This window comes from Chiloscyllium punctatum, chromosome 45, assembly GCF_047496795.1.
Source record: "Chiloscyllium punctatum isolate Juve2018m chromosome 45, sChiPun1.3, whole genome shotgun sequence".
In the NCBI taxonomy this organism is placed as follows: Eukaryota; Metazoa; Chordata; class Chondrichthyes; order Orectolobiformes; family Hemiscylliidae; genus Chiloscyllium; species Chiloscyllium punctatum.
In genome coordinates, this window is record NC_092783.1 from 38,313,240 (window position 1) to 38,385,328 (window position 72,089).

Here is a 72,089-nt window from a genome sequence, read left to right on the forward strand (position 1 = left end):
ATCAGTGCATACAAACTTGATACAATAGCTTCACATGGCGAGATCTCAAGATCAGGAAGCAGATAATCAAAACTTCCTAAAGCAAAATAGTTTAGCTCAATCTCAGACTGAGGACTTCACATTTCATATGATTTTATCCATTGTTACATTTATTTGATCAATAGCCACAGATTTGTATAACTTTAAAGATGACTCATTTCTGAAATTAAACATCAATGCATTGCAAGTAGATTAGTGCCCTCCAGCATTGACAATATTAGTTAATAAGGTGTCAGTGGAAAGGGATTTCATGATTTCACTGGCCTGACAGACTCATTCCTGCACCACTCTTTGCAGATCTCATGTGCCTGGCGTTCCACATAGGGGAGAAACTGGTGCAAGTTGCTGTCAGGAAAGTGCTAATTCTTTCTCTCACCTTGTTGACAGGATTTATTTGTTCCTTTGACTCTAGCTGTAAATCACAGATGATGATCAAAAACACATAGCATTGGGTTTTGTGGTAGTGGTGATTGTGGAACATTAGGTGATGCTGTCATTAATCCTAAACTGACAGCAGTTGATGGGACCCAATATCAAGGATGCATGTGAGGTAGACGGGCTCCAGAAATGGGAGACAAATTCTGAAAGGCCAACTCCACATCACATTCCTGCTTTCAGGAGGAAAGGTGATAATGGAATGGTTACTTTGGTGCCAGGACACATAGCCAATGAACAAATTTGAAGGCTTATTGAAGGGCAATCTTAGAGTCATAGAGGTGTACAGCACAGAAACAGACCCTTCAGTCCAACTCATCCATGCTGACCAGATATCCCAACCTAATCTAGTCCCATTTGCCAGCACTTAGCCCATATCCCTCTAAACATTTCTTATTCATATGCCCATCCAGATACCTTTTAAGTGCTGCAATTGTACCAGCCTCCACCACTTCCTCTGGCAGCTTATTCCATACACGTACCAGCTTCTGCATGAAAATGTTGCCCTTTTGGTCTCTTTTATATCTTTTCCCTCTCAGAGTAAACTTATGCCGTCTTGTTCTGGACTCCCCACCCCAGGGAAGAGACTTTGGCTATTTATCCTATCCATGCCCCTCATGATTTTATAAACCTCTATAAGGTCATCGCTCAGCCTCCGACGCTCCACGGAAAACAGCTCTAGCTTATTCAACTTCTCCCTTTAACTCAAATCCTCCAACCCTGGCAACATCCTTGTAAATCTTTTTGAACCCTTTCAAGTTTCACAATATCCTTCCGATTGGAAGGAGACCAGAATTGCACGCAATATTACAGAAGAGGTCTAACCAATGTCCTGTACAGCCACAACATGACCTCCCAACTCCTATATTCAATGCTCTGACCAATAAAGGAAAGCATACCAAACACCTTCTTCACTATCCTATCTACCTGCGACTCCACTTTCAAGGAACTATGAACCTTCACTCCGAGGTCTCTTTGTTCAGCAACATTCCCTAGGACCTTACCATTAAGTGTATACGTCCTGCTCTGATCTACTTTTCCAAAATGCAGCACCTTGTATTTATCAAAATTAAACTCCATCTGCCACTCCTCAGCTAATTAGCCCATTTTATCAAGATCCCATTGTACTCTGTGATAACCTTCTGCTCTGTCTACGACACCTCTAATTTTGGTGTCATCTGCAAACATACTAACTATACCTCCTATGTTCACATCCAAACCATTTATATTATTTATCATTTTTATATTACACTATAACTTGCGTGTTTTGCACTTCTTATGCACTTTATGCCGTTTACAATTGTGTAGTTTGTGCTGTCCATATAGAGCCTTCGGTACTGGAGGAACACTGTTTTGTTTTTACTGTATCAGCTGTATTTGGTAGAAATGACAAATAAAAGCTATTTTAATCTACTTTATTCTAAATGATGAAAAGTAGTGGATGCGGTACCAATCCTTGTGGCACTCCACTGGTCACAGGCCTCCAGTCTGAAAAGCAACCCTCCACCATCACCCTCTGTCTTCTACCTTCGAGCCAATTCTGTACACCAAATGGCTACTTCTCCCTGCATTCCATGAGATTGAACCTTGATAACCAGTCTCCCATGGGGGACCTTGTCAAATGCCTTACTGAAGTCCATATAGATCACGTCCACTGCTCTACCCTCATCAATCTTCTTTGTTACTTATTCAAACATTTTACTCTGTGGATTTGAATGTGCTGGAGGGGGTCTAAAAATGTCAAAATAAAAGCTTCAAATTCATGACAAAGCTCCCACATAGGCATCAAATCAATGTTTTCCATGCATTAAAATTAAGTTCTCTGAGTCATCAGGAAGAAATTCTCAAATGTATTAAATCGACATCAAATGTAATTCACATTTTATGCATTAAAAAACACAACTTTCCAAATATTGACTGGGACCACTATAGTAAACCAGTTGATGTGGTGTATATGGATTTCAGCAAGGCGTTCGATAAGGTTCCCCATAGTAGGCTATTGTACAAAATGCGGAGGAACGGGATTGTGGGAGATATAGCAGTTTGGATCAGTAATTGACTTGCTGAAAGAGGACAGAGGGTGGTGGTTGATGGGAAATGTTCATCCTGGAGTCCAATTACCAGTGGTGAACCGCAAGGGTCGGTGTTGGGTCCACTGCTATTCATCATTTTTATAAACGACCTGGATGAGGGCGTAGAAGGATGGGTTAGTAAATTTGCAGACGACACTAAGGTGGTGGAGTTGTGGATAGTAATAAAGGATGTTGTAGGTTACAGAGAGACATAGATAAGCTGCAGAGCTGGGCTGAGAGGTGGCAAATCGAGTTTAATGCAGACAAGTGTGAGGTGATTCACTTTCGTCGGAGTAACCAGAATGTAAAGTACTGGGCTAATGGTAAGATTCTTGGTAGTGTAGATGAGCAGAGAGATCTTGTTGTCCAGGTACACAGATCCTTGAAAGTTGCCACCCAGGTTGACAGGGTTGTTAAGAAGGCATACAGTGTTTTAGCTTTTATTAATAGAGGGATCGAGTTCCGGAACCATGAGGTTATGCTACAGCTGGACAAAACTCTAGTGCACATGGAGTATTGTGTACAGTTCTGGTCACCACATTATAAGAAGAATGCGGAAGCTTTGGAAAGGGTGCAGAGGAGATCTACTAGGAAGTTGCCTGGTATGGAGAGAAGGTCTAATGAGGGAAGGCTGAGGGACTTGAGGCTGTTTTCGTTAGAGAGAAGAAGGTTGAGAGGTGACTTAATAGAGACATATAAGATAATCACAGGGTTAGATAGAGTGGGCAGGGAGAGCCGTTTTCCAAGTATGGTGACAGTGAGCACGAGGGGGCATTGCTTTGAATTGAGAGGTGATAGATATAGGACAGATGTCAGAGGTAGTTTCTTTACTCAGAGAGTAGTAAGGGTATGGAATGCTTTGCCTGCATTGGTAGTAGATCTGCCAACTTTAAGTACATTTAAGTCATCATTGGACAAGCATATGGACGTATATGGAATATTGTAGGTTAGATGGGCTTCAGATAAGTATGACAGGTCGGCACAACATCAAGGGCTGAAAGGCCTGTACTGCGCTGTAATATTCTATGTTCTATGGTCTATGCACAAAGGAGGAAGTGCTGGATGTCTTGTAACACATAAAAGTGGATAAAACCCCAGGACCTGATCAGGTGTACCAAAGAACTCTGTGGGAAGCTAGGGAAATGATTGCTGGGCCTCTTGCTGAGATATTTGTATCATCAATCGTCACAGGTGAGGTGCTAAAAGACTGGAGGTTGGTTAACGTGGTGCCACTGTTTAAGAAGGGCGGTAAGGACAAACCAGAGAACTATAGACCGGTGAGCCTGACATCGATGGTGGGCAAGTTGTTGGAGGGAATCCTGAGGGACAGGATGTACATGTATTTGGAAAGGCAAGGACTGATTAGGGATAGTCAACATGGCTTTGTGCGTGGGAAATCATGTCTCACAAACTTGATTGAGTTTTTTGAAGAAGTAATAAAGAAGATTGATGAGGGCAGAGCAGTAGTTGTGATCTATATGGACTTCAGTAAGGCGTTCGACAAGGTTCCCCATGGGAGACTGATTAGCAAGGTTAGATCTCATGGAATACAGGGAGAACTAGCCATTTGGATACAGAACTGGCTCAAAGGTAGAAGACAGAGGGTGGTGGTGGAGGGTTGTTTTTCAGACAGGAGACCTGTGACCAGTGGAGTGCCACAAGGATCGGTGCTGGTTTCACTACTCTTCATCATTTATATAAATGATCTGGATGCGAGCATAAGAGATCTGGTTAGTAAGTTTGCAGATGACACCAAAATTAGAGGTGTAGTGGACAGCGAAGTAGATTCCCTCAGATTACAACAGGATCTTGATCAGATGGGCCAATGGGCAGAGAAGTGGCAAATAGAGTTTAATTCAGATAAATGCGAGGTCCGGCATTTTGGGAAAGCAAATCTTAGCAGGACTTATACACTTAAAGGTAAGGTCCTAGGGGGTGTTGCAGAACAAAGAGGCCAGGAGTGCAGGTTCGCAGCTCATTGAAAGTGGAGTTGCAGGTAGATAGGATAGTGAAGAAGGCATTTTGTATGCTTTCCTTTATCATTCAGAGTATTGAGTACAGGGGTTGGGAGGTCATGTTGCAGCTGTATAGGACATTGGTTAGACTTCTGTTGGGATATTATGTGCAATTCTGGTCTCCTTCCTATTGGAAAGATGTTGTGAAACTTGAAAGAGTTCAGAAAAGATTTACAAGGATGAGTCAGGGTTGGAGAATTTGAGTTATAGGGAGAGGCTGAACAGGCTGGTATGTTTTCCGTGGAGCATCGGAGGCTGAGGGGGCGACCTTAGAGAGGGTACAAAATTATGAGGGGCATGGATAGGATAAATAGACATAGTATTTTCCCTGGGGTAGGGAAGTCCAGAACTAGAGGGCATAGGTAGAGGAGAAAGAAATAAAAGAGACCTAAGGGGCAACATTTTCATGCAGAGTATGGAATGAGCTGCCAGAGGAAGTGGTGGAGGCTGGTACAATTGTTACAGTTAAAAGACATTTGGATGGGGATATGAATAGGAAAGGTTTAGAAGGATGTGGGCCAAGTGCTGGCAGGTGGGATGAGATTAGGTTGGGATATCTGGTCAGCAGGGACGCGTTGGACCGAAAGGTCTGTTTCTGTGCTGAACATCTCTATGACTCTATGACTCTGTGACAAGAAAATTAATGACATGTAAAATCTGAATTTATTCATTCATTCATTTGGTGCAAAAAAATTTCCATGGTGCTTGCCATGAAACCTATAAAACCATAAATACTGTAAGAACAATAACTATCAAACTGATGAGAACCATTAAAATATGAGAATCATAAAGCTGATGATAACCATAAAACAATAACTACCATGAAAACAATGAAAACCATAAATTTGATGAGAACCACAATAAAATTGAACCTAGATCCTCATCAGTTCTTAATTAATAGCTTGTCCCTCATTGCTTGACCCTAACCATATTGGATTGCATAAAGCCATCTTATGTTTGCTCAGATAGCTGCTGCATATTGAGCTCTGACTCAATCATTATTGGCATTCTATCATTTTTGTAATATTATCTTATGAACCCTGCAAAAACACCATATATACATATGTGTATGTGTGTGTGTGTGTGTGTGTGTGGGGGGGGGGGGGGGGGGGGGGGGGGGTTGGAGGGGGGTGTGTGGTGGTGGTGGAGAGGAGGGAGGGTGACGAGAGAGATAGTGGAAAGCCTCTTTTAAAAAAATAACAGCTCTTTTGGGACACTGAAAGCAACATTGGCCAATGAAATGGCATGCTGGAGAAGCAGACAACTGAACAGTGTGCTGGGAAAAAGATCAGACCAGCCAGGCAGATACGCAAACCAGTTATCTTAATTCATTACACTGAATAGGTGTTAATGAGACAGTGGAACTGAAACATCAAGCCAGGAGGTGTGATCTACTTGCTTACTGCAGCCTGATAGCACAGTGGGTAGCACTGCTAGCTTCGCAGTGCCAAGGACCCAGGTTCTATTCCAGTCATTGTTAATTGTCTGTGTGGTTTTCCATTGTGTGCTCTGGTTTCCTCCTACAATCCAAAGTTGTGCAGGTTAGGTGGATTGGCCGTACTAAATTCTCATTAGTGTCCCGGGATCAACAGGTTAGGTGGATTAGCCATGGTAAATGCAGGGCTACAGGGAAAGGGAGGAATGGGTCTGGGTGGGATGCTCTTCAGAGAGTCAGTGTAGATTCAACAGGCCAAATGGTTTCTTCTACACTGTAGGCATTGTATCATTCTATCGCCTACTCACCTTGATTCCTCCTAGTCTTCCAATTCCTTGTCTGCCTACCTGTCCACTGCATCAACCTCCTACAGTTCTTCTGCATTGAGCTCCTCATCCTCTGCTGCCTCTGTCAACACTTCCTCCACTACTGTTATTGCCACCTCCTCTGCTGCCTTTTCTTATTACATGATCCCCTGATTTATCCCTGCTTCAGTCATTGACTCGTCCATGCTCGGATGAGTATCTCAGGGACCTGGTTCAAAGTAAGGAATGATATAGAGTCATAGAGTCATTGAGATGTACAGCATGGAAACAGACCCTTCGGTCCAACTCGTCCATGCCGACCAGATATCCCAACCCAATCTAGTCCCACTTGCCAGCACCCGGCCCATATCCCTCTAAACCCTTCCTATTCATATACCCATCCAAATGCCTCTTAAATGTTGCAATTATACCAGCCTCCACCGCATCCTCTGGCAGCTCATTCTAACACGTACCACCCTCTGCGTGAAAAAGTTGCCCCTTAGGTCTCTTTTATATCTTTTCCCTCTCACCCTAAACCTATGCCCTCTAGTTCTGGACTCCCCAACCCCAGGGAAAAGACTTTGCCTATTTACCCTATCCATGCCCCTCATAATTTTGTAAACCTCTATAAGGTCACCCCTCAGCCTCCGACGCTCCAGGGAAAACAACCCCAGCCTGTTAAACGTCTCCCTGTAGCTCAGATCCTCCAACCCTGGCAAAATCCTTGTAAATCTTTTCTGAACCCTTGCAAGTTTCACAACATCTTTCCGATAGGAAGGAGACCAGAATTGCACGCAATATTCCAATAGTGGCCTAACCAATGTCCTGTACAGCCGCAACATGACCTCCCAACTCCTGTACTCAATACTCCGACCAATAAGTGAAAGCATACCAAACGCCCTCTTCACTATATTATCAAACTGCAACTCCACTTTCAAGGACCTATGAACCTGCACTCCAAAGTCTCTTTGTTCAGCAACACTCCCTAGGATCTTAACATTAAGTATATAAGTCCTGCTAAGATTTGCTTTCCCAAAATGCAGGACCCCACATTTATCTGAATTAAACTCCATCTGCCACTTCTCAGCCATTGGCCCATCTGGTCAAGATCCTGTTGTAATCTGAGGTAACCTTCTTCACTGTCCACTACACCTCCAATTTTGGTGTCATCTGCAAACTTACTAACTGTACCTCTTTTGCTCGCATCCAAATCATTTATGTAAATGACAAAAAGTAGAGGGCCCAGCACTGATCCTTGTGGCACTCCACTGCTCACACGTCTCCAGTCTGTAAAAGAACCCTCCACCACCACCCTCTGTCTTCTACCTTTGAGCCAGTTCTGTATCCAAATGGCTAGTTCTCCCTGTATTTCCTGAGATCTAACCTTGCTAATCAGTCTCCCATGGGGAACCGTGTCAAACGTCTTACTGAAGTCCATACAGATCACATCTAGTGCTCTGCCCTCATCAATTTTCTTTGTTACTTCATCAAAAAACTCAATCAAGTTTGTGAGACATGATTTCCCACGCACAAAGCCACGTTGACTATCCCGAATCAGTCCTTGCCTTTCCAAATATATATATATCCTGTTCCTCAGGATTCCCTCCAACAACTTGCCCATGATCGATGTCAGGCTCACTGGTCTATAGTTCCCTGGCTTGTCCTTACCACCTTTCTTAAACAGTGGCACCACGTTTGCCAACCTCCGGTCTTCCGGCACCTCACCTGTGACTATCAATGATGCAAACATCTCAGCAAGAAGCCCAGCAATCACTTCTCTAGCTTCCCACAGAGTTCTCAGGTACACCTGATCAAGTCCTGGAGATTTATTCACCTTTAACCATTTCAAGACATTCAGCACTTCCTCCTCTGTAATCTGGGCATTTTGCAAGATGTCACCATCTATTTCCCTACCGTCTATATATTCCATATCCTTTTCCACAGTAAATACTGATGCAAAATATTCATTTAGTATCTCCCCCATTTTCTGTGGCTCCACACAAAGGCTGCCTTGCTGATCTTTGAGGGGCCCTATTCTCTCCCTAATTACCCTTTTGTCCTTAATATATTTGTAAAACCCCTTTGAATTCTCCTTAATTCTATTTGCCAAAGCTATCTCATGTCTCCGTTTTGCCCTCCTGATTTCCCTCTTTAGTATACTCCTACTGCCTTTATACTCTTCTAAGGATTCACTCGATCTGTCCTGTATCTTGATATATGCTTCCTTCTTTTTCTTAACCAAACCCTCAATTTCTTTAGTCATCCAGCATTCCCTATAGTTACCAGCCTTCCCTTTCACCCTGACAGGAATATACGTTCTCTGGATTCCTATTATCTCATTTCTGAAGACGTCCTATTTTCCAGCCATCCCTTTACCTGCAAACATCTGCCTCCAATCAACTTTTGAAAGTTCTTGCCTAATACCGTCAAAATTGGCCTGTCTCCAATTTAGAATTTCAACTTTTAGATCTGGCCTATCCTTTTCCATCACTATTTTAAAACGAATAGAATTATGGTCGCTGGCCCCAAAGTGTTCCCCCACTGACACCTCAGTCACCTGCCCTGCCTTATTTCCCAAGAGTAGGTCAAGTTTTGCACCTTCTCTAGTAGGTACATCCACATACTGAATCAGAAAATTGTCTTCTACACACTTAAGAAATTCCTCTCCATCTCAACCTTTAACACTATGGCAGTCCCAGTCGATGTTTGGAAAGTTAAAATCCCCTATCATAACTACCCTATTATTCTTACATATAGCTGAGATCTCCTTACAAGTTTGTTTCTCAATTTCCCTCTGACTATTGGGGGTCTATAATACAATCCCAATAAGGTGATCATCCCTTTCCTATTTCTCAGTTCCACCCAACTAGCCTCCCTGGATGTATTTCCAGGACTATCCTCCCTCAGCACAGCTGTAATGCTATCCCTTATCAAAAATGCCACTCCCCCTCCTCTTTTGGCTCCCTTTTTATCCTTCCTGTAGCATTTGTATCCTGGAACATTCAGCTACCAGTCCTGCCCATCCCTGAGCCATGTCTCTGTAATTGCTATGATATCCCAGTCCCATGTTCCTAACCTTGCCCTGATTTCATCTGCCTTCCCTGTTAGGCCCCTTGCATTGAAATAAATGCCGTTTAATTTATTAGGCCTACCTTGTCCCTGCCTGCCCTGACTGTTTGACTCACTTCTGTTCTCAGCTGTACCCATCTCAGATCGATCTCTTTCCTCACTATCTCCTTGGATCCCACCCCCTCACCTTACTAGTTTAAATCCTCCCAAGCAGTTTGAGCAAATTTCCCTGCTGTATATTAGTCCCCTTCCAATTTAGGTGCAATCTGTTCTTCTTGTACAGGTCACTTTTACCCCAGAAGAGATTCCAATGATCCAAAAATGTGAATCCTTCTCCCATACACCAGCTCCTCAGCCATGCATTCATCTGCTCTATCCTCCTATTCCTGCCCTCACTAGCTCATAGCACTGGGAGTAATCCAGATATTAGTACCCTTGAGGACCTCCTTTTTAAAATTTTATCTAACTCTCTGTAATCTCCCTTCAGAGTCTCAACCTTTTCCCTTCCAATGTCGTTTGTTCCAATGTGGACAATGACCTCCTGCTGGCCCCTCTCCCCCGTGAGAACATTCTGCATCCTCTCTGAGACATCCTTGATCCTGGCACCAGGGAAACAACACACCATTCTGCTTTTTCTCTGCTGGCAACAGAAACGTCTTTCTTTACCTCGGACTACAGAATCCCCTAACACAATTGATCTCTTGGAAGCTGATGTACCCCTCGTTGCATTCGAGCCAGTCTCAATACCAGAAACTTGGCTGTTTGTGCTAGGTTCCCCTGAGAATCCATCACCCCCTACATTTTCCAAAACAGTATACCTCTTTGAAATGGGTATATCCACAAAAGACTCCTGCTCTAGCTGCCTACCTCTCTTACCCTTCCTGGAGTTAACCCATCTATGTTACTGTATCTTCCTATAACTGCCATCCATCACATACTGTAGCTGTTGCAAATTCCTCATCGCTTCTATTTGTCTCTCCAACTGATCCACTTGATCTGATAACATTTGCATCCAACAGCATTTATGGCAGATATAATCCGCAGTAACCCTTAAACTCTCTTTAAACTCCCACATCTGACAAGAAGTACATATCATTGCAAAGGCCATTTTTGCTCCTTCACAATCTACAGATCTAGAAAATAACACTGTCTTATTCCTATACATACACTGCCCCAGGTTAAATTAATAACTATGGCTTCTATTTTAAGTTTAATCAAGAGACTTATCTCCAAAAACATATAATCAAGAAAGAATCCACTGTACCCACTACTGCAGCCTTTCTATTGGACAGACTTAAAACAACAATTAACTTATCTGATTGTCAGATTACTTGGGAGTAAGGAGTGGGGGTGTTGGAGGGAAGGTGGGGGGCGTGGGGGAAAGAGAGAAAGAGAGAGTGTGTTTTATGCCACTCCTCCATTCATTCACTCCTCTTAATTCCCATGAAAATAATCTGCAATATACTAGCCAAGAATTTCCATCTCCAACATTATCAACCCCAATTCTTTTTGCAATTCAATTTGCAGTGGGTGATTTTTTTTTTCTTCTGTGATTTATATAAAGAATACAAGAGTCTGAAAGAGTTAACACTCAGCAGCGCTTTAAGCACTACCCCTTGTTAATACCAGATGGTTGTGGGTAGACTGCTTATCATCTCACCTCATATTAATGTAGCCAGTAAGTAGTTGATAACATGCTATAAATTACTTCATGTTCAGTACAAAGAGCTCTTCCAATTAGGGCAGCAAGTGGCTTTCCTTCACCATATGGAGGCCCTGTAGATCTCTACCCTTAAAGAGGCAGATGGTAGCAAATCTTAGTCCACGGTAATATGCAGATTGGGTTTAGCTGCATCTACACCATCGTTCTCTGCAGCTCCAGAGGGAAAACCACCTTCTTCAGTTTAAACTTCACACTCTCTGCTGGAGCCTTTGATATCACTTCTGGTTGTAGCCCTGGCTCCAGAACTCACCGTGTAGTCAAAACTGGAGCAGCTTCCGGAATAAGACGTCAGGGGCAGAAGCAAAGCAGAAATGGGAGACCATCAGGGACAGGCTCAGAGGAATGGGGAAACATCAGGGAGAATCTCAGAGAAATGGCGGCTATCAGGGAGAACCTCAGCGAAATGGTAAACTGTCAGGGATAGGTTCAGAGAAATTGGGGACCATCAGGGAGAATCTCAGGGAAATGGGGGATGATCAGGATGAATCTCAGGGCACAATAGGAGGGAGAAATGGGACAGAATCAGGGGACAATTGGAAGGATAAACCAGGGAAAATTCAGCAAGAACTGGGGGAAAAGACCAAAGCGATTTAGTCAAGGGAGACTTAACAGGGGAGAAATTGGGGGGAGAGTTTGAAAGTAGATAGAGAGGTTGGAAGAGAGACAGAGGTTCTGGGAAGAGAGAAAAATTAGAGGAAACAATCCTGGAGTAGAGTCATCAAGGAGAATTTGGGTGAGGTGGAAGATCATAAAGTACTCTAATCAGGAGAGCTCAATCACGGGAGAGAGAACATTTCAAAGAATTGCCACGTCTGTAAGTCAACATTACTAGTTATAATTCCATAATTCTTTTAAGAGGTTAAATCTCTCCTGGTGAGAATTAGGCTAAGTGGATAAAATTACTTTTCAGGAGAAGAATTAATGATAATAGATCCATTAACAATTTATGTTTCATTAGATATATGTACAGTTGGCAACCCATATAGAAACCAGAAAATTCAAAAGTAAGTGCCATATGTTCACACTCTGTGCACTGCTTGTTAAACAGTCAGCACTGTACATACACATCAGTTGGACTAAGAAGAGTTGTTGATGATAATTGATGAGTGAAACTTAGTCAAATTTTGCCAAGATTGTTGAGTTTCTTATGTATTTATTTTTGGTCAGCTTTGGACACTGGGTGAAATTAAATGATTCTAACCTTAAATGTTTAAGTGCTATCATATTCCACTTGATGTGAATTGCTGATAGTGATGACAGTTGGTAACCACTTGAACGTCAAATTATACCTACGTCATCATTCTTGAGTACAATTGCTATTAAATGATCACTGAGTGTTTGCAATTCAAATACAGATATGATCAAATGAGATCAAGTGATACTGAAACGATTGTTTTTGAGTGAGCTCTTGAAAGTAAATTAAATCCAAGTATATCGTTGTGGATTGCCTCTGAGCCAAATGATGTGGGTTTGAGTCTCACCACTGATTGCCAAAGAAGGTGCCTTACCAGTTAAGTATCGTCCTACAAATCCTTCCAAAATTAGCCATGAGGGAGTAGGAGCAGAAGAGATTCATGGCTTGTCATCAGATGGGAAGAATACCGGGACTTCGAACATCACTATCCATATCTAATGCACATGCAAAAAGTGCATGTTGCTACAGCAACTCAAATTCCCTAAGTGAACTGTACACATCATCACAATAAAGATGAATTATTTTTATTAAATTGTGATGCTTAAATGAACACCTCAGTAAACAAATTTTATTTCAACTTTACACACAAGAAATATATAGTTCATTATATATAAGCCACAAAACTAGTAACCCATTAATATATGGATAGCTCTAACCAGTGAATTAATGTTTTAAATGTTTAATTGCTTATTATTTTAAATATCTGCAACATTGTTGCTACTCTCCACTGTCACATTTTAGTTTCAGCAGTCTGTCTCTTCATGATTCTTTGCATTTCTTAATCAATTTTGGTTTTAAGCATTTCAATTTATTGTACTTACTACAATCTATGTTGTATCATAAATTTAATTTACAAATTGAGTGTGACAACAATGAATGGACTTTGCTATAAAAAGGAAATTCAGTAACATTATGCACTCAAATTAAGTTCTAGTTGACTACAGGCTATCGTACAATTTCAGACTTGCCTCTTTTGTAATTGATGTGCAACAAGATATCCTGAAATATAAATTAAGACTAATTAGGAGAAGGTAGAATTCTCTCCAGAGTCATCTTTATTTTCTCTCAGGTGATTTTTCACAGTGAAGTGAAAAATTACTGACTGCCATACATATGTTCAGCAAGTTGTTTCTGAATTTGAATTCCAGTCGCCTTCTGTTTCTTTTAACCAGGGAAAAGAGAAAATAAAACTTATTTTTTTCTTGTAATCATTGACCAAAATGGCCTCTTTGAGATTATCTCGCCATAATTATTAAAAATTAATTTACTATCCTGATTGCCTACTTCAGCATTGCTTCATCAAAACCCTGCTGGAAATTTTGCAAAACTTATGCTTTTTGGAAGAAAGTATCTTTGGAAGTTTTATTTTAAATTCATGACAAACTTTAATGAAATAGCTCTCTCTCATGCACATACTTTAAGCAAATAATTTCAATTTTAATTTTAATAGGTTTTTCCAGAGGATAGAGTGATTAATTAAGCCCTTAGATTATTCAATATTGCTTATCCATACTAACCACTACATGCACAGTCCTGCGACAGATTTGTTCATGAATTTGTAAATGTTTCTGTACAACAGCAGAACCTGCAGTGTTTCTTATCCAAAGCTTTACATGTATAGTCTGGATCAATTTAACACCCAACTAACTAACCAACCAGTCAGTACTGTTTCTTGGCACTGATTTAAAAGAAAAACTGTCACAAAATTAATGGTTGTGATAATTGTAGTTATTCATCAAAACAAAGAAAATAGATCACACTAAAGCAGGTACTAAATTACAAATTACTAAGCTATGTTTAAATATGGATCTATTATTTGCTCACAGTACAGTCATTTAATTTTGAACTCACCCCATTACTCCTGTATTTCCCTCAGAGTGGTCATTAATGATAATCTCCTTACCAAGCTGGTTGGCAGCCAGTTTCATAGCCCAGCTCTATCTGTCTAACAACACCAAATAGAAACTTGAAATTGGAATATATTAAACTGCAAAATTGCAAATCATTTAACAGGGCCACATAATCTGCTGCAGTACAATTGGAATGTTTAAATTATAACTTGAACCCATTATCAGCTAGTTTCCTCACAAAACACATATACACTTTGTTGATTTCTGGAGGTTTAAGTCGGAGTTACTGTGCCCCTAAAATTACAGCTATTCTCTGCTATGCTTCATACCTCATAAGCATTATATAGTACATTTTAAAAAAATGTTCACAGGTTGGAAGCATCATTGGGTAGAGTCCATTCCGAATTGCTCTGAAAGGGCTGGTGGTGAGCTGCTTTCTTGATTGGCTGAAGTCTTGTGAGTTGTGGGAACATACACACTGCTATTAAAAAGGGAGTTCTTGAATTTTGACCGAGCAATAGTAAAGGACATAACAGTCAACCATTATGACCAATTTAAAAGTCAGAGGCCAGCTCTGAATTATTACTGAACAAGAATGGATACATTCTTATATTTTTGGCTTTCAACAGATGATATATTGTCTGAATGATTACTAATTATATAATATGAATAAGATATTGAATACACTTTCTAAGGAAATGCAACGTGAAATTAGTAACTTTGATTAGGTCCAAGTTATATTCACTGTTACAGTAAATGTCTGTGTCATTCTTTTACTGGCACAGCAAAAAGTAAGCACTAAATATTAGAGATATATCTTGTCACATCTCACTGAGATGGAAATCCAGCCCCGCTAATTCCCATTGTCATTAAAGTTAAAGATAGATCCAGGTGATAAACCAGGTTTCTATATTTGACAAGAACAACTATTTATTACAAAGAAATAGTTTCTAGCTACAGGTACACAACTCTAACATATAATTCTACTAGTTAAAGCTCTAATCCTTTATAAAACTCCCCTGTGCACTCATACAGACATTTGCACAGAGCCAAACAAAATGGCGCTATGGGTGGAGGGACAAAACTGGGAAGGCAGTTCAATGGCTCCGATTCACAAGGTTCACTGAAATGATCCTTATGTTTGCCAGAACTTTCTATTCACAATTTTTTTTTTCTTTTCCAGGTACTTTTCCTTGCAGGAGGTCCAGATTGACTGTTTCACAAATTCTGAAGACTCTGACTTGTGGGTTACAGCAACTCACGGAGAAGATAACAAGTTTTCTTTAGACATTATTGACTGAAGAGAGACATTCCACTTCTCCTTTCAGAGATCCAAAGGCTTCTAACAGTATTGTTCATTCCCATAAGCTGTTTAGCTGTGTGGGAGCCAATCACATATTGTTGGCTGGCAGATGGCCTTCATCATTCACAGCTGGTCACAACTTCCCAAACTGTTCAGTTACTTATTGTTGACCAAATCTTACTTTAAACACATCTTATAGTTCAGCTCATATGCAATCAGCCTTACACCCCCACCTCTCCCCCCCCCCCCAACCCCCGACCCCCAAACTTGGTTATAAGTTTTAACTTGGTTTCAAGAGTACAGCAAATCCTTCCACAATCATAGAATACCCACATTGCAGAAAGAGGTCATTCAGCCCATCTAGCCTGCACTGACCCTCCAAAGATTATATCACCCAGACCCAGCACCCATCATCCTGCATTTACCATGTTCTGGATTAGTGGAGCTGGAAGAGCACAGCAGTTCAGGCAGCATCCAAGGAGCTTCGATATCCCTTGGATGCTGCCTGAACTGCTGTGCTCTTCCAGCACCACTAATCCAGAATCTGGTTTCCAGCATCTGCAGTCATTGTTTTTACGTCTGCATTTACCATGGCTAATCCACCTGCACATCCCGAGACATTACAGGGCAATTTAGCATAGCCAATCCATCTAACCTGTGTATCTATTAGAACGTGGAGGAAACTGGAGCACCTGGTGGAAACCCATGCAGACATGGAGAGAATTTGGGGAATGTGCAAAATCCTCACCAAAAGCTGTAATTGAACCCAGGTCCCTGCGCTGTGAGGCAGCAGTGCTAACCACTGAGCCACTGCTGTATTTTAAAAATTAACCCTTGGTTTTTAAAACATGGTCTTTAAGCTATTTCAGACCAGAATCAGAAATGCAGAAAACTTAAAATAGTATGCTCTTAACAGTTTAAATTTGGGAGCTTTGTGTTTTATGTTAAAATCAGTCAGGTGTCGATGCTTGCTATCTGCCATAATGCCATCAGCAACACACTCCAGTTATAATTCAGCCAGTGCTGCCCATTACTGGACTAACCATGATGGCCTTTATATGAGCAGCATTACCCCATTTTGCCATTAGATATTTCCCCATAAAGGTCAATCTCACAAGAAGAAAATATTAGAAAGAAAACTCTAAAAGAATGTTCTGCAAGGGGTTTAATTTTTGTTCTTCCCATGAATTGATTCAATATCACCAGCTGCTTCAGTTGATTCACTAAGAATAATGTAAGCCTTGAACTAATCATTACTAAAATACTACCTCATTATAGCACTGTTTGACCTTAACCCATGAAGTTTTTATGTCACAAAGTAAGCTGTCATTTGGGAAATTCACTGCAACAGACATAGCCTTGTAATATCAAGAAAATGGTTCTACAGTCAGAGAAGATCATTGTTAGATTTCAGCTTTTTGAAACCATAGACTATGAAGAAGACTTGAGAAATTATTATTTCTAATTTAAGTCTGAATTTACAACCTTCTAATCACTGATAGTGCATCTTAAAAAATGAACAATTCTACATGAATCCTCTTGGCCAGTATATCATGTACATCATTTTGTAAGGGACTGAGATGAGGAGGCATTTCTTTTCTCTGAGGGTTTTGAATCTTTGTAACTCCTTGTCACGTGAACCTGTGGGACAGAGTCCTTGATGTACATTTAAGTCTGAGGTTGATTGATTCTTCATTGGTTGGGGAAACAAGGTTACAGGGAAATAGCAGGAAAACAGACGTGTGGTATGTCAAATCAGCCATGATCCTATTCAGCAGATTTGAGAGGATGAATGGCCTCTTCCTATTACTGTTTCTTATGGTCTTACAGCCTTATCAAACCAGCAGCAATGATCTGAATGATCATGCCAAAAGGTCAAACTGAAGCTGCATTATTTACAAAAGTAAATATGATTCCTGCTGTTAAATATTAATACCAGACATGTGAAGCTGTACTATTTAAAGATATTTTCAGCAATACCATGTCAATAGAGAAAAATGCAAAGAACATAGGAGTAACATTATATGTACCACAATGGGAAAGAGTATGGGATTTACAAAGGATGTTATAAGAGATGTGGGTGGTACCCTATCCCTACATGGATAGGGTACCATATCCATGCCCCTCATGATTTTATAAACCTCTATAATGTCACCCTTCAGCCTCTGACGCTCCAGGAAAAACAGCCCCAGCCTATTCAACCTCTCCCTATAGCTCAAATCATCCAACCAGAGTATTTTGACACAGCACACAATGATGCAAAATTGCTGTAGCATTTTCAGTGATAGTATAAAGTCAAAGTACTGTATATTGAATGATACTGTAAAATAGAAGAGTCAGCCATGTGTCAGCACTTCTAATAATTCACTTCATTAAATATATATTAAAGGAATGGGATCTTCATAAAACTCTTTGCTTTCAATTTAGAGGTAGGAAATTACCACGAGGAATGAGTTAATTAAATTAAATTTGCAAATGATATAATGATGCTGTTTGATACAAGTGATGTCATTTTCTTTTCTGCATACAAGGGAATTTTTAAAAGGTTGGCCATTAACATTTTAACGGTGTCATTTTCAAAATTAAAAATAAATCACTGCAGACTGACACAGCCCAGTAAAGTAGACTATATTTTCCTTGAATCTGTGATTTGTGTTTGTATCTAGCTCAGACTTACACACAGGATAAAATAGTTTTCTTTCTGATCAATAAAAAAAGACAAAGTGAACAATTTTTTTGACCATCTGATTTCCCTCTCTTGGAAAACCTGCAATGTAAACAGTTTATAAATTGATAGTTTTTTAAAAAATTACTTGTTTGAATAGTGGGAGTTCATCTTTGTTTATATCACAGGTTGTATATTGGAACAGATTACCTTAAATAATCTCCAACCCACGTAGATCTAGAGGAAAGGTTAGGAAGTGGCATAACTGGGGTCTACCCATCCCAAACCTACTACATAGGGAAGGACTAATCTGAACACAGCAACATAGGAGCACGTGTTGGTAAGTAAATCCTTTGAGCTAAGCCCAGCATTCAGTATGATCATCATTAATCATCTACTGTAATATCCTTCCCTCATATTCTCCTCATATTCTTTATGTCATTTGTACACAGAAACTACCATCCTCTACCTTAAACAACTTCAGTTGCTGAGCTTTCATTGTCCTCTGGAATAGCCAATTCCAAAGATTCACAACACTCTGAGTAAAATAATTTCTCATCATTATTGTGCAAAGTGCTGTTCCACTAGTTTTAAAATTGGGTCCCTAGCGTGCAGGCTCCTCAAACAGGGGAAATATCCTCCCTGTCCAATCTTTTAAATATTTTGTAGGTCCCGATGAGATCACCTTTCATTCTTCAGAGTTCTAGGGAATACAAGTCCAGGTTTCTCAATATCTCTTCAAAGGGCAGTCCCGCCATTCTGAGAACTCATCTGGTGAACACATATTTCACTCTGATTCTCTCAATAATATCCCTCTTAAAGTAAGGAAACCAAAACGTCACAGAGTATTCTGTGTGTGAAAGGACCAATTATAAGTAAAATTGAACTATTACTTTGCTACTCCTGTACTCAGGTCCTCTTGTGATACAAACTAATGTATAATTAGCCTTCCTACAAGGACATATTCTAACCTCTTACCATTTAAGAAATCTTCTGCGCATCTTTTCTTCCTATGAAAGTGGATAACCTCACATTTCTTCAAACTTTATTCCACCAGCCATGTTCTTGCCCATTAATTAAGTCTGCCCAAATTTTCTTAAAGACATTTTGCATCTTCCTCACAGTGCACATTTCCATCTAGTTTTATGTGATTCACAATATTGGAAATATTACATTTGGGACCCACATACAAACCATTAATATATAATGTGAACCATAGGACCCAAGTACTGATTCTTCTAACACCACATGAATCACATTCTCCAAACAATCATGTGACTAATTTATTGCTACTCTCTGTGTTCTGCCTATTACCTAATCCTAAACATATATCAGTATATTACTGCTTAACAGATGTGGTTTAATTTTAAAGATTAACTTTTTCTGGGGGACTTTATCAAAAGCCTTCTGAAAATCTAAGCATATTATGTCTACTAATTCTCCCTTAACAATTCTATTGCTAACATCATCAAAATAAATTCCAACTGGTTTGTGAAACATGACGTCTCATTCACAAACCCATGCTGACTATACCCAATCAAGTCACTATTATTTAAGTGTCCATTTATCACATCCTTTACAATAGATTCCAGCATCTTTCCTACTTTTGATGAAAGGCTAACAGGTCTGGAGTTCACAGTTTTCTCTCTCCCCCAATTCTTAAATTGTTCATTCAGAACTGTTACGTTCTGATATGCAAAAATCATTCCGGCACCTGTCAAAATTTGGAAGATGATCACAAATATATCCACTACCTCTTTTTAACACTCTGGAAGGAAAGTATCTGATCTCAGGGAATTATCATCTTTCAGTCATTAATTTCTCTAACACACCCTTCTTACTGATACTAATTTCCTTCAATTCATTTTTTCTCTCTGGTGCTTTGATTTTTATTTCTGGGAGATTTCTTCTATTTTCCTCAGTGAAGACAGATAAATAAATATTTAGATTCTTTGCGATTTGTCTAACCCCTATTATAAATTCGCCCAATGTTGCTTGTAATGGATTCACATTTATCTTAGACAAACATTTCCTTTTTACATGCCCGTAGAGCTTTCAGTCAGTTTTTTTTTTGCTAGCCTATGTTCATACTGGGGCTTCGATTAGCTCATTTGGCTGGACAACTGGTTGATGATGTGGAGTGATGTCCACATGCCAGCCCATACCAGCCGAGGTCACCACAAAGGTCCTATCTTCTCAACCTTGCCCTTTGCTTGAGGCTTAGAACATAGATCATAGAACACAGAAAAGTTCAGGACAGGACAGGCCCTTCAGCCCACTGTGTTATACCGAGGATTAATCCTAATCTAAAATAAAATAACTTAACCTACGCACCCCTCAATTCACTACTATCCATGTGCATGTCCAGCAGTCGCTTAAATGTCCCTAATGACTCTGCTTCCACCACCACCACTGGCAACGCATTCCATGTGTTCACAACTCTCTGTGTAAAGAACCTACCTCTGATGTCTCCTCTACACCTTCCTCCTTACACCTTAAAACTATGTCAATCCTGCCCTGGGGAAAATTCTCTGTCCATGCCTCTCATTACCTTGTACACTCAATCGGGTCACCTCTCTTCCTCCTTCTCTCCAGAGAGTAAATACGGAGCTTAGTCAACCTCTCTTTGTAAGACAAGCCCTCCGGTCCAGGCAGTATCCTGGTAAACCTTTGCACCCTCTCTAAAGACGCACATCTTTCCTATAATAGGATGACTAGAACTGGACACAATATTCCAATTGTGATCTCACCAGGGTTTTGTAGATAGCAAAACTGGATGGTCACCCTCAGGTTAAACTTACCATCAATTGTCTGAGAGCAGGCCTATGGTCCTCTGGAGCTCTGGTAATTTTACCTTTATGTTGTCTCCTCCCTGTCTTTATCTGTGTTTTATTCCTCCTTTGCTATATTCTAAAATCCTCCCAAGCTTCAGCTTTATTATTATTTCTGGCAATTTTATTGCCCTTTTCTTTAATCTCCTTCGATCGTTAGCTTCATTTTGTCAGCTGCTTGTAAGTCAAAAAAATTTTCTGTCTTGAGCAAATCTATAGTAATGTAAATAATGTAATACTTCTATTAAAAGTTTATTCATTGCCAACGTACAGTCATTGTATTGTCCCAAACTACCTCAGCCAATTTGACCCTCAAATGCAAGGTTTGTGAAGGTTTGTGGCTCAGGTTGAGGTTTAGGGTGTAGGTTTGCTCGCTGAGCTGTAGGTTTGATATTCAGACGTTTCATTACCTGGCTAGGTAACATCATCAGTGGCAAACTCCAAGTGAAGTGAAGCTGCTATCTCCTGCTTTCTATTTATATGTTTGTCCTGGATGGGGTTCCTTGGGTTTGTGGTGATGTCATTTCCTGTTCATTTTCTGAGGGGTTAATAGATGGTATCTAGATCTATGTGTTTGTTTATGGTGTTGTGCTTGGAGTGCCAGGCCTCTAGGAATTCTCTGGCATGTCTTTGCTTAGCCTGTCCCAGGATAGATGTGTTGTCCCAGTCGAAATGGTGGTTTGTTTTTCCTCTGTGTGTAGGGCTACGAGGGAGAGAGGGTCGTGTCCTTTTGTGGCTAGCTGGTGTTCGTGTATCCTGGTGGCTAACTTTCTTCCTGTTTGTCCTACGTAGTGTTTTTGGCAGTCCTTGCATGGAATTTTGTAGACGACGTTGGTTTTGTCCATGGGTTGTACTGGGTCTTTTAAGTTTGTTAGTTTTTGTTTGATAGTGTTGGTTGGGTTCTGTGCTATTAGGATTCCGAGGGGTCTTAGTAGTCTGGCTGTCATTTCTGAAACTTCTTTGATGTATGGTAAAGTGGTTAGGGTTTCTGGCTGTGTTTGGTCTGCTTGTCATGGTTTGTTCTTGAGGAATCTGGAAACTGTATTTTTTTTACCAACACTCTCAAACAAAAACTAACAAACTTAAAAGACCCAGTACAACCCATGGACAAAACCAATGTCGTCTACAAAATTCCATGCAAGGACTGCCAGAAAAACTACGTAGGACAAACAAGAAGAAAGTTAGCCACCAGGACACACGAACACCAGAAGCCACAAAAAGACACGGCCCTCTCTCCCTCGTAGCCCTACACACAGAGAGAAAAAAACACCATTTCGACTGGGGCAACACATCTATCCTGGGACAGGCTAAGCAAAAACATGCCAGAGAATTCCTAGAGGCCTGGCACTCCAACCACAATGCCATACACAAACATATAGATCTAGATGCCATCTATCAACCCCTCAGAAAGTGAACAGGAAATGACATCACCACAAACCCCAGGAACCCCATCCAGGACAAACATATAAATAGAAAGTAGGAGACAACAGCTTCGCTTCACTTGGAGGTCGCCACTGATGATGTTACTTAGCCAGGTAATGAAACGTCTGGATATGAAACCTACAGCTCAGCGAGCAAACCTACACCCTGCTTCTCAAACCTTCATAATTTCATTTGCTCCAATTTTGAACCCTGACTTCAGATTGAATGACCTCACTTTTAAACATAAGGTAAAATTCTTTTGTATTAAAACCACTCATCCATAAAGATTCTTTATTAAAAAGAATATCCATTTGTTATTTACTGTGATATAAACAGTCCATCTCTAGTTGGTGCTTCAAAGTAGTGCTCTAGAAAACCATCTCTAACACACTTCAGAAACTTATCCTTCATAGTATTAGAGCTCATTAGGTTTGCACAGCCCACACGTATATTGGAGTCAATCATGGTTACCTTACTAACCCATGCTATATGCTTCGCAATTGCCTGATTAATACGATACCTATATTATCAGTAATCTTTGGTAGCCTATAAACAACTTTTATCAATGTTTGCTGCCCTTTGCTATTTCTTAGATCAACTCAAGCTGATTGTACATTTTACTCCTCTAATCTGAGATGCTCCCTGACTAACAGATTGATCACATCCCTTACAATCAGTGAAACACCATATCCTGGTTGTTTTTGTTTGTCCTTCCTAAATGTTGAAAATATCAATTAATATTCGGTGCCCACTATTGGTCATCCTGGACCCATGTTTACATAATGGTAATCACATCAAATCCATTTACGTTTATTTATGCCTTTAAATTACATTCTTTGTTATGAACGCTGCATGCATTCCTATAGAGTGACCATAACTTCGTCTATTTGACATTATTCCACATTCTAAGCTTAGCTAATGCTCATCTTCTTTTCTAATTCTTTCTAATTCCACTTGCCACTTTTCTCCTTCCTGTTAACAGCTTTACTTCCACTTAATTTGTCTTACCCTTCATATTCCCATTCCCCTAACAAGATATTTCCCCAACAACAGCAAGACATTTTACTGCAAGGATATTTGTCTTGGTTCTGTTAAGATGCAACATGTCCAGCTTGACTGGTCCCGTCTATTCCAGGATCAGTCCCAATGCCTCACACATCTGATGCCCTGACCCCACACCAGTTTTCTATCTACATTCAATTGATCCTCCTTTTCCAATGCTCACTAACACATCACTGGGAGTAATCCTGAGATTATTGCTCTTGATTATAATTTTCTTTCTAAGTTACTAAAGTATGCTTTCAGTACCTCATTCCTCTTTGCTGTTAGTATCAATGTGAGCATAGGTCTCTGGCTTTTGGTCAGAGTAGTGCTGGAAAAGCACAGCAGATCAGGCAGCATCTGAGGAGCAGGAAAATCGACATTTCGGGCAAAAGCCCTTCATCAGGAATAGAGACAGGAAGCCTCCGGTGTGGAGAGATAAAATCTAAACTCTGGTTTCCAGCATCTGCAGTCCTCACTTTTGCCATAGGTCTCTGGCTGTCCACCATTTCCCAGAAGAATATCCCTCAGCTGTGTCATGACAACCTTGATCCTGGCACAATACCCTGGGGTCACACTTACTGCAGCAGAAAGGCCTGTCAGACCCCAACTGTTTTGTTATATCTGACAGTCAGTACGTCAATATACTGTTAAGGGATGTGACCATGATATTATCACTGCAGCGTGGAATGCGACTGAAGTTGTAAAAATCTCAGACTGCACTTTAACCCAGATCACTTGAAGTATGACACACTAATGGAAGCATGTCTCTTTTTGTAACTACATAGATAATGTTAACTCAGACACTGATATGCCTATACTATTTTTTTATAATAGTGAGCTGTAACAAGTGTCTTTTGGATCTTTCAACGCCATACTAACCACATTCCAGTTTAATACAGAATGAGGGATAACATACGCATTGCTGTATCAGATAAAATTACCCTGCTGGAGGCAAATCACGCATCACTGTTGACAGATTCCACTATCACTATTGCTTCTTCCACTCTACTTTATTTTCTTTCCATTCCAGCTGATTTTCTCATGGTGCCAAAGACCTAGCACTAGCTGCCTTCCCTTGAGAAACCATCACCCTCACTGCTATCCAAAACGGATAGACACTGGATGTTTCTGTAATGCTTGCCTAGTTTTATTCTCAAGGATATCATTAACCTGAATCCAATGCAGGTTGACGCCTATCTTGTGCAAAGTTCAGATACCAAACCAGATTTAACCTCATTTTTACTATCCATAACACCAGAGCAAAAAATGCCCCAATTTTTGCACAATTTGGGATTAACTTGGCAGTCTTAGCTAGAGTGCCATTGTGAGAGATAGATGAATGACTGCTCTCCAGTACGGATTTCAATCCTCACAGTATGGTTACTCACCATTTTGGAGTGACACGATGGAGCTTTATTCTGAATATGATGTGTGCTGCACCCATACTATTAGCAGTTAATGCTGAAGCCTTACAAAATTAGGTAAAGTCTTCCATTCCAGGCTGATATCCTTCACCTCAATAGGAACATAATTCACAAAAGAAATGGCTGTGCTTTTAACATTTGAAAGTTGGCACTTCATTTGCACAAATCCTCCCTCAGAGAAGGTGCTATACACAGTCGATTATTACAACAGATTAGTAGAAGAAAGATCAATCTGCAAATAAAGAAAAGAAGGATATTCCCCAAGATCCAATCTTCTGATCTATCTGAGTAAAACCACCAATTTAACACGAATATATAAACAGCTTGTCAGGATTTTCCACTCTCAAATATGCATGTGCTGCTGCAAGAATGATAAGAACATTTTCATGAGGGTCATAAAATGCTTCATTATTATTATATTTCTGGTTTTAATATCAATATTTAGTATTGATATTAAAAGTATCAGTACAATAATAATTAACTAAGTTGATTGAAAGATTCTAAAGATGGCCTTTGTCAAAAAAAACAATCATCACATTTACAATGAATGAGCTGTAATGTCATTCAGTATGCTGTGCAAATATTACACACCGAGAAAAATCAAACCTATCTTTAATTTCAAGGCACTTGCAGTTCTTAGAAACTCCTGTAATCATGTAAAGTTATTCAGCTTAAATGTATGCATATCTCCACATATGTGTGTGCTGTTCACGTCATTTCCATTAATAACAGGAAGAGCCAAACTGGTTGGCAAGCTACAGAAATCAGTGCGCTGACATGTGAACTTTAAAAGAAAATTAAAATGCAAGCAAAATTCCTTGCGACATTTGCCCTGGCAACAACCATACTTCATGAGTAGAATGTCATAAAATCTTTCTGATGTAGCAATCATTTTAAAGGTAGCTCCATTTACTCCCTTCAGATCACTGTCTGGAACAATGGAGGGGGAATAATATGGTAGCAGCCATTCTATCAACCCTAATATCCGCTACCACTGTTGAGATTTTCCATTGGCAGTGGGAGCAGAAATGGTTTGGAGTGTTTTACATAGTTGTATCCAAAATGAAAGTAGCATTGAAACGGAATGCAGTGTAGGATAATTAAAACCATTTTTCTTTCACCTGGCACAGTAGTCAAGCTCTGCTACAGCTTGACTATTTCCTCCCCTTTCACTGCATGTTAATAGTGCTGGAAGCTGGCCACAAATATTCTAACAAGCTTCAACCTGAGAACTTCATAGGATCAGAGCATGGAAACTTTAATGCATTTTCAGCGGAAACCAAATTTTGACTTTTTATACTCACCGCTGCAATTTCTAGTTTTTTAATCACCATCTTCAAACGCTTTTCAATCTTTTTAATTTTCACCCCATTGAACCATATTTGTATACTTCTTTCGGACACCTGAAATAAAGATGACCAAATTGAGAATTCTCTTTGGTGGCTTGAGACTTGCAAGTGAAGGAATTGGAAAAAGAAAGTGCATTTCATTGACAATTTCCTCAGAAGATCCCATGACCATTCCACACGAGAAGATGAACTGCTCATTCCCTTTCACCCTCGGGGTCTAATTTTATGTACTCATCTATCTTTCTTTCTGACAGCTTATCTGAGTCATTTGGTTATATATCTTCAACAATATTACTTCTTCTTGCTTTGACTAATCCTGCATTCTCTCACATGCTGTTATCGTACCTGCATCCACATTATTATACTCTTTCCAACAGCTTGAACACAATATCTGACTTCACTCCAGGGATAGATAAATCATTGCACAGTCCATTAACTAGTGGTGATGGTGACGCATCCCAACTACTACCAGACAATAAAGGCTGTTCCTCAGCTGCAGCTGGAACTATTTCAGAGCCTATGAGGAGAGAAATAATGGCTATTACAGAGCATCCCATATGGAACAGTTAGGTTTATTGGTGGTAAAAGTGATGGAGTGCATCAACGTGAGTATCAATCATTAATTCACTCCTAATTGACATAACATATGCATAAGAATAGAAATCTTGGTCTGGATGTACAATAAAAAAATGACGCATTGGTGAAAGACTATGCATTGGCCTTGGAAAAATCAATTCATATCAACAACATCTTTCAGTAAATAAATTCCAACATATCTGGACAAAGTTGATATATAAAATGGATCAGGAGTGATTTTTACTTTCACAGAGATGGTAACTTGTCAAAATGGGCCCATGCCAATACTTAACATTCTTGATGTGACTTTTATTGATCAGACAGGATCTCTAGTGGGTGGCCAGTCTGCTCCTCCAAAAAAGTTACCGGGTGATGGTGAAAATTTGGTTGACCTAGTTCATTGTGGCACGGTAGCTCAGTGGTTAGCACTGCTACCTCACATTCCCAGGGACCCAGGTTCAATTCCTGCCTTGGTAACTGTCTGTGTGGAATTATATATTCTCCCCATGTCTGTGTGAGTTTGCTCCGGTTTCCTCCCACAGTCCAAAGATGTGCAGGTTAGGTGAATTAGCCATGCTAAATTGCCTGTAGTGTTAGGTGGATTAGTCAAGGGTAAATATAGGGGGTGTGGGTTTCTCTTTGGAGGATTGGTTGGGCTGAACAGCCTGTTTCTACACTGCAGATAATCTAGTCTATTAAAACCACAGGCCTTCCCAACACCCAAGCAACACTTTTGAGATGCTTGCTGCAAATGCATAGAAACTTGGTGAGAACACACCTGGACTATTGTGTGCAGTTAAGTCCCTTTACCTAAGGAAGGATAGTCTTGCCATAGAAAGAGTGCAATGAAGAGTCAGCGGATTGCTCCTTGGGATGGCAGGATTGTCCTGTGACTGTGTGAAAATTAGCCCCTACATTTCCTTGCCAAAGAAAGATCAGAAATGAAATGCAAAGTAACACAAACTCAAAGCTATATCTGCAGTTCCCCAGTCAATTGATTTCAATATTGCCATTCGACTCCTTGAGCCTGTTCGACTGTTCACTTAGATTATGGTTGTATCTAACTGAGCTTATCTTACCTGCTTTGGCTCCATATCTTTGAACACATTTACTCAACAGAAATCTGTCTGTCTAAACATAGCAATATTATTTATTTAAATAACTCTATTTATTACCAACTGTTCATTTGACAAAGGCAATTAAATACATTTATAAAATTGAAATCAGGAGCTGACCAAATGGAGAATTGCAGACCTCCTGGTTTTTGTTCTTTTGGCTTTGTGTTGCATTTTTGATTAATCTACAAGATAAACGTAATGCATTGACAGCACACCCTAGGGTAATAGCAACTGCTTGTTGGTGTTCCCTTTAAGCAAAGAAGAGACAACGTCTCATGGCTGAGCTGGAAGTGAGTGGAATTGATTTTTGTTTTCTGCTATTGCCCAGAAAAAGGTCTATTTCCCTTGCCAGAAAGATGAGGAAAGCCTTGAAGAGACCAATTTTGAAGGATCACTTTCTGATTTAAGTAGTTCCAAATTCTCTTGGTTTTCCAGAAAAGGTGGGAATAAGAGTTTGCTCTACACTTGCAGTAGGCATCGTAACATTACAGCTATGTCAATGAGGTTGGACAGTTTATTCTTGGTCTCTCATGTTACGTTCTAATGCTTTCATTGCTAATGATCTCAATGCAGCATCGTGCATTGCTCTGAGGTCTTCCTTGGACATTTGTTGACTAGGAGAATGAAGGGCTTATGCCTGAAACATTAATTCTCCTGTTCCTTTGATGCTGCCTGACCTGCTGTGCTTTTCCAGCACCATACTCTCGAGTCTGACCTCCAGCATCTGCAGTCCTCACTTTCTCCTAGTTGATTTCAACCCTAATGCAAAGCCTCTTTCAAATGTCCCTACCTTGAAGAAGTTCTCCTCCTCCCTTTACAATTCCTGATGAAGAGCTTGTGCCCAAAAGCTCAATTCTCCTGCTCCTCAGATGCTGATTGACCTGCTGTGCTTTTCCAGCACCACACTCTCAACATCTGTTGACTACAGAGACAATGCAAAACATTGGATCATGCAAAATATAGAAAGGTAAGATGATTATAATCCGAAATGTTCAAAATTTTGAGATAGAGTCATAGAGATCTATAGCACACAAAAAGGCCCTTTGGCCCATTGGGTTCACGCTGGTCAAAAACAACCATTTAACAATTTTAATCTAATTTTCCAGCATGGTCTATAGCCTTGCATACAAGTTTACATCTAAATACTTCTTAAATATTATGAGGGTTTCTGCTTTCATCACTCTTACAGGGAGTGAGTTTTAAATTCCCACTACTGAAAGAAAACAGAGGGTTGTAGTTGATGGAACATTTCATCTTGGTGTCCAGTTACTAGCGGTGTACCGCAAGGGTCAGTGTTGGGTCCACTGCTGTTTATCATTTTTATAAATGACCTGGATGAGGGCTTAGAAGGGCAGGTCAGTAAATTTGTGGACGACACTAAGGTCAGTGGAGTTGTGGATAGTGACGAAGGATGTATTAGGTTGCAGAGAGACATAGATAGGATGCAGAGCTGGGCTGAGAGGTGACAATGTGGACAAGTGTGAGGTGTTACACTTTGGATGGAGTAATTGGAATGCAAAGTACTGGGCTAATGGTAGGACTCTTGGGAGTGCAGATGAGCAGAGAGATCTTGGTGTCCATGTACACACATCCCTGAAAGTTGTCACCCAGATTGACAGGGTTGTTAAGAAGGCATACAGTGTTTTGGCCTTATTAATAGAGGGATTGAGTTCCGGAACCAGGAGGTTATGCTGCAGCTGTGCAAAGCTCTGGTACGGTCAAACTTGGAGTATTGTGTACAGTTCTGGTCACCGCATTATAAAAAGGACGTGGAAGCTTTGGAAAGGGTGCAGAGGAGATTTTCTAGGATGTTGCCTTGTATGGAAGGAATGTCTTACGAGGAAAGGCTGAGGGCCTTCAGGCTGTTCTCGTTAGAGAGAAGAAGGTTGAGAGGTGACTTAATAGAGACATACAAGATAATCAGACGGTTAGATAGGGTGGACAGGGAGAGCCTTTTTCCAAGTATGGTGACGGCAAACACGTGGGGACACAACTTTAAAGTGGGGAGAGATAGGTATAAGACAGATGTCAGAGGTAGTTTCTTTACTCAGAGAGTAGGAAGGCTATGGAATGCTTTGCCTGCAATGGTAGTAGATTCGCCAAGTTTAAGTACATTTAAGTCGCCACGGGACAGGCAAATGGACGTACATGGAATAGTGTAGGTGGGATGGGCTTCAGATTAGTATGACAGGGCAGCGCAACATCGAGGGCCGAAGGGCCTGTACTGCACTGTAATGTTCTATGTTCTACGTACTCTCTGGATTAAAAAAAAAGCTCCTAATGTCCCTTCTGACCTTGTGCTCCTCACCTTAAATCTGTGCCCTCTGGTCATTGATCCCTCCATCAAAGGAATGAGATTTCTCCTGTCTATCTTATCTATGATCTTTATAACTTTATACATCTCAATTATGTCCCCTTTCACTCTTTTCTGCTCCAGGAAAACAACTCTTGGTTGTCCAATCTCTTCATCTACCTGACAAATTAGCAGCGGTCTGAAAGCTTGTACTTCCAAATAAATTTGTTTGGACCATAACTCGGTGTTGTGTGTTTGTCCACTCCAGTCCAACTCCGGCACCTCCCCATCAATGCCTCTTCATAACTGAATCACTCCAAGCAACATCCTGGTAAATCTCCTCTTCACCCTCTCCAGTGCTATCACATTCCTCTTATAATGTGGATTCCTGAACTGCACATGACAGTCTAGCTTTGGCCTAACTGATATTTTATATAATCCAGGACAACTTCCCTGCTCTTAAACTCTTTGCTTCAGCAAGTATACTATATTGCTTCTTTACCACATTAGCTCCCCCTACCTTAAACGATCTTAAGGTGAAAACATGTAGCTGATATAAATTTTAAGCACTGCCTATCTGCACCAACCCTTACCTGGAAACATGCCATACATTGCTTACAATCTGATCACGCATCTTTATTGGTTTCTGCCGGATGCTCTGGTTTCTTCCCACTTCCACAGATAGATAGGTTAGGTGGATTGGTCCAGGCTAAATTCCTCAGCAGTGTTCAGAGTTGTGCATAGTGGGTTAGCTATGGTAAATATGGGATTACATGGATTGGGTGGGGTTTGGGAGTTATGGGAAGCTCTTAGGAGGGTCACTGTAGTCTAGATGGGCTGAATGACCTCTGATCTGAAGTGAAAAGATTCTATACATAATTCTATACATAGTGCACACTCATTCTCACAGGAGTGGGGAGGAATCGTAAAGGGAAGAAACGTGAATTTTCAAATTCTTTAGAGATGATCTCACAATAAGTTTCAGGAGTTTCATTGCTTTATAGGATTTTGGAATTTTAAAAATAGCCTCAAAGCTTGTTCTAGAATTTCAACTTTAGGTGCAATCAACAAAAATGGTACAAATTGCATCTAAATTGCATTCGTTTTGAGAAATGTTTTATTTTCAAGTTTCCACTCAAATTCATTTTCACCTAAAATTCTATCCTTAGCACACATAGAGCTAAGTTTGGGCAAATAATCAGCTGAAACTCTGGTCCCTTGTATTTATTCATTTAACCCCTCATAGAATTGATTGTAAACATTATAATTAATATGGAAATGAATAGAATATTTCTCACTGTTCAGCATGTTTTGCATCAGGAGATCATAACTGACTTGACTCTTTGTAGGATTCCATTCGCCAGTTTTAAGTTTCCAAAAAACTTAGTTCACTTTCACAATGAAACGTCTCAATGGTGTCTCAACAAATGGTTATACTACAAATGGGGTCTGAGGCAAAAGGTTGATGGATGTGGCTGTATTATATCCATTCTAAGGTTGAACTGATACTGCTGAACACATCAATCACGTCACAAATTCTTTCATTAATGAAGACCATGAGTTGACTTCAAGTAATCAATCACATACCCAGATAACAGGCTATTTCACTAGCTTTTAATTGTTTTACTTAGAAAACATTTGAAAAGCTTCACAATTAAAAAAACATTGATTTTCCATAAATATTTTGAAAGGTAACATCAGGCAGTGTTTTATTTATTTAGTCAAAATTAGCAAAGTTACTAGCGTCACATAACATCTTTCATAACATATAATCCAAACACTTCATTTTGTAAATGATAGATCAATATTGTTATTCCAAAGTTCAAAGGGATGTTATTTTAGTTGGCAGGCTTTAACCTGATCAGCATAAAATAATAATAATAATTTTAATAAACACAGAATCATCAGAACAGGGTAAAGATCATTTAGCCCCTCAAGCCTGTTCTGTCATTCAATGAAATGGTGGCTGATCCATGACCTAATCCATTTACCAGCCTTTTCCCCATATGTCTCATTAGATTTGGGTCAACAAGCTGTCAATCTTTGATCTAAATCATACAGTTGCTTTGGGAATCATTGCACAGGGGAGTTCCAAACTCTTAACCACTCTTTGAATGCAAAAGTGTTTTGTAATTTTGCTTGTTATGGACCAGACCAAACCCCCTCAAAATATGTCCAGGAGATAGCCTAGACCCTAATGTTTTCTTATTTTAAAGGCAAGTGTCAGGTGTTGCGTTCTGGATGCAATTTGATTGGTCAAACTATCAGGCTTGAAGCAAAACACACCTTATTCATACACTATAGTTAAAATATAGACAAAATAAAAATCCATGAATTGGCTTAACGGTAATTCTGTTGAAATACGTAATAATGAACTACTCATGAACAGTTCCAATATAATAGCATCCCATAAGCATATCCTTGGCAAAGGCAAAGACAGTAAAATAGATTGTCTTACATGCAACTCGAGCTGCATGAAGAGAACTCAAGCTTTTAGCTGTAGCAAAGAGAGAGAGAGAGAGATGGAACAGCTTTCACAACCTCAATAGCTACTAAAAGGTAAACTAAAAATCCTAGTTCTGTAGGAGCTTGACCCCTCCCCCCTCCACCTGTTCAGGTTGCTTCATTTGTTCCAACTTTAAAACAAAACCTCAAGTCCTCACAAACTCTTTGTTAGCTTGAAGCAGACTGCTTGCCACCACTGTCTCAACCTCTCCATAAAAAAACCAGGACAAAATACACCTCTTAAAGCCATTGTATCATCACACACTCCTGAAACGAATGGCTGTATTTTCTTTTTAAATAATGTACCCCCTAGGTTGTAGACTCCCTATCAATCAAAAATAGTTTCTTCCTGTCTCCTGAGAATCTTAAAACTTTGATGAGAATGTCCTTAACTTTATTAATTCCACAAAATCTCACCCTAATATGTGCAATAACTTCCCATAAGTTAACTTTTGAAATCTTGATAGCATTCTGATAAACTTAACTGCATTTCTTCAAAAGCAAAAATATTGGACTGAATCTTACTTTTTAGGTCTAAGTCCAAGTTGCGTTAAATTTTTTTGGAAAGATCCTCACTTGAAGGTTTTCTCACATATCTTAACAGACTCACTTCATTAATGATCTAGCCCCACTCAATGGTATCACTCTCGTTTGATTTCCACCCAATCTTAACACGCAGCATTCCCAGAATTTCATGCCACTTAGTAGATATCCACTCAAACACTGTCAACCCCACACCTGTGGCATTTTTAAAAGCCTGTTGTGTGCCCAGTCAAGCACTGTCAGTCAAAGCTAACCTATATAACTGCTGAAATTTTCCTGGACATGCCAAAAGCGATAAATTGACCCTCACTTTGAAAGTCGGGTCCTGGAGGCCTGTTCGATGGACTTGAGCTGTTATGGGTCTTCCTGGCACTGGATGGAGTGCCGAGGAGGTTCATTAGGTTGATCGTTGAATCGGGAGGATTGGCTTGTGAGGAGACATTGAGTAGGCTAACTCTATACTCATTATAATTTAGAAGAGTGAGGGCGACCATATAGAAACATATAAAATGATTAAGGGAATAGATAAGATAAAAGTTGGGAGGCTTTTTCTACTGATGGGGTGAAACGAGAACTGGGGAGCATAGCCTCAAAATAATGGGGAGAAGATTTAGCATGGAGTTAAGGAGGAACTTCTTCAACGAAAGGGCTGTGAATCTGTGGAATTCCCTGCCCAGTGAAGCAGTTGAGGCTGACTCGTTGAATATTTTTAATGCAAAGTTAGGTATATTTTTGAGCAGTAAAGGAATCAAGAGTTATGGTGAGCAGGTGAGTAAGTGAAGTTGAGTCTATGAAAATATCAACCATGATCTTATTGAATGGTGGAGCAATCTTGATGAGCCACATGGCCTATTACTGCTCCTATTTCTTATGTTCTCCTTACCTTGGACTAGCAGTGGAGGCCAAAACATCAGTGTGGTCTGAAATTGCCCTCCCACCTCTGGGTTAAAGCTCTCTCAGCAATCTGGAGGAATGTCCAATTCAGTAGGAAGAAAGACCATGTCTTTCCCCACTATGTCAGTTTCTCTCTGATGCCTTACACTCACTTTATCTCTGCTATTGTACCAACCTCCCCCATCAAGACTCATGCTCTACCAGTAACAGTTGCCTAGAACAACTCTCCCACTGACTCTCACCCATTTCAAATATCTAAGACCAATACTCCTGCCTGGCGTCTGGGCTACTGACTTGCTCTTAATTATTCCAAGACCTGAAACCACTAACCCTACATGCTGCCTACTCACTCACTCACTCGGGTCACCTTCCCACCTGCACCAATAGCTTTGCCATCCACTTTCAGCTCTACAGTACCTGCCTCTTTTGCATTTTCAGGAGGGAAGCAGTCCACAGTATGATAGTGGGCTGCCCAACATTTGGTCCCTCACCCCTTATGAAGAGAGGATCCTGACCATTCTGAACAAAGCCTGCACTGGTATTTGAGGCTGCCCTTGACTATCATGCCTGGACCGCTGAACAAATGCTATCTCCCCTGACTTGACTGAGGCCTGCTATCAAATAGAATTCAAATTCCACAAGTTGCCAAGATGAGATTTGAAACCATGTCCCCAGAGGACTAGTCAAGTGATATTATCATCATGCCACCACCTTCCCCATACCATGAAAGTAATTAAATGTCACACAGAACTATTTTTCAACACATGATTCTATGGAATTCCTAATTTTGCCTTCAGAACTTATATCAATATAGCATTCTACATTAGGTGTGCATACTTAGAAAGTCAGCTGTGCCATCTCTAATATTTCTACATTTTATCCATATGCATTGGATAGTTGAGTGCCAAGGAACTAATCATAGACCTAAATGTTATTTACCTTTAAATACTCTTCTTCACTTCAGATGTTTGCTCAGCATTGCATTCTTTTGTGTGTTTTTCACAAAAAATACAATGTAACAGTAATATGTTCCATTATATGGTACTCAGCCTAAAAGCTTTTTGCTACAGGATTTTGCTTTAGCTGCTGACCTTGGCATTTATCCAATGTGGTTTTTTTTATTACCTTATACAAAACCAGACAATGAAATTTGTCAGCCGTATATGACAAAATTAGAGTTTCTAGTTCACATCAACCAGTGCTACTTTTTTTGCAATGTGTTTCAAGGTAAGCAGTCACAACCATTTTTCAAAATATTAGATTAAAATTGTGTTGGTGCAAAGAAAATCCTTTATTCTCTCAAATGATTCAACTGTGTTCATACTATAAGCATCAGTTCTGTTCCAGGCAGCCGCAGTCACGACTTTATACTGCACTGTACACAATTTGGCTTTGTTTTCCTGCAGTAATATTACCAAACAGCATATATTAGTAAGTGATTGTTCTGCAAGACTGTTGCATTCCAAACTGGTATATAATGTTGTATGACAAGTAGCTTATGCCAGCAATAAAAACATGACTGCTAGATCTCATCAGCAAACAAACACAACATTAATATTAAATTTAGGCAATAAAATGGTATTAAAATTGGAATTCTATCCAACAAATCAGAGGCAAAGTAATACAATTTTATGGCAATAATTTCAACATCAGCTTTATTAATTGCCCAAGGTGTCTCTAATTTTCATCATTCATGAAAGTGTAATTCAATCCTTCATCTCCAGAATCTTCTTCAATTGGCTGTGCTTCACACAGCAGCTTTGCAACTTGCAGGCGTATTCAATCAACATTAGAATATAAATTAGTTTCATTTCCCATCAGTGTGAACCCCACAGATTCTTGGTATTTATCTGAGAGCTCCAGGCATTAGTCTAACAAATATATCATCCAGTGTAACTCTAACTAGCAAATTGTTCAAAGAAAGAGCACACCTGAAAAGAAACCTCTGCTGTCACTGGACATATTAATCTTCAGGGAAAGCTGTAATACTGCAGATGCTGGAAATCTGAAACACACACAAAGAATGCTAGAGAAACTCTGCAGATCTGACTGCATCTGCAGAGAGAAAAACAGAGTTAACATTTCAAGCCTGGTATGACTGCTTCAGAGCCTTTCCAGTATTTGCTGTGATTGTTTTTAATATTTAGTTTTAACTCAACCGGTGCTGACATCATCTTTGAAGCCTGCTCAATCTGGGTTAAAACAATGATCTGACCCTTTTGTTCTCATTATTTGTAAACAACAGTGATGACAAAACTATTCAAAATTAAATTAGCAGCAAAGCCTTGAAAAGCAGTTTGAATCCACCCAAAAATTCCTGTCATGTTAAAAAATGGAATTTATGAGATTAATGTCCCCCTGAGTAATCAGTTGGTGGAGTTTGACAGCGTGCATGAATATTCTTCAGCAATTGATTCCGTCATTTGTTAAAAATAATACACGAAACATTGCAATATTCTTTTCCATTTGTGCAAATGTATTTCATCTTCTTGATACTTTCGATTGACCCACAAGGTTCAGAGTACCATTCAAATCTTTCAGTTACATAAACTTTTAAGGTCATAAAGTCTCCTCATGCAACGAGGAGAAAATACTTCCTCCCTGATTGAGACATCTCTAGATCTTATTTATTATTGAAAAATATCACACTGGTTCAGAAAAGAAAAGGATCATTTACAGTGCTTTGATCAGAACTGTTCAAGAATTAGTTTTTTTGTCGCATGTACTCACATGAGTACATTGAAATGTTTACCATTTGCCTCTTACGGTGCCATGTTAGGTACCAAGGTCCAGATTCTTAAGTACAAATTCTTCAGGAAAAATAACTATAAAAATAAAGAAATAAGAAGTCCAGCGATAAATTAGAAAAGTAGTGAAATAAGAGTTAGGAAGAACAGTCCTTCCAACCCAGACTGCGCTGGGCCGCACCTCAAGACCAAGAGTCGGGTCCACCCTGAGGCTGGGAGTTCGAGTAAGCTCTGAGGCTGCGATAGTTGTGTATATCAAAGAATGAGTAACCATGTTTCATTCTATACAGCCAAAATCCATTAAAGTTTCTGTTAATAGCATGTTTTCATTCTAGCGCAGGACTTTAGGGATTGTTCCAGCATAGTGCTGCCTTTGTTTTCATTTTAACACAAATATCACACATGCTCAGTCATTTAAAAGAAAAGGGGTTCTAAAGGGGATAATGTTCATGTTACGTTGGTTCCACATTACACACAGTCTGTGGGAAGAGACAAGGAGTTCTATTCTAACTTTTAGAATGTGCAAGTGTATCTGTATCAGCTCGCAACTGTCACAGTAAGTGTGCCTGACCAGTTATAATTATATCTACAGCAATCAAACAATAAACCTTCTTGTTATTTAAAAATAGTTCCTCTTATGTGAACACTCTAGTGAGGCTCAGCACCTCATCTTATGCCTAGGTACCTTTCAGCGTCAGGACTCAACATTCAGTTTAGCAATTTCAGACCATGAACAGCTTTCTCTTTGATCATTACCTTTCCCCATATCCTTGGATCCTATCTTGTCCCATCTATGATCATACTTTAAGAGGTGTATTTTGTCCTTTTTGATGAAGGTTGTGACAGATCTGCTGGGCTGTCTGCTCCAAAGCCAATAAATTAAAAGTTTTTGAACTTTTGGACCAGTTTGAACAATCTTCATTCCAAATTCCAAAAGAAGTTGCTCCAAAGTAAAAGAAGAGATGGAATGTTGATGGTCATGGAGTGCAGTGCTAAATCTAACTTCCTTGGAGCTACATTTTGTACCAAACAATTAAAATTTATATTACCAACAGTTTACTACCTACCTAGTAGTTTATATCAAAATTTGGTTTCTATCTGCAAGTAAGGAGGTTTCCAATGGTCCTGAAACTGCTGGTATATTCAAAAAGATAACTGCATTTAAAGAAAAGTCAAGTCTACACCTTTAGTGAGAGCTTTAGATTGATTAGCCACACTCCATAACATTTATACAGCACTGATCACTAGCTCTCCATTTTAAAACAACTGAATCAATCCCATTTAACTATTAATTTGTCCACCTGCTGTACCCTCATTCCAATAGGTCTCAGGTGCTCCTTCAAACCATTATTAAATAACAACAATTAATGTTTTAAAAAGTTGGGATCTCCTAAAGGGGCTCTTCAGATTAGCAAGGCATGTGTAGTAGCTATATTGGGTATCTACCAAAAACAACGCCAGTGATCATATTGCTTGATTTAACTCATATTGTTAATTGTATAGTCATTGATTGTACTGCAAGCAGGATACTAACCTTCCCTGTTTACCATCCATCCATCGTCCTGTCCCAAATGTGATTGATTGTCTGAGATTTTTTTTATGAGACTAGGTACAAAATATAGCAAGCAATAAAAGAAGGTTTGCAAAAAATGTTGGTGAGCAGTATCATTCCTCATTTTAATGCATACTTGAAGTGATTGATTATTTTCTGCAGCAAATTATAACCTAAAGATTTCCCATGAATTTATAAACAAGTAACCTAATCTTTCATTGAAACCTTTCAGTGTTTACATTATAAATGCTAGCATCTATCTTCATTCCTTTTATGAACATAATTTACAATAAGAATGATCAAAATAACTTGTTGGAAATTAAAGGATAATATAAGTACTTGCTGTATAGATCCAAACTTATAATCTTCCATGAATAATCGCAGTAGTGATAAATAAAATTCATGTAAGGCAGGCAATAGCCTAAGCAGAGGGCAATGGTCTAGTGGTATTATTGTTGGAGTGTTAATCCAAAATTCCAGCAAATATTCTGGGGACCTGGGTTCAACTCCCACCATGGCAGATGGTGAAATCTAAATTCAATAAAAATCTGGAGATAAAAGTTTAATGATGACCATGAATCCTTTGTTGATTGTTGGAAGAATCTATTTGGTTCTACCCTTACCTGGTCCAGTCTACATGTGACTCCAGACCTATGGTAATGTTGAATCTTAACTGCCCTCTGGGATGAGCAATAAATGCTGGCCTGGCCAGTAATGCCCTCATCCCATCAATGAATAAATGTTAAAAAATTGTCACCAACATGCTTACGTTTGTGATAGCTTGTATTTTGGAGGAAGAGGAGTCTTTACAATTACATAAGTCTTATCTCCCTGTTGCTGCAGTGAGCTGGCCACCCAATTGTTCCAATGCTCTCCAGGCAGCACGCCATCCTGTACCCTGTGTACCCTTCAGCCCATCCAAGATTCTGCTAGGTCATATCCTGACCTGTGCCTGGCCATTGCAAGATTCTTCAATTGTCCTTGTCATGTCCAATAACAATAGCTTCATGATTTCATGACAGCAAAAGGAACAAATGTACTGCTCCAACTCCATAAGAGGCATTGCTGGTCCACACTTCTTTGTAGCTCACTGCAAACCACTGCACTGAATTTACCTGACTGAGAGACAGAGAGCACAACACCAATCTCTGCACCTAGCACAGTTGCCTGCCAATGTGAAAAGGATGCTAACGAGGCCTTAGGACCATCAATTGAAAACCTCTGTTTTTACGGCATGCAAATTAAACTCCCTTGTTGACAAAGAAAGCAAGATTTGCATTTATATAACACCATTCACAACATTATATTGTAAAATAGGGAAGGCAGTGGTCAATTTGTCCAATTCATATGTCATAATTTTGCCATGTGATAAAGATCAGATAGCGTGCTTATAGGTGTTGGTTGAAGAATAAATATTAACCGTGACACTGGGGAGAACTTTGATGTAGCTAAACTAATAACTCCACAGGAACTTTTTTTCCATCTTTGAGACCAGGTGGTGCCTTCAGTTTAATCGGTCATTAGTCATAGCACCTTGGATTATGCAGCACTCCCTCAGAACTGCACTGCTGAGTCAGCTGAGATTTTATTCATTGTCCCTGGAGTGTGATTTGAATCCAGGGTTCTCAGACACATGGCAACGTGTTACACTTTGACCTAAGACTGCCACTTTTTGCAAATATTTTTGTAGTCAGTGCTCAGGGCTCCAAATAGTTGGTTACATAATATTGTAGAGAAGAAAATAGCATGTGAATCCCACTCGATCCAAAGTTATTAAATTAATCATCAAATTTATAAGATACATGATAAATTGATCGTCATAACTTTGAAATGGATCTTCTTTGACAACTAAAGAGGATTTCACATTGTGGCAAGTGACTTAGTAAAAATCCAACTTATACAAGAAAGCAAAAATGAATAGCAGAAATGAACAGGATCAATGTACAGCTGCCCACTTCTCAATGTTGCATTCACAATATTGCACATATTTTCTCGTTCTTTATTGCATCAACCTTTTCCTCAGGGTTACAAACATTAAGTGCTGTGCTCCAGCTGAACACGTTGCCAGTATCTTTCCAGTTGATAAACTGTCTGTTTATTAAATTGAGTGCACAGGAGAGTTTTAATAATGAGTGAGCACCACAGTTTGATAAAGCACATGTGTTGCAGTCAGATCTGCTTAAAAATGATTGATTCTGGATGTCAAGCAATATGCTGTGGCTACACCTGTAACTTTCAAGTTTTGATGAAAATTAAATCTGTGAGACATAAATTTGTGGATTCTTACGGAGAGAAATTGTGCTGTTTTTAACTAAGTAAATCAATTAAAGGCACATAACATATTTTTAAAAATAATCAAGATAATGTAGATCTAAATATGTTCTCTTCTTACCTATTAAAATAGCAAGGGAAATTGTTAGCTCTCTTGTTTAAACAATTGTGTAAAAATCACGTGTGACATCAGAAGTATTAAAATCAATTTCAAACAAAGTTATTTTCTTTATCTTCTCTTTTTTTGGCTCCTTTCGAGAAAATCCAACCAAAACATTTTGTTGTACTTAATTTGCTTTAACTTTCTATTCCTTTTTAAATTCATAGAACATAGAACATAGAACATAGAACAATACAGCACAGAACAGGCCCTTCGGCCCACGATGTTGTGCCGAACTTCTATCCTAGATTAAGCACCCATCCATGTACCTATCCAAATGCCGCTTAAAGGTCGCCAATGAATCTGACTCTACCACTCCCACGGGCAGCGCATTCCATGCCCCCACCACTCTCTGGGTGAAGAACCCACCCCTGACATCTCCCCTATACCTTCCACCCTTCACCTTAAATTTATGTCCCCTTGTAACACTCTGTTGTACCCGGGGAAAAAGTTTCTGACTGTCTACTCTATCTATTCCTCTGATCATCTTATAAACCTCTATCAAGTCACCCCTCATCCTTCGCCGTTCCAACGAGAAAAGGCCGAGAACTCTCAACCTATCCTCGTACGACCTACTCTCCATTCCAGGCAACATCCTGGTAAATCTTCTCTGCACCCTCTCCAAAGCTTCCACATCTTTCCTAAAGTGAGGCGACCAGAACTGCACACAGTACTCCAAATGTGGCCTAACCAAAGTCCTGTACAGCTGCAACATCACCTCACGACTCTTGAATTCAATCCCTCTGCTAATGAACGATAATACTCCATAGGCCTTCTTACAAACTCTATCCACCTGAGTGGCAACCTTCAAAGATCTATGTACATAGACCCCAAGATCCCTCTGTTCCTCCACCTGACCAAGAACCCTACCATTAACCCTGTATTCCGCATTCTTATTTGTTCTTCCAAAATGGACAACTTCACACTTGGCAGGGTTGAACTCCATCTGCCACTCCTCAGCCCAGCTCTGCATCATATCTAAGTCCCTCTGCAGCCGACAACAGCCCTCCTCACTGTCCACAACTCCACCTATCTTTGTATCATCTGCAAATTTACTGACCCACCCTTCGACTCCCTCATCTAAGTCATTAATAAAAATTACAAACAGCAGAGGACCCAGAACTGATCCCTGCGGAACTCCACTTGTAACTGGACTCCATGCTGAATATTTACCATCTAATGTTTCCCTGCTCCATGCAATGGCATTGCTAACCTCAAAATAAGTGTAAATTTCCAGTGTTGCTGCACAAAATTTAAGATCAGCTTTAATCTGCACTAATGGAGAAGACAGAATGCAACAAAAATAAATGCTTTTGCATTCAGTCTGATTTATGAAATACAAATCACATCAAATACTGAAATAGCTACACACAACACAATTAGTTAGAATGGGCAAACACTTGTATGTAATGTAACAGCTAAATCATGAAGTACATAAATGTCAATTTGAAACTACTTACCTTTGTAATACATCATGTAGTTGGAGTTCTTTTCTATTCAAAGTCAGAGCACTGAGGCTTGTTTTGGTGCAATGGACACTCCTTTGAGTAACAAAGATATGCAATTCACTGCAAATAATTCAGGCATTTGAAGAGTGAGTGAGTGAGTGGGCAAGTGAGTGAGTGAGTGGGTGGGAGGGTGAGTGACTGAGTGTTTCAAATTCTTGCTGATTAAACAAGCTAGAGGAATTACCAATTTTTAATATATTTTTCTGTGATTAACTGCTTTCAGATGCTATGACTACTTCATGAAAAATGAAACAACATTTTTAACCAGAACTGTATATCTATCACCTTCAGCACACAAATAAACTTTCCTGTGCCTCGGTCATCACCATCGTATTCTCCTTTAGATGCTGCAAAGAATTCAGTGGGAAACATTAATCATGTTACAACTAATTGTTTTAGACAGAGAAGAGATTGTCAGGACACCCTCCAAATCTGTCTCTCACATTTGACCTTTTTCTGCCATTAACCTCCTAATTTAGCCTAAATATTTAACATGCTGTGCCACAAATAATTCCAGGAATGCCAATCTTTGCAAATATTGCCAGAAATATAGCCCTTTACCTCCCTCTTATGCTTGCAAAGCTATTTTCCTCATTCAGCCACAGAGAACAAAAACTTTCTAATGCAAAGAAAAGTGCAGATAACTAAATGAAACCAAAAGTTATCTTAGCTAGCACTGTAAAATGGGCGATAGCAAGTTGACTATAACAAATATCACTAGAATTAAAATAAGACAATTACAAAACAAATGGCAATTAGTTACTGCCTATATTGTACTATTGTCCAAAATGTGTTATTTGGTCATTGAACCTGCCTGGATTGTGACTTTACAGCCATAAGATGTTTACACATCAGGGAATACAACTAACTAAAAAAATATCACTAATAGGAAACACTGATGGTCATAAGTAGAAATGTACATTCTGGGCTAATTTCAAATCAGGAATAAAATGTCTCTTCAATTCTGATAATTTAACTTTTTAAGATGTTAAATATTATTATCTATAGCCTTGTATGGATACAAGCTGGAATACTCTATAAAAACAATTATTTTCAACAGATCATATGTGCTAAGTGTGCAAGACTCCAAACAATAATAGAATCAGTGTTGGATCTACTAATGGAAAATAGACCAGAAGAATCATTGAAGTAAGCATTAGGACACATTTAGTTATAGTGCTGTAAAGACCATGGCTTTTTATTTCTGTGCTTTGTTTTTCAAAATTGCAGACTGAAATGAGAAAGAACTGTCTTAAACCAGGGATTTACAAGGATGGCTTACAAGGAAGTTTTAAAGCTAAGGAATTTAATGCCTGTTGTGAATACTGGTTGTGTAGCAATAGGTTCCTACAATGTTCAGACAAACTGGGATCAAGGGGCTGTTTACAAATGAAGCTGATTGATTTGTGGACAAGGAACCAGTTATCAATGACAGAGGTCTTCTGCTTGCTGACAGCTATGTGTTTGGTTGCCAATTAGCTGAACAGCTTGAGCTGTGGAAAAGGCAGAGAGAATTGTTGTCAAATCAGAAGGGAAACCAGCAGGCCTCAGCAACCAAACCCTCTCTCACCCAGTTCTCTGTATTAAGCCAATCTAAACCAGAAGAAAACCAATAGAGTTATGACTTTGAATTGGATAAACAAGAGACTTTTCACAAAGTGAAAAAACCATTCTGTGCCTCTTGCAACTAGCGGAAGCATTCAGAAAATGGATGTTCATGGAGAAACCATTGCATCAGTAAGAATCAACACAGTATATCTAATTTTGTTTATTTAACCTATTTTTGTAATTAAACTGTTCAGATATACTAATACACACCTCTGGAGCAGTTGAGGCTTGGACAGGATCTCCCGGTCCAGGGGTAGGTATACTACCAACGCACGACAATAGAGCTCATAGATCTCTGGGGACAAGGATTACAGAACTGTTCTTCCTCTGCCCATGTGTGTTGTCTCTGCCTGGTTTTTGCATGTATGTGTGTTTGTGTGTGTAAGGGCATGTTAAGGGGTTTAAGATTTTAACTTATGGAGTTTACTTAATTTAGTTCAATTGCTTACCGATTGTACTATCTAATGACAGCTGGTTCATAATGAGGAGCAACACCAATAGCATGGATTTAATTCCTGCACTGTCTGAGCTCATCATAAAAGACTCTCCTTCTCAACCACTTCTCTTGCCTGGAGCATGGTGACCCTTAGGTGAAACAACTATTAGTCATATCTTTCTAATGAGAGAATAACCTTATCATTGGAAAGACTATGGCGACTTTACCTACCTGAGTACAATCTAATCACTTGCAATAAATAGTAATTCCTTGTCAAGTTCAGAAACTTGATCTATGCTTTCCCTCAACCTGAGTCTAAAAATCAGCTAGTTTGGTAATTTTCTGTATCTCTTATCTCAAAAGTCAGAGAACAGTATGGCTTGACTTTCAGTGCGCTATCCCAGTTGAAACAGTGTTCGCAATATAAAAAGATTTAAAACAATGATTGAGAAAGACATAGTTAAAACAAACAATTTCGAGGGATGAAATGGAATTCACAGAATAACTGGGAAAAAAATTGGAAATAGTTTAAACAGCATTAGGAAATAAATAAAAGCGAACCAAAATTGTAAAATATTCCACAGGCACATGAATAACACAATATGAGCATATTGGGCTAAATGTACATTCTAGATGAGCATAGTTAAAATTCTTATTGCTCCTAATGTGAATATTAGGACTTTAAAACAAGAGTGTGATTATATAAGCCCAATAAAAGTCAGCTGTAAAAACAATCATTATTAAATTAACTAAATCATTTTATTGCTGATTTATGACAACTGGGAGACCTCTTGACACAAAATGAGTAGCTTAACTGGCCAATTATGATGATTTTATTCAATTGTTTAAATACAAATCTCAAATAATATATTCATGGATCTCTCAGTATCAAGAGTTGTATGGCTTCCTAGTGATTTTTCGTCTACTCATGCATTTCATTAAACCTTGTAGGGTCCAATTTTTCTCATCAGTGCATCTGATACAAAATACAACCGAAATAAATTAACAGAAAACTAGAATTAAACTGAAGAATGTTAAAGATAATTGTTTTAACTGTTATTTTTAAATTAAGAGATATGTAGGTTACAAGTGGCCTTTTGCACAGTGAAAGAGGTGAACTGGATGTTGACTTTCAAACATTATTGATATACTTGAAAAACTGGGGACAATTTGGTTTCAGCAACTTTTTTAATTCTACGCATCCAGAAATTCGATCAGATATTTGTTTGACATGAGGGAGAACTTTACAGGAAAATGAAATAAAAATTTGTTTGTTGTGTTTGCCATATCTGTCATAAACTTTTGACAAATAGATTCACAGAATCTTTGCCTATCTCAGGCTGCTAATTATTTTTCTTCTGATTCATTGTTAAATTTCCTTAATTTTCATCTGAATAAGTTATTTTCCCAAGTTGTTATGCACCAATTATATTATATAATACTTTCTCCCAACTCAAATTAAAACAAACTTTTGATTTAAGCATATTCCAGCATAAACATTTTGAGAAAGAGATGCCATAGCAGTTTCTCATTCTTTCTGATACAGATTCCTAAGTATAAAATGCTTATGAAATAAGACCATAAAATGTAGGGGCAAAGAAAGCCATTCTACTCATCAATTCTGCTCCACCACTCAATCAGAGGATGGCTGATCTGATAAACTTCAACTATGATCGCTTGCTGTTTCCCTAGAACCCTTGATGTCCTTACTGCCTACAAATCTGTCTGTCTCGGCCTTGAATATATTAAGCAAACCAGCCTCAACAGCCCTTTGCATTAAAAATGTGCCATATAATCTACCCTCTGAAAGAAGATATTTCTCAATGTACAGTCCCTTATTCTGAGAATGTCTTCCAATCCTTGATGCTCCCGCAAAGGGAAACAACCTCACTATATACATCCTTTTGAGTCCTCTAACAATCTTGTAATTTCAATAAAGTTGCCTCTCATTCTTCTAAGTTTCAACAAGCTCAACCTACTCAACCTCTCTGTATGAGACAGTAGCTCCATATCGATCTCAGCTTAATGAACCTTCTCTGAACTGCCTCCTATATCATTATATCTTTCCTTAGAAGAGGAACCGAAACTGTTTGCAGTATTCCAGCTATGGCCTGACTATTGCGTTATATAGATTCATCAAAACCTCCCTACTTTTGTACTCCATTCCCTTTGAAAGGAAGGCCAACACTCCATTTGGCATCTCTATTATCTACTGAACTTGAATGCTAGCTTTTTATGATTCATGCACACGGACTCACAACTCTCTCGAGCTTTCTGCAGCCGAGCCTAGGTGCAAAGGCAAATGGTGAGGATGACATAAAGAGAGATAGATAGGGTAAGCATGTGGGCAAAAGCTTGGCAGATGGAATATAATGTGGGAATAAAGTGTGCACTTTGGCAGGAAAAATAAAGGAGCTGAATGCTATTTAAATAGAGGAAAACTATAGAAAATTACAGAACTGAGGGATTTGGTTTTGCTTGTCATGAAAATCTAGCAGGCTGCTTTGTTAAGTGTATTCAAGACTGAAATAAACAGATTTTAATTAGCAGGGAAATCAAGGATAATAATAGATGTCCGTAATTCCTACATAAAACTCAGTCTGAAATCTACTAATTTGCATCCTCCTTCCCTTTCTGTACAATTCACCTCAGAAGATATCTGCATGTGCTCGATAGCATGTACATAACAATCCTACAATTTCAGTAATTCTCTCAGCAGCAAAGCAAAATACTTCATGAGAATTAAAGGCATCCCATCAAAAATGGAAGAATTCTAAAGGATTGAGGAATGAAAAGGATAATCAACCCAAATTTGCCACAACACATTAATCAGGTGATGATTATAAAGAATTCTATTCTTTTAAATAAACCTATAAGAAATCCATGTGTATCTGATACATAACCTGAATCTGAAAAAAAACTTTTTAAGACTTAGAATCAGCAGAAGTTGATTTAAAAGGGGAATCAGGACCAGATTTTCAATTGCAAAGTGGGCAGTGAAAGTTTAAACTTTGGCAGGTCACTACACCTGCCCTTGAGAGTAACTCCCCCATCTGCAGTCTCAAAGTGCAAATGTATGTCCATTATGATGTTTGTTTCAGAGGTGTGGTAGGTATTGGGAAACACAGAATAGAGAGGGCCAGCATCCCGCAGGAGCAGATCTGAGGAAGCCACAAAGGCCATCCGCAGATCTCTGGGACTAGAGTTGTTAATTTTTAGACCTATAGCCCTCACTCTTCACACTCCATCCTCCTCACCTGGCACCTCATACTCCTGCATAACTTCATGCTATCTTAAGTCAAACTTCCCAACAACTTGCTCTGCAAGTAGGAGTCCTCCACCAACATCCCCCGCCATTTCTGCCACCTACAAATGGACCCCACCAACACAGATATATTTCCCTCCCCACCCCATCCACTCTCCGTAAAGACCATTTGCTCCGCGACTCCCTTGTCAACCCACACTCTCCTCCCAGCACCTTCCCATGCCACTACAGAAATTGCAAAACCTGCGCCCACATCTCCCTCTTCATCTCTGTCCAAGGTCCCAAAGGAGCCTTCCACATCCATCAGACTTTTACCTGCACTTCCACACATGTCATTTATGTATCCGTTGCTCCCAATGCTGTCTCCTCTAAACTGGGGAGACAGGACACCTACTTGCAGAGCACTTCTGAGAATCTCCGGGACACCCGCACCAACCAACCCTGCCCCATGGCCGAACACTTCAACTTCCCCTCCCACTCCGCCAAGGACATGCAGGTCCTGGGCCTTCTCCATCACCACTCTCTTACTACCTGATGCCTGGAGGAAGAATGCACCATCATCCGCCTTGGAACCCTCCAACCACGTAGCATCAATGTGGGCTTTACTAGTTTCCTCATTTCCCCTCCCCTCACCTTATCCCAGTTCCAAACTTCCAACTCAGTACCGCCCTCATGAACTGTCCTACTTGTCCATCTTCCTTCCCACTTATTTGCTCCACCTTCCTCTCCAACCTATCACCATTAACCCTACCTCCATCTACCTATTGCACTCACAGCTATCATCCCTCCAGCCCCAACCCCCTCCCATTTATCTCTCTATCCCCCTCGGCACACAAGTTTAATTCCTGATGAAGGGCTCTTGCCTGAAATGTCGATTCTCCTGCTCCTCAGATGCTGTTGACCTGCTGTGTTTTTCCAGCACCACACTCTTGAATTGAGAAACTTATCAGCCATGGTTCAATGACAGTGCAGACTCAATGGGCCGAATAGCCTAATTTCGGCTCTTCTGTAATACAGTTATCATACCATATGACTGTAAAGTATAAAAAAGACTTAGAGAGACTGTCCTTAAAGGTTTGATGGTATACTTATCAGCAAAGGATGAAGAGGCTGGGCCTTCTTTTTCAGACAAAGTTCTTTCCCATCTATAATTCTGACAGAGTTTGATAGGGTAGGGACACAGGGTGTTTCTACCTGTGAGAAAAAGCAAAACCAGAGACCCATCAATATAAGACAGCAATAAATAAATAAATAAATTCCCAAGAAATTTCAGAAAGGAGTTTCAATGTGGTATTCCCCTCCTTCGGCAGTTGTTAAGATTAGTTGTATAGATACATTTAAGGAAGCTCTTGATAAGCTTACGGGGGATTGTGTTCATTAAGTTCACTGATGAGTAAGGATGGACAGAGGTTTGGGTGGAGCACAAATACCAACACGGATCTGTTGGGCCAAATGGCTCATTTCTGTGCTGTGTACTTTATGTTAATCCCAAAGAAATGAAAGCGTTTCACTAAACCACAGGTCGAAATTACGGGTACAAGTCTATAAGTCTACAGTTATGATAGCAACATTCTAGACTCATTTAGACAGGTATATGAATAGGCAGGGAATAGAAGCATGCTGACCATATGCATGCAGAAGTGTTTAAATAGGCTTTCCTGGTTGGCACAAACACAGTTGGTCAAAGCACCTGTTCCTATGCTGTATTGTTCTATGTTCTGTTTTAGGCCTAAAAGGATTTGCGACAGCTGATAAACTAAAGTCTCAACATATTTAAAGCACACAATAAAATAATTTACAAATTAAATAATGTTTTATCACTTGTTAACCCATCCTGGTTGACATCACTAACTGTATTTGTACCAACTAAATCTAGATGTCTACTGGAAGCATGAAGCTGCAATATTCAAAAGTTTAAAACAGAAGAATCTTTATCAAACAAAATCCTACAAAGCAACCTTAGATATCGTCCTGTATTCCAAAATCCAGAAACAACAGCAGCTAAACATAAGTCAACAAGCAAACTACAGTGATTATAAACTCTACATCAATCATTAAAAAGTAAATACAACTAAGATAATTTTTATGAATTGATTCAGCAGTCTATACAGTATATTAGTCAGAGGGAATAGAATGTTGGTTCATAAGTTTTGAGATTATAATGGCAGCCATGGAGGAATGGGCCACACAGTGAAACCTGAATTCTAACTACCCATCCATTGGGGGGACATTAACCACACCCCCGCCCACTCCTCACCGGAAACCACCCCCACAACTAAAAATCTCACAACCAACTCAGATCTAACCATCTCTGCTCTCACAATCACCTTAGCACCAACAACCCACCACCATTTCCCCCTGCAAAGATCATCAAAATCAGTTGCAAAACCAGAGAAACATATAAGAGAAACATTTCTGCTTCGGTCTTGCTCACCATATCTCTCCTGGGGGCTGTGTGGTGATTAGCACAAGATCAAACTCCAGCAGATCTCACAGTAACCAACCAGAATATTGATGACAAGCATGCCACAGAGTTAGAGTTCAGCCAATAGGACCCATTGTTCCACATTATAATCGCACTCCTTCTGACTACAAAATTTCCTTTTATGACCACCACTCACAGTTTATAAACCCTTCCTTTGGATGCAGCTTGGTCCCCAGTTAACAGCAGTGCACAACCAACCCCAGTTCTACAGGTATGGTCTTCACCAAAAACAGTATATGTCTGCAGAACCTCCTGAATTTGATCTGGATGGTGTAAATCCACCAATAGTTTCTTCTCGTGGAATAAACAGCTGTGGCAACTCTGTATTTATTTACTTTGGTCACTGGACTTTGTCTCTATCTTTTCAGTTTGCCTTTATTTCACTCTAGGAGTCATCAAGTTCTGTTCAGCTTGAACGAACCTGTGAATTGTTAAAAATGTTTGAAGCCATTTTTACCTCCCCAAAAGTTTCAATTTCTAATTCCAGTTTCTGTTTTTTGTTTCTTTAGATAATGAGTGTTTCTCTTCTTTGAATTCCCTTTGCACATAGAATCTGTCACAAAACTACAAGCTTTTGAACTATTTACTCCACCACAGATTGCAAGTACATATCTGCTAACAACCAGATGAAGAAGAGAAACAGGAGTATTAGAATTTCACGAGGTGTAAAATCCCCTTCAAATCACTTACCATCCTGTCTTGAAATTGTACCACTGTTCCTTCACTGCTATGGGCCAAAATCTTGGAACTTCCTCTTGATCAGTATTGTGTGTGTAACTATTTATAGGAACTGCAGCAGTTCAAGATGGAATTCCACCACCATCTTCTCAAGGCTATTTGAAAATGAACAATAAATACAGTCAGTCAGCAATGTTTTCACCTCATAAATAACTTTTAAAAAAACTTCAATGAACACTGAATAATTTATTAACAAATTTTTCCTGCTTTTTTTCCTTAATGAATGTGCAACACATTGTTAATGGGGAATATATGCACTCTTGAATGACAAACAAGATTCTATTAAGTTTTACCAGTGAATTCAGGCATTGTACTGTAAATGATTAATTACTGCTAACTTTTATTTTCTTGGAATACAAGGAAATGATCTAACCAGCTGAGATATTAAACTTATTGAGAAGTTATAGATTTGAATGAGACTGGAGAATTTAAACCTTTGTTGCAGAGCTAATTTGCATAATATAATGCTCACTTTCCTTTAAATAAATGACTTTTGGAAGGTCTTTCAGATGAGTGTGCATCCATTTGATCAAACAGATTGAAATAACAATAATTAATAAGGAAATTAAAGTTTTTGGAAAATTCATGTTTATTGTGTCTGACTTTAAAGTTCAAAAACTTTAAATATTGAAAATGATCTGATAATTTGATTCAGCTCCAGTCATGCAGCACACTAACATTAAACTTTAAAATTCTAAGTATATTAAATGGGTAATCAAAAGTCCTAGTTGTTTAATCTTTGCAATAGTCATAGAATGTTAACCACCAGGAGTTTAAAGCTAATGCTGGAGCAGTAAATAACCAACAGTTACTGTCCTTATTCCATGTTCTATCCAAGAGGCAGCAATGTTGAATCTGACTTAAATGCAGGAAAATGATAAACACAACTTTCTTTTATTGAGTGGAATTATGAAATTTTTTTGTGGCAGGGATAACAGCGGCGCATTCTGAGGAGAGCATAGTTAATGATGCACATCACCTACTGTTTCTACACAGAGAAACAGTAAGTAGGTGCATGGAACATGCTGCTAGGGGATGTCGTAGAAGCAAATACAATAGTAAAGCTTAAGAAACATTTAGACAGACACATGAACAGGTAGAGAATATGCAGGTCGATAGGATTAGTTTAGAATAGCATCATGATTGGCACAGACATAGTGGGCCGAAGGGCCTGTTCCTGTGATGTACTGTTCTATGTTCTACTCCATAGATTCCTCTTGCTTTATGCAGATCAAGGGTCCCCAAGACACAAACTCACCATTAATGGTGCAAGAGCCCAGAAGAATTTGGGCCACAACACTTTGCTTTCTTCAAAACAAAAAGATAATTTATTTCTGGATATTTTCAAAATGACTTGTTGCATTACAATCAAATATAAAGACATCCCTTAGTTATTTTGTGGAAGGATGGGTATCATTTGTGACAGTGAACCACTACTATATCTTGGATATGAGGAACAGTGTGTAGTGTCTAAAAGCTTGTTACTCTATACATTGGCTTTATGTAAACAAAGATTTACACTTGGAGGTTGCCACTGATGATGTTACCTAGCCAGGTAATGAAACATCTGCATATCAAACCTACAGCTCAGCGAGCAAACCGACACCCTAAACCTCAACCTGAGCTACAAACCTTCACAAACCTTGCAAAGATTTATGTCCAAAGAAGAGTGAAAATTAATTTTTCTGAATTGTTTCACAGGCATGCATCAGTTATTTGTTAGAGATAGTAATTTATCAGAACTCGTAGAAGGAAAAGTGTATGATCTGTTTCTACACAAATATAATAAATATATCTTGAGTTCTGATAGTTATCCTGTAAAATATTGATGGACTTTATTTAACAAGTAATCTGATAACAAGAGAATTACCCAAAATATTTTTAATTTAACTAAAAATTAATAATTCTCTCACAGTCTGGATTCAGAACCCTATAAAGTAGCATTTAGAAAATACAGGTTTTTTTTACGCCTTCAGTGAGGCATGGTGGCTCAGTGGCTAGCATTGATGCTTCACAATGCCAGCGACCCGGGTTTGATTCCACCCTTGGGCAACAGTCTGTATGGAGTTTGTACGTTCTCCCCATGTCTGTGTGGGTTTCTCCAGGTGCTCTGGTTTCCTCCCACAGTCCAAAGATGTGCAGGTTAGGTGGGTTAGTCTTCGCAAATGCAGGGATTGGGTGGGATGATCTTTTACAGGGTTGGTGTGAAGTCGATGATTCAAATGGCTGCTCCTACACAGCAAGAATTCTTTGATTCCAATTCAATCCAACAAGATATAACACAAGTGATGACACAGAGCTACATTGATATCTCTAAGTCACAACTGATATAGTTTTCAACTGAAACCTTCTGTAAAAATCTAACTTAAACATTTTGCAACTGTTCAGGAAGTCTGTAGTATTGTAATAGGCTTCATTGAAATCTTTTCCTTTATCTGTGACAATAAATGATAAAGAATAAGATTTCAATGAAGCCTATCACAATGCTAGAGACTTCTTGAGCAAATACAAAATATTTAAATTGAAGTTTTATTAGAAGTTCTATTTCTTTGTTGAAAATAACATCAGTTGTGACTTGGGGATATGCTGGGCCATGAGATTGCAGATTGTGCTGGAGTATAATCCTGCTGCTGTTGATGGCCCACAGTCTTGAGTTCCTAAATCTGTATGAAGTCTGTTCTGTTTAGCATGTTGTTAGTGCCACACAACATAATGGAGGTTATTGTCAATGTGAGGATGGATATTTGTCTCCTCAAGGGCTGTGCAGTTGTCACCCTTACCAATACTAACATAGACAGGTGTATCTATAGCTGACAGATTAGTAAGGATGAGGTCAAGTATGTTTATCCTCTTGTTGGTTCTCTCATTATCTGCTGCAGATCTAGTCTAGCAGCTATGTCCTTTAGGACTTGAGATAATGTTCCTTAGGACCAGCTTGGTCAGTAATGTTGACACTGAGCCACTGTTGGTGGTGGACACTTTCAGTGCTTCCCCTAGGTGTTGTTGTTCACCATGGAGGTGCACCAATTCATCAGCCAAGGGAGAGCAGTGTGTGGTAAACAGCAGGATGTTTCCTTGCTTATGTTTAACCAGAAACTAAGAGACTTCATGGGGCCCAGAGTCAATGTTGAGGACTCCGAGGGTAACTTCCTCCCAACTATATACCATTGTAACACCACTTCTACTGGGTCTGCCCTGCTGGTGGGATAGACATATCCAGGGATGGTGATAGTGGTGTCTGGCACATAGTTATACTAGTGTCAAGATTAGAGTGGTGCTGGAAAAGCACAGCAGGTCAGGCAGCATCCAGGGAGCAGGAAAATCAACATTTCTGGCAAAAGCCCCTCATCAGGAATGAGGCTGGGAGCACTATTCTAAGCTTGAGGCTTTTGCCTGAAGCATCCATTTTTCTGCTCCTCGGATGCTGCCTAACCAGTTGTGCTTTTCCAGCACCATTCTATTCATGACTCTAATCTCCAGCATCTGCAGTACCTACTTCCACATAGTTATACTAACAGAATCATACCTCATAGGCAATGTCAGGCTGTTGCTTAACTAATCTGAAAGACAGCTTTCCCAATTTCGGCATGAGCCTCCCAATGTTAGTGAGGAGAACTTTGTGGGGTTGATAAGGCTGTTTCTGTTGTTGTCTTTTCCGGTGCCTAGTTCAACACCAATTGGTCCAACTGCTTTCATTTCTTTGAGATTTTGTAGGAATTGATAAAACTGATTTGCTTGCTAGGCCATTTCTTGGGGTCAATTGACAGTCAACCACATTGCTGTGGGTTTGGAGATTTCCTTCCCTGAAGGACATTCGCGAATCAGATGAGTTCTCTGACAATTGACAATGGTTTCATGGCTATCAGTGGATTTTCTTTTTTCAACTGAATTTAAATTCCACCACATGGCTCAGGGATGGACAGGACTGGCAGCTTAATGTTCCTGGATACAAATGCTGCAGAGGAGATAGAAAGGGAGGCAAGAGAGGAGGGGGAGAGGCGTTTTTGATAAGGGATAGCATTACTGCTGTACTGAGGGAGGATATTCCCAGAAATACATCCAGGGAAGTTATTTAGGTGGAACTGAGAAATGAGAAAGAGATAATCATCTTATTGGGATTGTATTATAGACCCCCTAATAGTCAGAGGGAAATTGAGAAACAAATTGGTAAGGAGATCTCAGCTATCTGTAAGAATAATAGGGTGGTTATGGTAAGGGATGTTATCTTTCCAAACATAGACTGGGCCTGCCATAGGGTTAAGGGTTTAGATGGAGAGGAATTTGTTAAGTGTGTTCAAGAAAATGTTCTGATTCAGGATGTGGATGTACCTACTAGAGAAGGTGCAAAACTTGACCTACGCTTGGGAAATAAGGCAGGGCAGGTGACTAAGGTGTCAGTGGGGGAGCACTTTGGGGCCAGCAACCATAATTCTATTAGATTTAAAATTGTGTTGGAAAAGGATAGACCAGATCTAAAGTTGAAATTCTAAATTGAAGAAAGGCCAACTTTGATGGTATTAGGCAAGAACTTTCAAAAGCTGACTGGCGACAGGTAAATAGGCATGAATCGCAGGTAAATAGGATAGTGATGAAGGTATTTGGTATGCTTTCTTTTATTGGTCAGAGTATTGAGTACAGGAGTTGGGACATCATGTTGCGGCTGTACAGAACATTGGTTAGGCCACCGTTGGAATATTGCATGCAATTCTGTTCTCCTTCGTATTATTGCAAAGATGTTGTGAAACTCGAAAGGGTTCAGAAAAGATTTATAATGATGTTGCCAAGGTTGAAGGATTTGAGCTGTGGGGAGAGGCTGATCAGGCTGGGGCTGTTTTCCCTGGAGTGTCGGAGGCTGAAGGGTGACCTTATAGAAGTTTACAAAAATTATGAGGGGCATTGGTAGGATAAATAGACAAAGTCTCTTCTCTGGGATGGGGGAGTCCAGAACTAGAGGGCATAGGTTTATGGTGAGAGGGGAAAGATATAAAAGAGACCTAAGAAGCAATGTTTTCATGCAGAGGGTGATACGTGTATGGAATGAACTGCCAGAGGAAGTGATGGAGGCTGATACAATTGCAACATTTAAAAGACATCTGGATGGGTATATGAATAGGAAGGGTTTGGAGGGATATGGGACAGGAGCTGGCAGGTGGGACTAGATTGAGTATGATACCTGGTCAGCGTGGACAGGTTGAACCAAAGGGCCTGTTTCCGTGCTGTACATCTCTATGACTCTATATCTCTATCTGCCATGGCAGGATTGAACCCTGTTCCTCAGAACATTAGCTGAGTTTCTGGATTAATAATTTTGCAGTAATTCCGTCACCTCCCCTTCACCTTTACTGAAAGAAATTTGATTTATTCCGAAGCTTGATAGTGAGAATCAGTTGCAGAGTCTGGTTTATATTTCCACAGATTATTAATATCAGAATTGTCAATATTGACTTGTTCCAGCTTATACTGAAGAGTCTCATTCACCTCAGATTTATTTGATGGTCAAATGTTTTGAACCACCATTTGGCAGGCCGCTTTTGAAGTTAAATTCTTATTTGAATGTATTAAATTAATTTTAATGCCCTTTTCAGATTGTAATAACCCTATCTCACTTACAGCTGATTTCTTTCAATAGAGGTAAGCTACTGTCTGTGTTACTGAAGCTTCAGTGCTCATAAGTCTGTATCAAAGCTCTGAAACTTCCTTTGTGCATGATAGATTCCTTTCTCACTTCATAATTCAAAGCTTCCTGGGTAGTGTGGCCATTTGCTGTCCTCAGAAAACTCTAATGCTTCACGGTCTTTCATTTGTAATTCAACTACCATGGGCATTTTTACAAATCTTTTGATTTCCTCTTTACTTTATGATTTAGCTTCCTGTAGCAATGCATAACTCATTATCTTGCTCTTCTGTCATAGCCACTTTCGCTATCAGTGCTTCTACAATTTGCAATAATTTTACAATTAGCCTGCAGCACTAACAGTTTCTTTATTTTTTTGTTGAGTTTCCTATTCCTTTGCCAGATTCTCTTCCCTGTCTCCCAGGCGTTAACTTGGAGGTGATTCCAGTCGTGATTTCAACATTCCTGTACATTTTTCTTCTCTGCAATGCTGTTGGCTTTGTCAGGAGTTTCAATTTGTTGCACCGCACTGACCGGAACTGATTGACCTGGATCTCATCTTACGTTTGGCTGAGTCTGAGATGATGATGCAGTGTTGACTTGATGGCACCACTTGATCCAGTTCAAGGTTTGGCTGAGGTCTCTGTTATGATTCAGTCGAGGATATGGCTTTTTTTTTAACCATGGTCTGCATTTCTGTAATGGGCAGTCAATAGGGCCTTTCAATTACTCAATCAGCTCAACATCATGGGAGGTTCATGAATATTTTCTGTGTGTCTGGCAGCTTCTTGATTTACCACAACATTAACTGGAAGCCTTGGTATATCTAACTGTTTGTGTTTATCCGTTTTATGTTACCTCAAATTCTTCCTATCTGTTTGACTGTTTATTTGATTTAGCATCATTCATAGAATCGACCAGGAGCCTTACAAATAGATCGCATACCACTGCCACAATGTTGTAACATGATGTGTGGGGGTGTTCTTGACACACAAAAAAAGAGTCTCCAAGCAAGTTAATGAAAAATTACAACTATTTCTATTTAGTTATACCCTACACCAGAGAAACATAAGGAAAAAACATCTCTGAAACATCACATATGCAGATTTCAGTTCCATGTTATCAAACATAGTCTGACATAAAGAGAGGGTGGCACAGTAGCTCGGTGGTTAGCACTGCTACCTCACAGCGCCATGGACTGGGTTCAATTCCTGCCTCAGCAAACTGCCTGTGTGGAGTTTGCACATTCTCCCTATGTCTGTGTGGATGTCCTCTGGATGTTCCGGTTTCCTCCCACATTACAAAAGATGTGCAGGTGAGGTAAATTGTCCATAGTGTTAGGTGCATTAATCAGGGGTAAATATAGGGTAGGGGAATGGGTCTGGGCCTGGGCTGGTTGCTCTTCGGAGTGTGGGTGTGGACTTGATGGGCCAAATGGCCTGTTTCTATACTGTAGGGAATGTAATCTAATAACTGAGTTTGGCAGTTTAGCAATGAGCATATATCAATAATGCCACATAATTATCTTCCATTACAATCCATTTTATTTAAGTAGTCACTAGAGTGATTCTGTTATGTCGTAAAACTGGGCTTAAAAATGTTAATCAATATTTGAAAATAGATTCTCACTATTTTATGTCAAATTATGAAAGCATCAAAAACATAATCACACGTACAAACACATACATGTGCAAAGTAATCCATGTTTGGTCCTTACAGTCTAAAGTTTGTTTTTTTTTTGATAAAAAGCAGTCAATCAACACGCTAACAATCATATCACTAAAAAGTTAAAAATCACACAACACCAGGTTATAGACCAACAGGTTTAATTGGAAGCACAACACCGGCATCTCCAAATCATATCACTAAAAGTATTTGTAAACCTTCATCAGGTTTCTGTATTAGTTCTCTCCCTATGTCACACTGAACCCTTAAAATAAAATCTGTATTTTAGAAAGTAGTTCTGGAAAATATGATTGTAAAGCTACTCATGAATTTCAATGTTGCATCTCTGAAAGGTCTTCAATAATTTCATTCATATTACTTGCATTGACTTTGCAATTACTGCTATTCCATTTCAGGGTTGGGATGATGAATCTAGGCTGTGTAGGCCTTCTGGCTTCTGCATATGGATAACAAAAGTTTTCTGCTTTTAATACCAGTCATGCCACAAGGATTTCTAGCTAATATGATTCAGCTTTGAATCAAATTTCTTCACAAAGCTTCTTACATAGAAATTGATTAAAGGATACTTATATATAGGTTCAATGTCTTGTTTCAAACAATTGTGTGAGAGCCTCTGCAGTTTAATTCTTAATATCAGTTGCCAAACTACATTCCTTCCCTTCATTCATGTACCATAGAGTAAAAAATAATAGTGGGGAGCTCTGGAACAAGAAGTGTGAAAGAGAAACCAAGAAAGAGAAAATAAGGATCAGAACTAGGCTTTCTTCAAAGTTAAAAATCACATGACACCAGGTTATAGTTCCCCCCCCCCCCCCCCACCCCACCCCATTCTGCTCTCTCAGTTCTCACTGAGAAATCACAACAATTTTCAATCGACAATTTTCAATCAGCAATATGGTGTCACAGTGGTAGTGAAGATTGGGAAGTGCTGCACTAAAAGGACTAGGACAGAAAGTTTGTGGGAACACTATTAGCTGCAAGTTCCCCTCAAAGTCATGCATGATGGTAACTCAGGAATATATTGTTCATTCCTTCAAATTGCTGGAATGTTCCTCCATAAGAGAACTATGACTATCTGTGCATGACCTGAAGTAGTAGTCAAAGAAGATGATTCAGCATTTATTTCCTATACCCAGATGCCCTTGAGAAGATGGGGAAGAGGAGGCTTTCTGAAGCTGTGGGTCATTATAACACTGGCAACCAGTTTCAGCAAACATAGATTTGGAGATGGATTTAAGCACGTGCTTTGTCTACTTCATATGCTTCATGAGTGCATATGTTGGAAGGGAACTTAAGAAGAAGAAAGAAAAAAAGGCTTATCCTCCTTCCACGTTAATAACACTTTAATTCATAACACTTATTTTAAAAAGTAGACTTTGTAACCCAGGTAAGGTTCTGGGGACTTGGGTTTGAATCCTGCCAGTGCAGATGGTGAAATTTGAATTCAACAAAAATTCCAGGATTAAGAGTCTAATGATAACCATGAAACCATTGATGATTATTGGGAAAACCCATCTGAATAACTAATGTCCTTTAGGCAAGGAAATAGCTGTCCTTACCTGGACAGGCTGACATGTGATATCAGACCCACAGCAATGCAATTGACTCTTAATTGTCCTCTGGGCAATTAGGGATGGGTAATAAATGCTGCCTAGCCAGTGACACCCACATCCTGTGAATAAATAATTAAAAATAATATTACACAGCATAATTTCTACAATATTCTTCAACATCATCTGGCGAAGTGTTGCAATTTTATTTTTCAATCCAGAAAAATCATATCAGGAGTCTGTATATTAATTAGATTCTATTAATTTGTGATAATTAACACTGTGGCATGGTGATTACCACTGCTGCCTCACAGTGCCAGAGACCTGGGTTCAATTCCTGCCTCAGACGACTGTCTGTGTAGAGTTTGCACATTCTCCCGGTGTGGGTTTGCTCCAGGTGCTCCGGTTTCCTCCCACAGTCCAAAAATGTGCAGGTTAGGTGAATTAACCATGCTAAATTGCCCGTAGTGTTAGGTGAAGGGGTAAATGTGGGGGAATGGGTCTGGGTGAGTTGCTCTTTGGAGGGTTGGTGTGGACTTGTTGGGCCGAAGGGCCTGTTTCCACACTGTAAGTAATCTAATCTAATTGAAAGTTCTTATAAATATATTTGTTACTTTTGCTTGACAATTGACTAGACAACAATACGTTACCAATATACAGAATATATTGATGTAGTCAGAAACTTCACAAAAATAATAGAAATTTTGCAGGTTTTATTAGTTGAAAACGAGCAGTTGCTTGCTTGCTTGCATTGTATAATAATTCGTTGAAGCAGATTCGAATTACTTTTGACCTTTAGTACTTTAATATTGAAAATCAAACAGTGTGAACACTAGAAATAATAAATGGTGATTGATCGGTGCATTGCGGTACACACGGCTAGAAACTGAAGAAAATTATAGTTTTTTTCCTTCTGTAATTGAGGATTGGAAGAGTGTTCTTGTCAAAGTTTCCAACCAGTCCTCAGTGGACAGATATATATGGATACTTCCTCACCTCTGCCTGCACCAAATCCAGCATTGTACTGATAGGGAATAGGAAAATCTTGCTGAATGCACAACAGAAAAAGAAGGTGGATCTAATATTCCCTAAGGATCTGGTGAAAAACCCTTGAGGAAAAATAAAAATAGAGACCAAGTTATTTTGGGTCTCAGGCATTTGTGGAAATTTGGAATAATCTTTGCAAAGGCTGGAATCTCTGCCTTTTCCTTACAGCGAAAATATTGTTCAGGAGTCAAGGCAGGGAACTCTCTGTAATGGGTGTGCTGACTCACTTGGATCAATTACAGTACACCTTGGAATGCATAACACCAAATGTGTTGAGAATGCCAGCTCCCAGATGAGAAAAAGTGGGTTCCACCACTGTCCTGGGCACTTGATGAAATTTGTTCACTTAAATAAAATTTGACACTGCTCCAATTGGTACCGGGCAGGAGGGGAGGGGTTGCCGAGTACACCAATGGCAGACAAATGGTAGCTCAACTTTCCATTGGTTTGGAACAGGTGGCACTGGAGTTTGCCAAAAAAATACAGCTTTAGCCCACATGTGTATTACACAATACATGTCCTCTCACTGACCCCAGAAGCTTAATGAGATCAATACTGACTATCAATAGGTTGTCACATCATGATCATACACTGAGGAATTTTGGAGCAGTATGTTAAAGAATTGCATTCCAAAAAAAAAATGAGACACACAACATCATGAACCCATTCAATTCGAATAGCTCATCTTTTTGTAGCAGGTTACAATGTGTCATAACTTCTAACTGCTTCTTGAAACATTCTTAAACGTTTTCTTTTATCAGCCTACATGAATAATTGTAAAAGATTTATACTATTCTTTACATTTTTCTGAGAAAATATTTCCGAGCATGAATTCAGAATTAACCTTCTATCTACTTGTACCTATGCCCTCTTGTTCTGCAATTCCAGTTTAAATTGAAATATCATTCATGAATATGTTCTTTACTGTATTAATGTCCTGTGTCACCTCATGTAGTTCTGATATTGACTCAACAGATTCTTTGTATACTAACCAAATGGAGCAAAGCTAAACAAATCTTGTAACCCAATATGTGTACAAAAAAAAGACATATAATGTTCTCACAAAGACTTGTTCACTAACATGTGAGGTAAAATTTCAATAATACATGGACTATTAACAAAACAAGAATTACATGCTTGGAGACAAAAAAAACCCTGCAATGTTGGAATCCAAAGTAGACAAACAGGAGGGTGGAAGAACACAGCAAGCCAGGCAGCATCAGGAGATGGAGAAGTCAATGTATCAGACATTAACCCTTCTTCAGGATTCATGCTTTCCAGATTGAATGTTGTACATGTTCTGAAAAGAGAAGAAATAATCTTTTGGAAATATAATGCTTCAGATTTTGTTAACTTTCTGAGCTAATAAAAATGATTTCAATTCCAAAATGACACACTTGATCTGAGATGACAGCCACATTGTAACATCATTTTATAAATACATTAAGGACAAAAGAGTCACTAGGGAGAGAATAGGACCCCTCAAAGATCAGCAAGACAGCCTGTGTGTGGAACCGCAGGAGATAGGGGAAGATGCTAAACAAGTATTTTGCATCAGTAGGACATGGAAGGTACAGAATGTAAGAAACAGATGGTGACATCTTGAACAATGTCCATATTACAGAGGAGGTGGTGCTGGATGTCTTACATGCTAAATGTGATTATAAATCGCTAGGAACTGATCAGATGTATCCTAGAACTCTGTGGGAAGCTAGGTGAGAGATTGCTGGGCCTCTTGCTAAGATATTTGGATCATCTATAATCACAGGTGAGGTACCAGAGGTTGGCTAACGTGGTGCCACTATTTAAGAAAGGCGGTAAGGTAAAGCCAGGGAACAATAGGCTGGTGACCTGATATCAGTGGTGGGCAAGTTGTTGGAGAGAATTCTGAGGGACAGGATTTACATGTATCTGGATAGCCAAGGACTGATTAGGGACAGTCAACATGGCTTTGTGCGTAGAAATCATGTCTCACAAACTTGACTGAGTTTTTGGGAAGTAGTAATGAAGAGGATTGACGAGGAAAGATCAGTGGACGTGATTTATATGGACTTCAATCAGACGTTTGATAAGGTTGCTCATGGTAGACTGGTGAGCAAGGTTAAATCTCATGGAATACAGGGAGAACTAGCCATTTGGATACAGAACTGGCTCAAAGGTAGAAGAAAGACGGTGGTGGAGGGTTGTTTTTCAGATTGGAGGCCTGTGACCAGTAGTGTGCCACAAGGATTGGTGCTGGGTCCACTGCTTTTTGTCATTTATATAAATGACTTGAATGTAAACATAGGAGGTATAGTTAGTAGTTTGCAGATGACACTAAAATTGGAGGTGTAGTTGACAGCGAAGAGGGTTACCTCAGATTACAGTGGGATCTTGATCAGATGGGCCAAGGAGTGGCAGATGAAGTTTAATTTAGATAAATGTGAGGTACTGCATTTTGAAAAGGCAAATCAGGACTGGACATATACACTTAATGGTAAGGTCCTGAGGAGTGTTGCTGAGCTAAGAAACCTTGGAGAACAGGTTCATAGTTTGTTGAAGGTGGAGTCTCAGGTTGATGGATAGTAAAGAAGGCTTTTGTTACGCTTTTCTTTATTGGTCAGAGCATTGAGTATAGGAGTTATGAGGTCATATTGTGGCTGCACAGGACATTGATTAGGGCACTTTTGCAATATTGAGTGCAATTCTGGTCTCCATCCTATTGGAAGGATGTTGTAAAACTTGAAAGGGTTCAGAAAAGATTTACAAGTTGTTGCCAGGTTTGGAGGATTTGAGCTATATGGAGATACTGAATCAGCTGGGGCTATTTTCCCTGAAGCATCGGAGGCTGAGAGGTGATCTAATAGAGATTTATGAAATCATGAGGGGCATGGATAGGGTGAATAGTCAAAGTCTTTTCCTCAGGACAGGGAAGTCCAGAACCAGAGGGCATAAATTTAGGGTGAGAGGGAAAGTTTTAAAAGGGATCTAAGGGGCAACTTTTTCATGCAAAGGATGGCATGTGTATGAATGAGCTGCCAGAGGAAGTGGTGGAGGCTGGTACAATTACAACATTTAAAAGGCATCTGGATGGGTATATGAAAAGGAAGGGTTTAGAGGATATGGCCAAATGCTGGCAAATGGGACTAGATTTATTTAGGATATCTAGTCAGCATAGACAAGTTGGACCGAAGGGACTGTTCCTATGCTGTACATCACTGTGACTCTATAAATCTATGTCAAAATAAATCACGATCCAAAATTAAGACAGCTGATCCTGTAATTACTTCATTAGGTAGTAACATATGAATGTATCCCAACCTCACCAATCGGGTCGACAGTGTGACCTGAGAAGTAAAAATTTAAGCTCAAATTATTTTTCAATTGCAGCACTTGAAAAATTAAATAACTATCCGCACAGCTTTATTGTTTAAACAAGCTGAAAGGTTACTTTGCTATACTTTATGGCTGAGGGTTATTTAAGTACAAAGTGACAAACCCAACATCAAAACGCCAGATACAATTATTGAAAGTATGGAAAGATGAAAGTTACATTTGAAGTTGAAAACAAATTCATTCTCTACTATCATTGCAGATTTGGTTGAAGATTGTCTTTCACATGAGGACAGTGAGAATTTAAAGTCAGATCCACCAATTACAACAGCTAATGTAGACAAGTAGTGCAATGCTGTTATTACAAGTGGTTTGGACAGGACAGATCCTTTTTTAAAATTCATTCATGGACATGGGCTTCACTGGCTAGACCAGCATTTATTACCCGTCCCCAATTGCCCAGATGGCAGTTGAGAGGCAGATTCATTGCTTTAGGCCTGGTATCACATGTAGGCCTGACATCAAATGTAGGCCTGACCAGGTAAGGACAGCAGTTTCCTCACCTAAAGGACAATAGTGAGCCAGATGGGTTTTTCCAATAATCGACAATGGTTTCATGATCATTGTTAGACTCTTAATTACAGATATTTTATTGAATTCAAATTTTAGCATCTGCAGTGGGATTTTTAAAAAAAGATCCCCAGAATGCTGCCTGGGTCTCTGGATTAATAGTCTAATAAAATATTACTAGGCTATTGCCTCTCACCACTCCTGGGTGAGTGAAGCCTCCTTTGCTTCACTTTTACAGCGTAGCAGGTTATGTCTCTTGGGAGCCTAGTTTAGTAACGCAGTCCCAAATATCCTACTCTGTCTCCTTTTTCAGAAGTGGTGACTGATTCAAGATGTTATTGATGGTTTCTGCCCAAACTGCTTGCTTACAGCCAGATCAAAGAGTATAATGGTTGTTATTCCAAAACTGTTAAATTATGTTTTCATATGACATATTGGCTTAGCTTAAGTCTGGGGCACAGTCCATTCCATTGTCATTTAGTAGAGGTAATTAGCATTTTTAAACCAGTTCATACATTATCTTGGATGGCTATCATTCTATTGGGATTTTTTGTGAGATAGGAAAGTTGCTTACACCACTAGAAGAAACATTGTTAAAGAGATTTTGTTTGACCTCAAAAAGGTTCTTAAAATTTCAGAAGATTTCATGATTACTTGTTGAAAGAAGTACATTATGGTCCCAATATAAGACACGAAGGGAGTCATATTACTCTGGGAGTCATTTTGTAAGATTCTTTGAGATTATTTTAAAGTTAGTTTAGCTGATTTTATTGAGTATATAACACTATGTATCATCTCATGATACATTTCTGACAAATGACTAACCACTTTATTGGAGTCATTAACAACTTTTCTGAAAGCCCTTATTCAAAAGCAGAGAAAAGAGTTTGAGATGAAAAAAAATCAATTATTTATATGTTGGTAAGTCACACCATAATTTGAAGGTTAAAGCTTTGGGAAGATTTCAAAAATGTTTTTAGGGTATGCTTGGATCAAACCTCAATGGTTCTGGTTGCTGCAATAATAGGGCAGTCATAATGTTTTCTCTGTCTCATAATTCACTTGTTCATAATGTTCAGTGGTAATTGCTCTTAGGGGAATGCATAACACATAGCACACTGCAGCAGTCAAAGCCTACCTGTGTTATGTTCTGAATTGATGTTATTACTGGATGAGTCAAAACCCAGAATGAAACCTAACTTAACACATCATTTTAAAAAAAAATGTAATGGGTTGGTCTTTCAGCATTCAATGTTGTAGGCTTAATCTTGACAATAAAACAAATTACACTATATATATGTATATGTGTGTGTGTGTGTGTAAAATATCACAAATTGAAAGATTTCAAAACACAAGACAGAACAAAATCCCATCTGTCCAACAGCAACACTTTACTATAAGAAAATAATTGGATGTTGGATTATATTCAGTCCCTCAAATCCTCCTGCCAACGCAAGGTTTAATTACAAAAATAGCTAAGACTGAATTTGCCAATGCTTGGTTGACTTATGACAAGGCCAAACAGCACCTGGAGAAAAGGAGTACAGGCTATTTTGAATTTTCCATTGCCAAAGATGAAATATGAAATCTGGAATCTTACGTCATGTTGGTACAAGTAGATTTTATCACAAGTTTGTTCCAAACTGCAGCATGATCTTTATACCTTTAAAAAGATGTTGAAAAACTTGAAAGATACAAGATTATCAAATTGCTTTTGAAAATTTGAAAGATGTATTGATAATAATACAATTAATAGCCATGCTGAATTATACAAAGCTTTTTTAACTAGCTGTTTATGCCAGAAACATCAGTGTTGGGCCTGTTTAATGTAAGATGATAAGATGGAGATTGAATGGCATCTTTTGAAAGAAACTGACCTTGTATCAGCCAAAGTGTTAACTGTTGATAAAGAAATATTGAATCCTGTGCTGACTGTATATCGTTATGAAAGTTACATTCGCAACATACTGCTACTTACATAGAACCATAACCCTTTGATATTGTTAGAAAGATTTTAGTATATGATTATTATAAATTAATTTTTAATGAAGAATGAAAACACCTCTTTAAGATACATTTTAATTTTTCTTTGTGGGGAGGTGTGATGTAAAATGTGAATGTATATATATGTACATTTAATGCCCTTTCTTGCAAGTTTGGTTTGGGATTTTGAGTTTTTAACATATGTATTTTCTGTGTGTCTGAAGTTATTAATTAATTTATAAGTATTTTTGTATCCATGGTGATTTCTTTTAAAATGGTTTTTGGGATTTAAAATCAGTGGGTTTTTGTGCAACATTAATAGTTTTTAATCATTTCTCTTCGATTATTTTGTAACTCAACAAGCCACAAGGCTTGTTAGAGATTTCTGGATTATTTTTATGTTTAAGGGAAACAACATAGTTTAGAGAGAGATGTTTTCTTTAGCTTTACTTTAAGTCTTAAGCAGTTATAGATTCATAGAGTCATAGAGATGTACAGTATGGAAACAGACTCTTCGGTCCAACCCGTCCATGCTGACCAGATATCCCAACTCAAACTACTCCCACCTGCCAGCACCCGGCCCATATCCCTCCAAACCCTTCCTATTCATATACCCATCCAAATATCTCTTAAATGTTGCAATTGTACCAGCCTCCACCACTTCCTCTGGCAGCTCATTACATACATGTACCATCCACTGTGTGAAAAAGTTGGCCCTTAGGTCTTTTTTATATCTTCCCCCTCTCACCCTAAACAGGGCAGGGAGGCAGGACAACATGGCAGCCATTAGTGCCTCAGAACTTCTGACCCCAAAGCTTTAGCTCACGGGTCCATTGCAGTCCTGATCTAGAAATACATTCCAATGTTTTGTTAGCATTTGCAATAGATTGGTGAATCTGTAATTTTGTTTTTAGTGATTTGTTAACCCATATCCCCAGATTCATTTGCTATTCTATCTCATTCAACTTTTTCATTATGTTTTAAGGTGAAGATGATGTTTCTATTTTCCTGACCAAGATGCATAATCTCACACTTATGCGTTGAACTTAATTTGCCACTTAGGAAGATAGTCGGCAAGTTTTTCTTGTGTTCTGTTTCATGCCTCCTCACCATAGATATGTTCTGCACCCCCATTCCCCAAAGTTGATATCATCTGCAAATTTTGATATTGAATTCTTGTTAACAAGTCATGTTTCAATATGAATAATAAATAAATATAAATTAACAAGGTTCCCAGTAGTAGTCCACTCTGAATAACTACCTTCACTCCCTATTCCCTGGTTTCTATTTTAACCTGTTTTCTATCTAGTTGCTCCTTAACTTCTCATTACCATGCATTCATCAGATATCTTTTGAAAATCCATCTCCAAGACATCAACTGTGTTATAGAACATAGAACAATACAGCGCAGAACAAGCCCGACCTTTGAGTCACATTATCATCCATGTGCTTATCCAAGAATTGTTTAAATCTCCTTAATGTGGCTGAGTTAACTACATTGGCAGGCAGGGCATTCCACGTCCTTACCACTCTCTGAGTAAAGAACCAGGCTCTGACATCTGTCTGAAATCTATCATCTCTCAATTTGTAGCTATGTCCCATCGTGCAAGCTGACGTCATCATCTTAGGAAAAAGGCTTTCACTGTCTACCCTATCTAATCCCCTGATCATCATCTATGTCTGAATTAAATCCCCTCTTATCCCTCTTCTTTCTAATGAGAAAAGACCTAAGTCTCTCAGCCTTTCCTCAAAAGACCTTCCCTCCAGACCAGGCAACACCCTGGTAAATCTCCTCTGCACCTTTTCCAATGCTTCCACATCCTTCCTGTAATGGGGCAACCAGAACTATACGCAATATTTCAAGTGCCGCTATACTAGCATTTTGTATAGTTGCAGCATGATATTACGGCTCTGGAATGCAATCCTTCTACCAATAAAACCTAACACACCGTATGCCTTCTTAACAGCACTATCAACCTGGGTGGCAACTTTCAGAGATCTATGTACATGGACACAAACAACCCTCTGCACATCCACACTACTAAGAATCCTTCCATTGACCCAGTATTCTGCCTTCCTGTTATTCTTCCCAAAGTGAATCACCTCACATTTATCTGCATTGACTCCATTTGCCCAGTTCTGCAGTTTATCCATGCCTCCTGCAACCTGCAACATTCTTCCACACTGTCCACTACTCCACCGACTTTAGTGTCATCTGCAAACTTACTAAACCATCTACCTATGCCTGCGTGTAATTCATTTATAAAAATGACAAACAGCAGTGGTCCCAAAACAGATCCTTGTGGCACAGCACTAGTAACTAAACTCCAGGCTAAATATTTTTCATCAATCACCACTCACTGCCTTCTTCCAGAAAGCCATTTTCTAATCCAAATTGCTTAATCACCCTCAATCCCATGCCTCTACATTTTCTCCAGTAGTTTACCATGTGGAACTTCATCAAAGGCTTTACTGAAGTCCATGTACACTACATCAAATGTCCTACCCTCATCCACATGCTTGGCCACCTTCTGAAAAAAACTCAATGAGGTTTGTGAGACATGACCTGCCCTTGACAAAACCATGTTGACTATCTGAAATCAAATTGTTGCTTACTAGATGATTATAAATCCTATCTCTTATAATCCTTTCTAAAACCTTTTCTACACAGACGTAAGGCTCACTGATCTATAATTACCTGGGTCATCTCTACTGCCCTTTTTAAACAAAGGCACAACATTTGCAATCCTTCCATCCTCTGGTACTCAACCTGTAGACAATGATGACTCAAAGATCAAGGCCAAAGGCTCTGCCATCTCCTCCCTATCTTCCCAGAGAATCCTCGGATAAATCCCATCCAGCCCACGGGACTTGTCTACTTTCACTCCTTCTAGAATTGATAACACTTCTTCCTTACTAACCTCGATCATTTCTAGTCTAATATCTCATATCTCATTCTTCTCCTCTACAATATTCTCCTTTTCCTGAGTGAAAACCGATGAGAAATATTCATTTAGCACCTCTCCGATCTCCACAGGGTCCACATACAACTTCCCATTTCTGTCTTTGACTGGCCTATTCTGACCCTAGTCATACTTTTATTCCTCAAATACCTACAGAAAGCTTTAGAGTTTTCCTTTAATCTCCCTGCTAAAGACTGCTCATTTCCTCTCCTTGCTCTTCTTAACTCTGTCTTTAAATTCTTCCTAACTAATCTACAACTCTCCATTGTCTCATCTGAACCATCTCGACTCATCGTCACATAAGCTTCCTTCTTCCACTTAACAAGAGATGCAACTTGTGTAGTAAACCACGGTTCCCTTACCTTGTCGCTTCCTCTCTGCCTGACAGGGACATACCTATCAAGGACACGCAATATCTGTTCCTTAAACCAGTTCCACATTTCGATTGTCCCCATCCCCTGCATTTTGATATCCTATTCTATGCATCCTAAGTCTTGTCTAATTACATTATAATTGCCCTTCCCCCAACAATAACTTTTGCCCCGTGGCATGTACCTATCCCTTTCCATTGCTAAACTAACCATAACCGAATTATGGTAATTGTCTCCAAAGTGCTCATCTACCTCAAAATCAAACACCTGGTCTGGTTCATTACCAAGTACCAGATCCAGTGTAGCCTCCCCTCTTGTTGACCCTTCGACATACTGTGTCAGGCAACCCTCCTGCACACATTGGACAAAAACTGATCCACTCGACGTACTAGAGTTATAGCAATTACAGTCAATGTTGGAGAGGTTAAAGTCCCCATAAAGACTACCCTGTTCCTTTCACTCCTACCCAGAATCATTTTGCCGATGGTCTCCTCCACATTCTTGGAACTCTGTGGAGGTCTATAAAAAACTCACAGCAGTGTGACCTCTCCTCTCCTGTTTCTAACCTCAGCCCATACTATCTCAGTAGACCGGTCCTCATCAAAAGTTCTTTCACCCACCCTTCTACTGTCCTTGACTAACAAGGCCACACATCACCCTCTTTTACAGCCTTCCCTGTTTTTAACAAAAGATTTAAACCCAGGAACCTGCAACATCCATTCCTGACCCTGCTCTATCCATGTCTCCGAAATGGCCACAACATCGAAGTCCCAGGTATTCATTCATGCTGCAAGCTCATCTACCTCATTTCGGACACTTCAAACCAGCTTGCTGTCTGCCAGCACATTCCTGTGACTGTGAAATCCTGTTCATGCCCTCTCTACTCTCATCATCCTATGCACTGGAACTACACCTCAGGTTCCATAGTTATCTATTTAAAATAATTAAATTATTTTAAGCATTAGTTAAGCATGACACAATCTTTCAGAATCTGAACTGACTAATTTGAAGTATATTTTCTGCTTCCAGAGACTCTTCTAACAGTTCTTAGTGTAGAATTCCAGTAGCTTTCCTATCACTGACACATTAACGTATTTATAGTTCAGAGCTTTTGTTCTATTTCACTTGAAGTGTTAAGGACTAATGTTGGCTGTATGCCAATCCTCTGATACTCATTCCACTTCTGCAGAGCCATGTAAACTAGTGCCTACACTATGTCTTCCCTAGATTCCTTGAATATACGTGGATCTAAATATTTCTTTTATACTCTGTTCTGTGATTTTTTTTATTTATCAATTTGTTCTTTATTCATAAACATTACCACAGAAGTGGCATGTTTTTGGCTTTTAGTATAACATAGAACAGCACAGCACTGGAACAGGCCCTTTGGCCCACAATTCCTGTTATTCTAAACTAATCCCATCTGCCTGTACATCATCTATATGTCTCTATTCCCATGTTCATGTGTCTGTCTAAACGCATTTTAAACTTTGTTCTCATATCTGCTTTTACCACCTCCCATGGCAAAACACTCCAAGCACCTACTACCCTGAAGGTTTCCTTGCACATCTCCTTTAAACTTTCCCCCTCTCATCTTAAACCTATGACCAATCATATTTGACATTTCCACTATGGGAAAGAGATTCCAACAATCCATCTTATCCATTCCTTTTATAATTTTATATACTTCTGTCAGGTTGATGTATATTTGTCCTTTTTTCAGGAAAGAACTGACATTTCTTACTCCTGTTTTGTCAAGGCTATTTCCCTACTTGCAGTCTTTAGTATCACTTTCATTTCATTGTTATTTTCTCATCCATACACCTTAGCCTCTGCCATACTTCTGTCACTGACAATCCTAATCTTGAATGTGATCACTAGGATAAAGATGCACTTCTGCGCTCTTTTTTTTAAGATTAGGTTTGATTCCCTACTGTGCGGAAACAGATCATTTAGCCCAACAAGTCCACACTAACCTTCCGAACAGTAACCCACCCAGACCCATTTTCCTCTGACTAATGCAACTAACACGATGGGCAATTTAGCATGGCTAATTCACCCGGTCTGCACATCTTTGGACTGTGGGAGGAAATCGGAGCACCCGGAGGAAACCCACGC